The 72,089-nt window shown below is 37.7% G+C and overlaps 3 protein-coding genes across 4 annotated transcripts in view; 2 read left to right on the top strand and 1 right to left on the bottom strand.

The window, feature by feature from the left end:
- The first annotated feature begins 25,996 nt into the window (after window positions 1–25,996).
- LOC128470575 (uncharacterized) lies at window positions 25,997–37,017 on the top strand. The gene is made up of 8 exons (XM_053452460.1): window positions 25,997–26,047; window positions 29,198–29,248; window positions 29,445–29,633; window positions 31,458–31,656; window positions 34,295–34,431; window positions 35,088–35,225; window positions 36,359–36,585; window positions 36,817–37,017. The coding sequence occupies exons 1-7, from the start codon at window positions 25,997–25,999 to the stop codon at window positions 36,581–36,583; spliced, it is 990 nt and encodes a 329-aa protein (XP_053308435.1). The 3' UTR covers window positions 36,584–36,585; window positions 36,817–37,017.
- A 23,033-nt stretch (window positions 37,018–60,050) lies between these two features.
- On the top strand, window positions 60,051–67,921 carry LOC128470574 (uncharacterized). Its single transcript, XM_053452459.1, has 7 exons — window positions 60,051–60,147; window positions 62,390–62,541; window positions 64,046–64,132; window positions 64,750–64,896; window positions 65,467–65,637; window positions 66,146–66,261; window positions 67,678–67,921. Exons 1-7 carry the CDS (start codon window positions 60,051–60,053, stop codon window positions 67,919–67,921), a joined length of 1,014 nt encoding a protein of 337 aa, XP_053308434.1.
- Window positions 67,922–71,206: 3,285 nt separating this feature from the next.
- LOC128469590 (zona pellucida-like domain-containing protein 1) overlaps window positions 71,207–72,089 on the bottom strand; it is a 9,116-nt gene continuing 8,233 nt past the window's right edge. For both annotated transcript variants that reach the window (XM_053451403.1, XM_053451404.1), the window contains exon 11: window positions 71,207–71,599. In XM_053451403.1, coding sequence (XP_053307378.1) covers window positions 71,418–71,599 — 182 coding nt within the window. In that variant the 3' untranslated portion in view covers window positions 71,207–71,417. The remainder of the gene's footprint in view (window positions 71,600–72,089) is intronic.

Here is a 72,089-nt window from a genome sequence, read left to right as displayed (position 1 = left end):
CTTCTCCCTTAATTGTTATAGACCACCACATGGACTCAGTAGGATGACATTCCCAAACACCTGTCTGATTATTATGGGTATAATTCCCCTGTGACTGTGTGAATTTGGCTTTTGGTCCTACTTTCGCATGAACCGTGATTTCTGAGGTATGCTCAAAAAATATAGTCAAACAAGGTTGATCTCTGGAGCCATAACCGAATCTAATTTGTCCAACAATGTCTCTTGATGTATCAATGTCTGATGTCAGGAGTCGATCCACCTGAACTTCTCTTATTTTATGTGATAACAATGTCTTCTGTGGTAAATCCTTTGTTGGATCATCAATTCCAATTGGCTTCTGATATAGTTCAAACAACACAGCAACCAAAAAACTCAGCACCAACAACCATGGAAGTAATATGTAGCACGCTATCTTGATGTCATGCTTCTTATATTGCCGTTTCTTTGGAGGTTCTTTGTCCAATAGTAAACAGTTTTGTTCCTCCATTTTCTTGCAGAACTGTGTTCCTGCAAGAACAGAATTTAGTTAGAAACATACAATTTACACTGGTCAACATGTACCCACAGCTTCTGCTGCCTACGGGTATTTTTCACTGTTTTTTCTGTTCTTTGAACAAGGATCATAACTTGACCCATCGTGTCGATTATTTCAAACGGTCCTTCCCAATTACTTTCCCAAGGTCCCGCCTTCCTAAAAGTCTTAATCATTACTGATGCTCCTTTCACAAATTTAGAAGAGTGAGGCGGTACCATACGCTGCATTCTAGACGCTGCGTGAGGAAGAATTGTTTTTAAATTCTCCTGAAGTATCTGTAACCACTTAGTTCTTGCAATGGCATCTTTCTGTGGAGTAGACAAAAACGGTTCATGAGGAAAGATCAATGGCATTTTCCTTCCTGTCATTAATTCAAAAGGTGTATACTGGGTAGTTGAGGAGCTTGTTCCCCTAATACTCATCAATACCAGAGGTACTGCATCAACCCAAGTATTTCCTTTATCGAGTAACATTTTTGCAATTCTAGACTTAATCGTTCTGTTCATTCTTTCTACAATACCTGCGGACTGAGGATGGTATGGAACATGGAATTGTTGACGTACCCCCAGGATTGCGCAAACAGCCTGCATGACTTTGCCAGTAAAATGGCTCCCCCTGTCAGATGAAATCATCCTTGGGATTCCCCAAGTACAAAAAACATGATTCACTAATGCTTTTGCCGTAGACAAAGCATCATCTTTCCTGACAGGCAACAGTTCTACCCACTTAGAAAATACATCTACCACAACCAATGCGTACCTGAGACCTTGTTTACCTGAAGGTAGGGGACCTACGTAGTCAATCTGCAATGTAGACCACGGACCGTCTGCAGGTGCAATTCTTAGAAGTGGAGGCTTTTGTCCTTTAGGCCTGGGGTTTACTTGAGCACAAATGAGACATGACTGAACAACATTTTGTACAGAGTCCTCCATTTTGTCCCAATAAAACTTCTCTTTGAGAATTTCCAGCAACTTTTGCTGACCCACATGACCTAAACTTTCATGATTATAGCGGGTGAATTCCGTCTGCAAGTGTTTAGGCACAACTGGAAGTAAATTACCTTGCATTTCATAACAAATCACTCCATTTTCACAAACAAAAGGAGGTGTTATTTTATTCTTACATTCCACAATGAACGGATCTTTCATCTGTTCATCACTAAATGAAGGTAAATTTGCTTCCTTACTCTTTACTGGTAGTACTTCCAACGGTTCTAGTTCCATCACTATCTCTCCTATCAAAGCTGCTTCCTTGGCTAGAGAATCTGCTTTCTCATTTCCCAAAGCTAAATCACTAGTTCCTCTGCTATGGCCAGGTACTTTGACAATAGCATATCGGTTAGGATTTTTAGAAGCAAGCTCAAAGATAGTCTGCAATGTATCAACATGACTTAAGATTTTGTTAGATGAATCCACAAAACCTCGTTTTTTCCACACAGGTAAGTAGTCTGTTAGTGAACGTACGACATATGAACTATCGCTATAGATTACCAAAGGATCATTATTTTCTTTCTCATTAATTTCCAATACTGTTTTAACAGCTTCAATTTCTGCTCTCTGTGCAGAAAAATGTCCTGGTAGTCTATGCTGAATAGCTCGGCCTTTCTTTGGAAACCAAATGGCATATCCGGTATGATATTGTCCTTTCAAACAAAATCTAGAACCATCTACAAATACTGGTTCATCAGTTTCCTCTACTTCTTTTCTAAAAAGAGATGGAAAATCCCCCTGAAATGTCTCAACACACTCATGTGATTCACCCTCATATTGCATTAGTTGAGGGAGCACATATTTAGCTTTATGATCCACTTCAATCTGTTTTGGAGATAAAGACAACAACCAATGTGCAAATCTTTGATGTGACACTCCTGGGATACTTTTTTCAAAAAGCAATTTCAAGGTGGAATGAGGGGTCTGCAAAATTAGTTTGTTAAACCCAACAATATGTTCAGTCGCCTTGACTGCAAAGTGTACACCCACCAGATGTCTTGCACACGTTTCAAACCCTTTTTCCACAGGTGAAAGGAGTTTGGAAAAATAGCCAACTATTCTCCATTCCTTTCCCTGTAGCTGCAGTAAAACTGCCGAGACAGCCGTCTCCGAGGTATGAACTTGTAAAGCAAAAGGCTTAGATGGATACACAGTTGTCAAAGCTGGTGCTCTCTGTAAATCAAGTTTAAGTTGTTCAAACGCTTTCTGCTGCTCATCTCCCCATGGACCAAACAAATTGTCATCATCAGTACTTTTTAGTAAGTCATATAAGGGTTTAGCTTTTTCAGCAAAGCCCTCTATGAAGTCTCTAGAAAAATTTACAAGTCCCAGGAATTGTCTTAAAGCTTTGAAAGTTGTAGGTACAGGCAAAGCTGCTACTGTTGCTACTCTTTCCTGCAAAGGACGTCTCTGGCCTGGACTTATCAAAAATCCCAAGTACTGAACCTCTTGTTTCAGTAATTGGACCTTCCTTGGATTTAATTTCAATCCTGACTCGTACAACAGATTAAACAATTCTGCTAGCAAGGTGAGGTGTTCCTCTCTACTCTCTGTTGCCAACAAGATATCATCAACATACTGTAGAATACAATCTTGCCTTGAGAATTTTGATAACACTTTTGCCAATGCCTGATGAAACAGACTAGGTGACATGTGCGCCCCTTGTGGTAATCTGCAAAATACATATTGCTCATTCAGAAAAGTAAAAGCAAATTTGTATTGACAACTCCTCTCTATCTGAATACTGAAAAAACCATTACTGATATCCAGTACCGAGAAAAACTTTGCCTTAGCATTCAATCGAGACATGATGTCGGGGGTATCTGCTACAATTGGCGCCACATTTGGGGTACATTTATTAAACATACGCAGATCTAGAAGCATTCTATAAGAATTATCTGGTTTCTTAACTGCCCATAACGGATAGTTTGTCACCGAATTTGATTTGCGTATGACGCCTTGTTGAAGTAGTTCTTCAATAATTTTGGACAAAGGCTCAATTGAATCTGGAGGCAATCGGTACTGTTTCTGAGCTATGGGATCTGTTCCTTCCACTTTAACAACAACATCTTTCATTGTCCCTACCTCATTCTTAGATTGAGCCCATAACGAGGGATGTTTCTGCACAATTTCTACAAGAGTCAAGTCATTACAATCCATTTGTGGCCAAACATGATTTGGGGATACCTCCTCAATTAAATTGATGACGGCCACTACACTGTAGACACTTGGATCAATTACTACAGGCCCTTTAAGGTTATTACTTCTCCAAATCACTTGATTCCCTAAGTCAATGACCCAACCTCGTTCTCTCATTACATCAGCCCCTAAGATATTTTCTGAGCTAGGACAATGCCAGATATCAATTTCAGTACACAAATAGCCAGGAATCTCAAACAAAACACCAGTAACCAAAGTTGCTGAAGTATTACCTTTACCACTGAAACCTACAATCGTGCAAACAGGTGAGTTAGATGTTATAGGTAAAGCTTGATTAGTCACACTTAATTGAGCTCCTGTATCAATTAGGAATGTAATCTCTTTTCCCTGTAATTTTCCCTTGACATATGGTCTGCCGCAGTTGTCAGTTGACACTGGAGCTACATAAGTCAACTTACAGAGTGATTGATTCTTATCTAGTCACTGAGAGGGTGTCAGACCCCCCCTGACATTCTTTCCTGTTACATTAGTAGCAGTACTATTTGTTGTGAGCTCTTGCACCTGTCTAATTAGTGGAGTGTATGGGGACGTTGACTTAAATTGTTCACCAGTAGGTGGGGCTGTTGGCATCAGCCCATTTTCTTTCCCAAAATTTTGTGTTCTAGGGACAAATTTTCTATTTTGAAGAAATTGTTTACACTGCCACTTCAAATGTCCTCTTTGACCACAATGATAACAACTAACATTTGGTCTGAATATCTTTCGGTTAGTATTATCAAATCGTTCAAAATTAGTAGGATTAGTTTGTGGCTTGTGACAGTCATTCTGAGTTAATTCTCGCCGTTTGTCAATTAGTTCCTGTACTGTAGATACTTTTACCTTTACAGTTGACATTTTCATTGCTCTTCTAATACGATCAATGAATATGGCTGCTTCTTGCAAACTAGGTTTTTCAGAGGCAAGCTGAACTGATACAGGATCTAGATATTTAAATTTCCTTACAAATGCTATAATCATTGCCTGTGGTTCATCTCCATCATCAACTCCCATTACCATTCTATAGGCTTTCTCAAATTTCAACAAAAATGCAAAGGGATCATCTTGAAGATTTACTTTTAGAGATTCGATTAAGTCAAGAGATGGAGATGAGTCACCAGTTGTAAACAGAATTAATTGTTTCAATCTATCCATGTCATTTGCATGCACTAATTGACCTAATGCGTCCTCTGTAGGTGTGTCCTGTAACCTTTTGGACATATGTGAAGGTATCCATTGCTTAAAAATGGCGTTTCTTTGTTTATTACTTAATTGGAATTTGTCTGTATTTGTTTCAAAAACATCAATATTATGGAATGCATCCATCTTATCGTCATATTTAGGAATATCTTTGGCAATTTTCATTAATTGATCATTAATTTTTAAAGTCAATTTTGTTGCACTATCTCTGAGCTTTTGTCTCTCAACTCCTCCTACGTCAAGTTCCTCATCAGAATCTATTGTTGAGGTACCAGCTATTTCAGGGACAAAAGATACGCCCTTCTTACCTTCTTGTCTTGTGATGACTGACACCTTCTTATTTTCTAAACATAGTTTAGACAGTAACTGAGCTTGTCTGTCCCTAGCCCTCTCCAAGTTCTCTAATTGCTGAGCTAAAACAAAACAGTCGGGACAGCTGTTAAAGTCGTCAGTATTGTCATCAGGGTTAGATTCTGGTACAACTTTGTTAATCATGCAAATACTTTGTCTAGGTTGTAAATCCTCCACAATCAAGTCATTAAACGTTTTAAACATGCTTAGGACATTTTGCAGTTTCTTCTTAAGTTTATCAATACATAACAATTTCTTATCTATCTTCATATTCTCTAGCTCACATTGTTTGTACATACTAGCCCATAACTGTGCATTAGTAGGACAATTATCAAATTGAAAAGTTATTTTACTTTTGTTAGCATATGTTTTTATAAAATCCATGACTTACCCTGTTTAGTGAACTCTCCTTGAGTGGCTGTTGTATCACGCTGTATGGCTTTCTTGCGTCTGCCGTCAATAGCGTCTTTTAGCACTTTTGGTTCCAATAAAATCTGAAAGTCTGTATCCTTAAAGGTTCTTTTCTTAATCTCTCCCGACAGTTTGCAAAAAGTGTACAGATATATCTGCCCTTCCCCCTGAGCAAGCTGGAGGGCAAAGGTCAGGAAAAAATACGCAGGGCTGGCACGCCAGATATGTAAGAAAATATATAGGGCCAATACAAACTTCAAATAATTGGATCACATATAAATGTATGTGCGTCAAAAATAGGCAGAGTCACTTAGATGCAAACAAAGGTAAAACATTTAATACGAACAAAAATAAAAGAAGAATATAAAAAGAAGATAACAAAAATAATACGAAACAAGTCTTACAAAACCTTGGAAAGGAATTTAGTTCATGACATCTGTCCTATGCATTCCTGAGGATGGAGGGAGGGAGTGTTGGGACAAGAAGAGTCTGTGGATGGCAAGTACATCTCTCCTCTACCTCTCCTCCCATGCCTCTCGTACACCAAGCTTATATACCATTTGAAAATGATGTCAGTCTATTGGTCTTCACCTAATTAGGTGTTCAAACATGTTCACTTAGGTCTTACACGCCCAAACCCTATTTTAGGTGGTCGCTGTACGTATATTGTAATGCCCTTTTAGAGTTACAACTATACCATGCATTAACAAGCTACTATCCTATCTATAGACTGCCTGTTCAGCAAATCCTTCATTCCATAATTAAGGTCAAGGAAACCTTGAAACCTACCATTGAAACATATAAATATATCTTAATTATCATTTATTTATGCCCAATGATTACATATCTTTGACTATTGCCTATACTAATAATTATATATGGTCCATTTCTTAATTGAGGTTAGAAAATGTATTAGAATATTTTACATGTATGCTGCATGCAGCACAATCTGCCACAGCCCAGCCCATCAATCTGTGCTCGTGTTGTGGAGAGGAGCTGGGTCAAGTCTTTATGATGCTGTCTATGAGCATACCTGGGAACTCTCCGGGTTTGACCAGTTCTCCGGGTCAAGACCCGAATCCTCCGGGGAGTGGGAGCGGGGTCTTGACACGCCCCGCTCCCCGCCCATTTTCCCTTGAAATATGGGTGTTTCGAGCAGATGTCAACGGGAACACCCCTGATGTCAGGAGGACCTCCCTATGACATCAGGGGACCGCTAGCACAGACCTCTTTGTAAGGTGTTCCTCCCTCATAACAGTTTCATTGCAGAGCACTGGGATATGACATCATATCTCAATACCCAAAAGGAGACAACACCGAAACCTCAAACAGGGAAATATCAAGGGAAAGCTCAATGCTACCACTACCTCGCACTCAAGTATGGGAAGGAGGAAAGCATGCAGGGCCCCATTAGATGTAATAATTTTATTAAATAGATGAGCTGCTCAATTTTACCCGAGTTGGGTTAACTCAACTATTAACTCAATAAAACACTAACCTTTGTAAGTAAACTTCTGTGTTCACAGTGCGTTGGGTTAAAACATCACCAATGTACCTTTGTCTTGAACAGAACAGGTCAGATGGTCACGCTGTAAAGCAAACCTGCAGTGTAGATAGTATTCCCGAAAGGCTGAAATACAACCGGTTCCAATCACCTGAAGGTGCTTTGGCAGTATTTAACAGGAATTGCCATATTATCCCAAGTCTGCAACAACATATGCAGAATGAAGAACTGGTTTCTACCACTGAGGGGAATAGGCAACGGCTCAAAAAGACAAAGTGTCACCATGATAAAAATGTTAACCAATTCACACGCTCAATTGAAAGCCCTGATTCTTCGACTACACTTCAGTCAAACATTCGTGATTATTGTACCAACCTGAGAAGTATTTCTGAGAGCCTCAACATTTGGACAGCATCTACAATACCAACTCCCCAACTGCAGTCTATAGGAATTTGTGGAGTTCCACACGGGAGCCGGGGCAATTGTGGAAAGCCAACTGTAATGACTCAAGGTCAAGCAAACCAGACTGTTTTCTCATTCTTTCAATTCCAAATCATGTGTGAAGAAGATAACCTACAGAAATCTTTCTCAGACATTTCAGCTTTGGATGACAACGAAAATGGGTCAGTTATCAAAATGAAAGCGTACCCTATTTAAAGGAACATTAAACAAAAAACATGCCCTTTGCACTTGTGTACCCTGACAGATATGATTTTAATTATATTAATTATTTTACATTAATATAAATATTAAATATTTTATCATATTTACTAAAGCTGAGCTGCTTGACATGCTATTTTTTTTCTACATAAGGTGAAGACTAAATAAATTAATTTCCTTAAAAGACACTTCATCTGTAATTTGCACTTCAATGCCTAGGGAAGTTGGTCCTTTTATTCCAGCACTTAGTAGTAGGGAGGGGGCGATGATGGTGCTGCCCTGGGATAGTCCTAAGGCAGCATTAAAGATAATTTTGGCACAGCGTATGATTGCTGAATGCCCTCTTTATATTATTGTTTTTGTCCACTTAAAAATGCATGGAAAAATTTAGCAGAATGCTCCCTATGCATTTGCACTATTTTCTTCACCCTCCAGCTCCTTGGTTTGCAGGAAAGAGTACCGGGGGGGCAATCTAAAAAGAGTTCAATGGTAGCCATTTTGTGTCACTTATTGTCTTCTTCAAGCAGCTCTGGAGCTGCATCTTCTTCTTTGTTATCTCTGTATCTCTGCAGGTTGTTACACAAAGCCATTAATGAGGGCAAAAGAGCTCGGGCCTATGTTCTTGCTAAGAGACTAAAACTGCGCAATAAAATCAATACAAAAGATATCAAAAAGCGGGTAAGAATATAATCCCTTACTTCGAAATTATATTCTTGATTCTTCAGTACCTGAATTCTTGTTTTTTTTCTTTTAATTTCCCCACAGACTGCATTGCATTGGGCTGCTGAGAAGAACCAGCATCTTATTGTTAAAGATCTTTTAAGCTTTGGAGCTGATGTTAATGAAAGAGACAACATGGGCAAATCACCACTTCATCTTTGTGCTGCAAATGGGTATATCAAGGTTATGGAGGTACATTGTTGTGACTGATGATGTATTTTACATAATATGGAGGTTTCTGCCTCTAGCGCATATCTCATGATAGTATGTGTGGGCCAAGATAATGTGCTATTTCTCCCCGTGGTAGGTCTCAACACATTAGCCTTTGATATTCGTATTTCATGAAACTGTATGTAGCTCAAAAATTCACAAAGTACATCAGTTACTTTTGTGAGTAGTTGTGTTGGTCGTATAATGGTGTTATTTATACTTCCCGTTCTTCAAAAGTGCAACAAAATAGAATAAAACGTATGAAATAAAAATAATAATAAGAATAAATAAATAGAGAGGCTCATCATGTCACTATGACACCTGGATCTAAGAAAATCTCTCATCTCTTATGAGGGCAGTGCAAAAAAGTTGAGAAAAAAGAAAATGTTGCCACATTTTGGCTTTTGTTTAACATAATTAGCAGTGGCACCTATCCTGTGGGAGAACGCTAAGCAAAACTAAGTTTACTCTATTTCCATTTATTTTACAGATATTGTCTTATAGGTAAAATTGAAGCCTTAATTTCCCTGAAAAAAAAGCACTTTATAATGTAAGAGAGGGAAATCATTGTTGAACAAAGACAGCAAAAAGTGTTGAAAATGCTTTGTTCTGTAAATGTGGAAAAAACCTAACCCAATAATGAACAAACAGTTCATTATCAGGTTAGAAAAACAGCCGTTACCTGTTATCTTAAACCTGTTTTTCAGGTTTTGAAAAATGCTAAGGAGAATGGACAGAGTTTACAAGTAGAGGCATTCGACAAAAATGGTAAGAATGGTGAATTTTAGGGAAGCATTATGAGAACTTCAGCCAACAGTGTGGAGTATGAGTAGTGGTATTTCATCTGCAGAGGGCCAAATCTCTGCAGATGAAATACAAGATAGATTTGACAACAATGGAGACTTGGCCCATCTAGTCTGTCTATCTGTCCTGATCTATAGATTCAGCCATTGGTCATGTCTTAGATTCAGGATATCTTAATGCCTACCCCAATGCGTGTTTAAATTCCTTCATGTTTTAGCATTTACCGTTTCTACTGGGAAGCTGTACCACCCCTCACTAAAGCAAATTAAAGAGGTAGAAATGGTATGTGATTATCCTCCGGGTTGCAGGAGCAGGTTCTTGACACGCCCCGCTCCCCGCCCATTTCCCCTTTAAATGTGGGGTGTTTCCTGTGATGTCAGTGGGAACCAACATCAGTGGGAACATCGACCGACATCAGTGGGAGCGCCCGCCGACATCAGTGGGAAGTGGGAAGTCCTGGCTGCGTCCGGCAAGGGAAGGCTCCAGGTATACGAGGTATAGGCGAGGACAGGTTTTATGTACAAGGCAAACAATAAAAAATATTTTTAAAATATGAACAAATCAAGATGAAATCATGATGGGATTCAATTTGAATGTATCTGAAAAAATGAAAACAAATAGAAACATTTTATGGTTTTTTTTTCTATTTGGTGCTTTTTCTTTTGATTTTCAGGTTTGACTCCATTGCACTATGCTGTTTTAGCTCATAATGCTGTTATAAAGGAACTTGACGACAAACCCCTTAGTAGTTATGTAAAGAAATGCCTGAATCTCAGAAAGGAAATATTGTTACAAGGAGTTAAATGCTTGTTAAGAATGGGAGCAGATCCGTTAACTAGGGTATGAAATGTTTCATGTTTTTTTTTCTGAAAATATCAGTGTTTTATATTGTTGTTTGCACAAATATTTCATGACAAAATATCAAGCCTTAATTATGGGTTAATTTCTAAAACACAGCTGATTATGAAAAGTGTTTTAAAAATGGTGTATAGCAGCAGAATTCATTTTCAATTGATGACCTTTACAATTCTTCTGCACCAAAAATATAAATTGATGGTTATGTTGGCTGGAACTGGAAGACAAATGTCTCAAACACATGCTTTGTCTGCCTCATGGGTAGGCACTGGACAGTTTGTACGTATTTTGCACAATAATGTTTTCCAAAAGCTACCTAAAATACTTTATCTTTCTTTCATATTGATGCTGTCAGATCTGAGGTTCCTAGCAACCTTTAGCAAACGATTTGGGGAAAATACCACTTTCATAATGTTTAGCGTAAATATATTCATTTATGAAAACTACCATTAACTTGTACTTTGCCAATCAGCTTAATTACTTAGAATATATCTTCAAAATTTTAATTGAATTTTATTTTTCATTTGAAATTTTAAGTGAAATAAGTGCCAAAAGGTGTCAGAATCGGTCTGGTATAAGGATATCATATCCAATAAATCAACTTCAATCAGAAGGATCATAACTTAATACAAGTAAAAAATGACTTAATGGCACTCAAAGCTAGTACACAAGCATACACACCAGCCACACAAGCGTATCACTGTGTAAACATTGTTAAATACATGATATTAATATATACATCTAGATATAAATATATATATTCACTGGCCACTTTATTAGGTACATCTGTTCAATTAGGGGAAAGAGAAAATGTCGGTGCGCTAAGCTAGTCTCAGGCTCAAATAATACAAATGTGTAATACGAGGCCTACCAAAAAGGTGTAAGCATGCTGCAATTACAGTGTATTGGCTGTACGGTGTATACAAAAAACAAAAACTGTCTGCGCTTCTCACCCTAATAAAGGCAACCAGACTGATGAGGAGCCAATAACTTCAAATATGTGCAAACAGGGATAAGAAAAAATGTTGGTGCACTAGCTAGTTACAGGCTATATAACCAAAACCTCTCATTTATATTATGTTTATATATTTTTTGCCAATTTTATTAGGGTGAGAAGCTCAGACAGTTTTTGTTTTTTGTATACACTGTACAGCCAATACACTGTATTTGCAGCTTAGTGCACCAACATCTTTTCTTTTCCCTGTTTGCACATATTTGAGGTTGTTGGCTCCTCATGAGTTTGCTGTCCAGGGGTTAAATGGGAGGAGGTTTAATTGCACCTCCCCCAACACATTAATAAGGTTTAGGTAGCAGTATAAACTGCTTTGTGTGCCCACTATGTAGGAGGTGAGAGTAGGTTCTCACCTTATTGAGAGTGTGCCTTGACGTGGCGGGTGAGCTTAATTATGCTTTGGCCAATTCATATAACCAAAACCTCTCATTTACACCTGTTCAATTGCTTGGTAATACAAATAGCTAATCAGCCAATCACATGGCAGCAACTCAATGCATTTACGTACGGGAGGAGGTTTAATTGCACCTCCCCCAACACATTAATAAGGTTTTGGTAGCCTTATAAACTGCTTCCTCACTTAATTCCAATTGGCTGATGCCAGAGGAGACCCCTGCAGACGACCAATAGGCTCACTCGCACAGCCCTTTAACCAGTGATGATGCAACTTGGCCGGCAGAGACCACTGGGTTCCCTGCTCCAACATTTAAAAGTCCGTACGAACGACCAATAAAGTCGCTTGTACGGGCCTTTAACTGTTGGAGCAGTGAGACCAGTGGTCTCTGTCGGCCAGGTTGCTACTTTTTTCCCTTTTCTTCATGGAGCAAATTATTTCAAAAATTTCAGAATAGAGTTCAGCACTTCTTCTATTTTGTCTTTTTTTGCCATAGGAGCCAAAGTCTAACCAAACATCCCTCCAATTAGCCAGCTCAGAAGACAATACAGAAATGGTTTCATTCTTTGGCAGTCTCTATCCAGATATGCAAGATTTGCTAAATGAGGTATTGTTACTGCTGTTGTATTAAATAAGACAGTCATTGGTCTGAGAAGCACAAGTTTGTGAAGTAGACAAAGAAGGGGAAACATTCCACACGTGCTACTTAGTTATTAATATTTCCTTGTTAGCTTTCTTACACACAGACCCTAATTGGTGGACTTATTGAAAATTAAGTCTTAAGATAAAAACTGGAAAGTGATGCAATATGGGAGTAGTGTATTTCCCCATTTTGGGGAACAAGAGGTACACGTATAAGCATCTGATTTTTGTTTTTTTGTGTGTTTCTTACTTCAAAAGAACAACACTCTGCATTCAATGATTGAGATGATGGTGGAAGAATCTCTCCTGCATTAACCAAGTGTATGATTGCTTTGCGCATCTCAACATTTAAACCACAAACAGGTTAATATCACTGATGATGTGGTATCCATAAGTGACTTTTCTTTGAACTGACATGTCTATCAAATCAGTATCTCTTTCAACAAAGACTTTGACCAAGAAGTAGGGCTTGGTCTTCATCCTGAAATGTGAAGCAAACTCCCAGCAACTCACAATCTTAGGAGGTTAATGGTATCTTTATACTTATAGCTGCAAAGTGCCATCATATGTATTAGTGTTCCCATAGTCTTGACTTTTATACACACATTACATAACAAAAAGATGGTGAATTATATGTTATGTGATCAGACTGTTGTCATGTTCTGCTCATGTAACAACTTGTTCCATTCCTTTCGCACATGCAGGGCCGGAATGGCCTACCATGATGCCGGGAGATTTTGAGATTGGCCATTTAATTATACATTTACCGGTGGCTGCAGCCGCCAATGAAGCTGCAGGAGCAAAATATATTTTGTCCCTGAAGCTGCATTGTACGATGTCCAGATAGAAAGCTGCGTATGAGGTAAGATGGTGGAAAGGGGAGGGAATGAGCTAGCAAATGGGAAGGTTAGGAAGTGAATATGAGGATAAGGGAGTGAGTGGGAGGGTATGTGAGGGAGTATGTATGAATGTATGTTAGAATGAGAATGCATGTTTAAGTGTGTGTTAACATGAATGTGTATGTGAGAGTGTTTATGTGGCTGTTTGGGGCACTGACAAGCTGTTTGGGGGCAAAGATGGCACAAACATTTTTGGCAGCGATGATGGCACAGACAGGCTGTTTGCAAAGATAGCAGTGGCAAGTTGTTTGGGGGCACAGACAAGCTGTTTGAGAGCAAAGATGGTGCAGATAAGCTGTTTTGGGTAAAGATGGCAATGGCAAGCTGTTTGGGGACAAGGATGACACAGACAAGCTGTTTGGGGCAATGATGTCACAGACAAGCTATTTTGGTTGCAAATGTGCCACTCACAACTGTTTGGTGACAAAGATGGCCCTGTGGTTTCCAGTTACATCGCTCTGTTAAATGATATGAATTATTAAAAAGTATTGTTGAAAATTGTATGAATATGAAGGGGGCATGCTAAGGGAAGGGCAATTAGATGATAGGGAAATAAAGGATGGGTATAGAGATAATGAGAAGTTATGTTAGGGTGCATGAAGATTGAGGTGGATGGTTGTGGTGTAATATGGGGTAATAATGGCTGTGGGTAAAAATGATGGTGAGGAGGAATACAATAACGGGTTATAACGGTTATGAATAAGGTGGCTGGGGGATAATGATTGTGGTAGGGTATTGGAATGAAGTAGGATGTTGAGGGTATGATGATGGTACGGTGCAGTTCTACACTAACTGCATACATACACACATACACACACAGCCCCTCCAACATCATACACAAACCCGTTCTAACATCATGCATGTACACATATAAACATACATGCATGCAGGCACACTCACCATACACTTAATACATGCACACACAATCTAAAACCATACATTTACATATACACCGAGTATCTGTCTCTGATAATCCAGCTCACACACATCCCTCTCCCTCAAGCCTCCCGCTTACATTTTTTATAGGAGAGGTACAAGTTTATTTGCAAAGTTTATTACCTACTGTGAATGTAATCTCTCTGTTTCAAATAACTGTGCTTTCAGTAATTAATTAAAATAAACTTGAATTTCTCTCTCACATTATACGAACTATTCATTATTCTCTCACACATTATACGAACTATCCCACGTTTTCTCAGTTGGTCCCAGCAATATCAGGAACTATTTGCTTTCATATGTATCTTACTGTAGTTTGGGGTAGCCGTATTAGTCCAGTGTATACGAATGCAAAAAAACAGAATGTTGCAGAATCTTGTAATACCTTTTTTATTGGACTAACAGTATTTAAAATAATAGACGAGCTTTCGGGAGTCCTCCCTTTGTCAAGTCAAAAGCATTTGTCAAGTCAAATGCTTTTGACTTGACAAAGGGAGGACTCCCGAAAGCTCGTCTATTATTTTAAATACTGTTAGTCCAATAAAAAAGGTATTACAAGATTCTGCAACATTCTGTTTTTTTGCATTCATATGTATCTTAATAAGACTAAGGTGTTTTTAAAATATACTTTACAATGTAGGGTTTGTCCCTATTCTTAACAATTTACATTTTGGTATCTGTACGTGTTTAATGTCACTATAATATAAGCAGTTTAAATTATTCACACAATATTTTTATTTTAAGACACACAACAATTCTTACTGTATAATTTTGAAATTGTATACATAGCATATTTTAACATACAAAAGTGGCCCAGTTCACAAGATTTATAATAGTTTGCAGACATATATAAGATCAATTCTTTGGGTCCTGAAATTTGATTAAAAACATAAATCCATGATTCACAAAGTCAATCTTACATGTAAATTTATCTGTGGAATATCAAAACTGATTGTGGGAGACTTGGAACGCCAGGTCTAGTAAATTTTCTGTATTAAGTAACAAAAAAGTGCACCATAATTTCTTCTAGAAATTGAAAATAAAGTCCTGTAAGTTGCGAGTTGGGACCTCCATGGATCTGACTTGTTTGTCCAGCACACCACACAGATGCTTGATTGGAGTGAGGTCTGGGGAATTTGGAGGGCAGGTCAATGCCTTGAAGCATTCCTGAATCATTTTTGCTTTGTGGCAGGGCACATTATCCTGCTGAAAGAGGCCAATGCCATTAGAGAATACAGTGTCAATGAAAGGCTGTACATGGTCTGCAACAATGCCTAGGTAGGTGGTTTGTGTCAAGGTAGCATCCACGTGAATGGCAGGACCCAAGGTTTTCCAGCAAAACAAAGCATCACACTGCTTCCACTGGCTTGCCTTCTTCCCATAGTGTATTCTGGTGCCATGTGTTCTCCAGGTAAGTCATGCACCCGGCCACCCACATGATGTAAAAGAAAATGTGATTAATCAGACCAGGCCACCCTCTTCTATTGCTCCGTGGTCCAGTTCTTATGCTCAGGTGCCCATTGTGGGCACTTTCAGCAGTGGACAGGGGTCAGCCTGGGCACCCTGACTGCCCCATGTGCAATAAATGCACTGTGTGTTCTGACACCTTTCTATCAGAACCAGCATTAACTTTTCAGAAATATGGTATAACCCTCCAGTTGAAGAAATAATATTATATATATATATGATATAGCCCTCCAGTTGAAGAAATTAACCTCAGTTATTCCATCCTACCTTTGGTCAGGGCCATTGAATCTGTATAAAACTTACAAAGCTCATAATCACCATGGTAGTTAAAAGGTATGATAGGGATTCATGTTGGAACTGTCAGTAAGTTGATAGTAAAGTGCATTTATGGATAACATTGATTAAATAATAAAAAGACAAAGTAAACTATAGAATGGAAGTCCTATACGGAAAATATATTGTTTTGGAAAACCTTTGTGGAACATGTGAGGCAATTCTGAAGAATTTGCAAGACAGGTAAATAACTTAATGCTGGATATGGTTTCATATCAATCTTTAGAAGGTATGCTACAACTAGCTTGTTTTTTAAAACACTACATGAATGTACATGAATAAGGTGGTATGCCTAATCCATTATCATATAAATAAATTATTGAATCGACCAGAGAACCCAAAGTGCGAGGCTAACAGCCTGCCGCTTCTGCAATACAGGAGAGTAATGCCCAGTAACAGTGTAAAGGTCATCCTCAAGAGCGACCAAAAATAAAAAAGAAGGCTAGTTGTTTAATCCCCTTAAGGGGTATTTCAAACGCTGGAATTTTAACCCTTTCCATGCACAGGTTCTACTACCAGCCTTTGTCAAACTTTGTGGTAGTGAATTATAATTTTTTCCACACAAATTGTAATTCAGGTATAAATTTACAGCCCCTGGTGTATGTCACTTCAAAACAACACCACAATATGTGTTCAGCAACATCCTCTGAGTACAGTGATACCACCCATGAACTAGACACCCATGATCACGGAGTAGGCTGAAGTTGCGTTCTGTAGTAGCGGCGTCTATCCGCGATCATGATCAGTTTATTGTGGTAGGCCAAAACCATGGCCTAAAGTTTCAGCAAACCCCAGGTTTTGCCCGGACATCAGCATAATGTTACACACCTGTGGAGGGGTGGTAAAGCCTGCCTCCACCATCAACTATTCACCAATCATGTTCACAAACAGAAACAGTGAACCAGGTGCTGTGGAATCACTCCTTTCTGGCAACCAATCCAGCAAGGAGCTCGGTGTGGAGGAGTTGATATTTGCAGCACTATAAAAACCCCTCACACTGTGACCACTTTACTCCAGTGTTCCAGAACTTTGGTTCCTGTGTATCTTTGGACTCCAGATTCCTGTTCTTCTCTGCTCGCCTTGCTACAGACCCTCTATTGGATTCTCCGTTATTTGACTACCCCGCTTGTTGGACTACCGTTTTCTCTGATCGCCACCGGCCCCTGGCCTATTGGACTGTTCCTGACATTGTATTGGACTATCCTCTGCTCTTATGCCCAATCCTAACACAAAGCTTCACTACATACATTGAATAACTTAAGCATCCAACACGCAATATGTTGCAGGAGAGGTGCTTATGGTAGATATTGTTCTGTCTGCAGTTATGCGGTTGAGACATTTTACCCAATATATTAATATATTATTGTGTACATTTAGGTAAGGACTATTTAATCCTATGGACTGTGTGCACCAAGGTACAGTTTGCTAAGGAAAAACACAAAGTCCAGAATCACTGACTCTTTACAACACGTTCTTTGACAATTCTGAAAATTGCAGCGATAAATGTCGACATTTTATAGCTCTGCTAATGGGGTCTCTAAACCATTTAATAGCCAAAAAGTATATTAATTTGGAAGTGAACATTTCCTATAATTTCTGCATACCTTCAATATGAGTGAAATGCATGGTTTTCCATACTGCAGACCTGTCTGCTATCCGGTATATAAAAAATCCTGTTAATATGTTTGCCAAGAAGTTTATTGCCTTTGGCAAAGGAAAATATTGAAGGATGTGACACAGCCATAAAAGTTTGTACAGTATAATTGTATAGCTGGCTCTGAATCAACCCATCAGTATGTGATATAATATTGATTTCTCTACCCCACAAAGTTATCTCCTAAAAACACCCAGGTCCACTTAACAACCCAAACTGAAGTTATAAATAAAATAAACTTGGGTTTTTTTTTGCACTTTATTTTCAAAAATTGTAAATTATGCTGGATACAATCATGTTAAGTTAAACTTCAGCAATAGCCATGAATAAAATACAACACAAATACATGCACATCACTAGATGGGCTAAATTGTTCTTGTCAAATTCTATGTTTCTATCCTTCCATGTTTTAAGAAACTAAAGGGTCTCAATATACTTCAAAAGTTAAGTTTACTTGGTATGTATAATGTGTGCTGTGCATTATTTAATGTTCCAGTGATTAAACGTAGCATTTGAAAGTAGATAAGGACTGTTTGGTCCATCCAGTCTGCCCGTTTTCCTCTTGTAAAGACTCAGACCTTAACCAGTATAGCATAACTTGGGGCACAGCAAGTTCCCATCACTGTGCCCCTAGTCTGCTCATAAATAGTAGATTTAAAAATTATGTGTGAGGAACACATTTTCAAATTCACATAGAAAATGAATATGGTCAGAAGTAAATCTGGCAGATTTTAAAAGTGTGTATTTTATGGCTTCAATACAAGTCTTGTGTGGAATATTAGAATGTAAAGATACCAAATCCAAGCTTGCTAGTTTGACATGGCTCAAACCATGCATACCTTCTAGTTTTTGTATTGCATGTTTAGTGCATGTACAGTATCTCACAAAAGTGAGTACACCCCTCACGTAAATATTTTATTATATCTTTTCATGTGACAACACTAAAGAAATGTAAAGTAGTGAGTGTACAGCATGTATAACAGTGTAAATTTGCTGTCCACTCAAAATAACTCAACAGGCAACAAAAGTGAGTACACCTCTAAGTGGAACTGTCCAAATTGGGCCCAAAGTGTCAATATTTTGTGTGGCCACCATTATTTTCCAGCACTGCCTTAACCCTCTTGGGCATGGAGTTCACCAGAGCTTTACAGGTTGCCACTGGAGTCCTCTTCCACTCCTCCATGACCACATCACGGAGCTTGTGGCTCTTAGAGACCCTGCACACCCCTACCTTCCTTTGAGGATGCCCCACAGATGCTCAATAGGGTTTAGGTCTGGAGACACACTTGTCTTTGTACTCCTCCCCTGGTTGCAGCCACACATGCTTGACACCATCTGAACCAAGTAAGTTTATCTTGGTCTCATCGGCCCACAGGACATGGTTCCAGTAACCTATGTCCTTAGTCTGCTTGTCTCCAGCAAACTGTTTGAGGGCTTTCTTGTGCATCTTCTTTAGAAGAGGCTTCCTTCTGGGACGACAGCCATGCAGACCAATTTGATGCAGTGTGCGGCGTATTGTCTGAGCACTGACAGACTGACCCCCACCCCTTCAACCTCTGCAGCAATTCTGGCGCCACTCATACGTCTATTTCCCAAAGACAACCTCTGGATATAACGCTGAGCATGTGCACTCAACTTCTTTGGTTGACCATGGCGAGGCCTGTTCTGAGTGGAACCTGTCCTGTATGGTCTTGTCCACCGTGCTACAGCTCAGTGTCACAGTCTTGGCAATCTTCTTATAGCCTACGCCATCTTTATGTAGAGCAACAATTATTTTTTTCAGATACTCAGAGAGTTCTTTGCCGTGAGGTGCCATGTTGAACTTCCAGTGACCAGTATGAGAGTGTGTGAGAGCGATAACACCAAATTTAACACACCTGCTCCTTATTCACACCTGAGACCTTATAACACTAATGAGTCACATGATACCGGGGAGGGGAAATTGCTAATTGGGCCCAATTTGGACATTTCCACTTGTACTCACTTTTGTTACCAAGGTTTAGACATTAATGGCTGTGTCTTAAGTTATTTTGAGAGGACAGCAAATTTACACTGTTATACAGGCTGTACACTCACTACTTTACATTGTAGCAGAGTGTCATTTCTTCAGTGTTGTCACATGAAAAGATATAAAATGTTTACAAAAATGTGAGGGGTGTACTCATTTTTTTGAGATATATAATGTTTAGGTATGAGAATATATCTTCCACAAAATGATGAAGCATCATACGATAAGTTCTATCCTTATGAATCCACATTCACTATCACTAATGTTATTTTTTAATCAAAAAATGGCCGCCATTCTTAGAAGCTATTCACAATGCACCTATTTGCTTACTTGATTGTTCTAAAAATTTAGCGAAGACTGTGACTCCTTTAAATAAATAAAACAGCCCGGTGTACTTTCCAATTCATGCATATTTAAAGGTCCTTATTAGCTTTCACTCTTAATCAATTATTCAGTGGAGATCTCTGCAGAGAATATATTTTTTCTGCATTTGGTGCCAGTGTAAAATGGCTGCGTTACATCACTTAGTTTCCGTTTATTTAACAATAACTTGCTACTCTTGGAATACAAAAGCACTTCCTCAGAATTCAAGTTGTGAACACGGAGAAAATTGTGCCAGAAATACGGACGTCCCAGGAATTTGTCCACCCGGTAAGCTTTGAAAATAGTTAATGAATAACGTGAACGGAATTTAACACATATCTTAAAAATGGACATATTTGAATAGTAATTGTTTTAATGGGTATCTGGTTCTATGGAGGACCAACAAGTTTAGCAATAAATTAAACTTCTGGACATAAGAAAGAGGGAGTTGGTAAATACTGTCCCTATTTAGTGTGTTCTGGTATTGTTATTTTTATTATTTATTGATTTATATAGCACCATCATATTCTGAAGTGGCGTACAATGCTATTTTTTCTAGCTTCAGTAATCTCTAATTTTGGTAAAGAGTCAAAAACAAAAAAGTACTTAAATGTGCTTACATGGTTACTGTTGAAAAATAGTTTAGATTTAATGATCAAGCCACAATTAAATTCCTCATTTTGAGCATCCAAATGTATTATTCTTTTTTAAACGTTTTTCTTTTTTTGTTTATATAGGTAAAAGGGTAATTTCATAGTTTTGATTTACCACTAGTTTTTGCATGATGTGTCTCCTTTCATTGCTTTTTACACTTTCGTTTTCATCAAATTTGCTTTATTTGGTATCTTTACTACTTTTCATACATTCTTGCTTACTGTTACTACAACTCTACAGAGAAAATCAAGACTACCGTCATACGCAGAATCTACGGACACCGGTCAAGAGGTTCCACAAAAGATTCCTCCTTATCGCTAACAAATCTTTCATATTGCCTGAGTCTGCCATGTAAATATATAACTCATGTCATATTTCTGCGATAGGTTACTACTGCTCTGAGGATGGTGGAAAGATTCATCCGTGCCCAGCAGGTACTTTTAGCCCTGGGGGAGAATTAGGAGCATCCATCCATTGTATAGACTGTCCTGTGAACTTCTTTAACCACATTATTGGACAAAAGGCATGTTTTCCATGTGGATCTGAAGCAGTACAGCCAGAGGAAGGCCAAGTCACATGTGTCTGCAGAGGCCAAGGACAGGTGTTTCAGGTAGTATATACGGAGATTCTGGCCCAACATCACAAGACCAACGCAACTAATAAAATGTGCAATAATATATATATATTTAAACAAAAATTATGTTTTATTGTTAAAAAAGTGAAAAGTTTTTTCGCCCAAGAACCTAGGGTCTTAGTTGAACTCATGTGTTATATTTCAGCCGAGTGACAGCCGTTGTCCATGTGCTCCAGGGAATCAACTGATCGGTGACACAAACAATTGTGTACCTATTGTATATGACATATGTAGAGATGGAACTGTTCGCAACCAGGAAGGACAGTGCCTAAACAAAAAAGAATGGGAGGACTATTGCTCAAACCAGGTAAGCTGCTGTGATGTTATCTAAACCTACTTCTATTCAATGGTAGGCTACATCACATCACTGCATGTACTGTTTCCATAAAATGTGTTTTCATAAGGGCTGCCCCTTTTCCTTGGAGGAAACCTTAATTACAATCAACACTTTGGTGGAAACAAATGTAATTTCTGTTGCCCTAAGGTAAGGTACAGCTATCACAATTGTTGTTGATTGCACTATTTTTTCAGTTTGGAAGTGGATCATAGAGTTTTATATGGTTTGATATTCTTCAAGAATATCACAGTGTGGAGTGAAGACAATGAACCATAAGATGCATTTTAATATCCTTCTTGCTCACAGAAATGTTTAATAATCTAATCGCACCATTTGTTATGTGACCAAAGAAGGGACGTTTGGCATGTACCCCCAAAAAGCTTCATACAACAAATATCTATTTTGCTTTTCTGGGATCACTTCCAAAAGTCAAATTTCCGACCACCACATGTTATTCACTCTTTAGTGAATCATGCAAAATCAGCAATATGTGTTCCATATATTTGTTAGGAACCTTAGACCAGAGCCAATGTGAAATCACACTAGACGGTGTGATGCCTAGACCAAATGTTCATTATGTCACTGGCATTGCTATGCTGTCACACAAAATTTCTAAACATACGTGACATGTCCCAGTAGCATTACAGATATTTTTGCTGCCCACAACATTAAAGTCCATGAATATATTCACATATAGTTAAAATGTAACTATATGCACTTTTGTCTTTAAGGCGCATGGTTTACATTGTCTTTATAAATGAGCAAACTTGTTAAAATTCACCTCAAGAGACTATTCAGCTAACAATGTTATAATCAAAAGTGTTCTAACATGCTATAATATCACTCACAATGTCATAAAAGACATTTTAAGTAATATAATACACCCTTTTGTCAATATGGGTGTGCATACAAATAATTTGCTTTGTACAGCATTTTTATGACTTGAAACATTCAAATAATGACACAGAGTATGTCAAGCTTTGATTCCTGAATTACTTTAACGGTGGTTAGGTTGTTTGTTCATGTCTCCAACTTTATACATTGCTTTGAGTATAACACAAAAAAACAATAAAATAAGGACTGAATGTACCTGACAAATCACTCAACATAACCAACATGACTCAACATTAGTAACAATATATAATTGCTTGGTAATGTGTCAAATTCCATGGCATTCCATGAAAATAATATATTACACATTGTGTTCACATGTCAGGCCAGTAAGTATTTCAAGGCTTTCTTCTTAATTCTTTCAACACAGGTCTGCATTCTTCCAAAATATTATCAAGGCTACGATAGGGTTCTTGGACTGTGTATTTGCCAGACGGAGGACCTTGATGATATATGTAATGCCGCATGCAGAAGAAAGCGAAAGCAAAATCTTCAGATAACTTGTGTAGATGAAACGCTTAAGCTTCATGCCACCAACTCTACTGGGGAACAGGTATATCATCATAAAAAAACCATTAAATATGTATTATATATATGTATTAAATATGAGACTTTTAAGTGACACATTCTAGTAAAATCTACACTTCTATAAGCCTTTAAAGCCATAGCGGTAGTATGGTAGTTTATCCCTTAGTAATTAAACTACTAAGATACTATTGATCTATATTAATAGATATGGAATGTGAATAATGTACTTATACATGGGTCAATTCTTTAGTTTTGCTATGACACTCACAACTTGGTATTAGTAAAAATCCAAAGTCTTTATACTAGAAAATTGATATTAATTTAAGAGATCTCAAACCAGTTTTTAAAAAAAAACCTAATAGATTAAGATTGTGACTTACATTAAAGACGTGTTAATCTTGAAATCTTAATGCTGTAGGAACCATGTTTTTTCAATCATCTACAATACTGATTCAAAGAGAAAAGATAAGAACTATCACTAGAAGACAGTTGGGTCAGCCAGCCAGTCATAAAGACACAGCAATTGTTTAATAAATTCTTTGTTAAAACAGGAATGCCTTTTAGTTCTGGAATGCCAGCTCAGCCATATTGAGGTATCACTTCTTGACCTGGTGTTCTTGCAGGCACTCTTCTCAGCAGATGACATTTTTGGATCCGTAGCTATTGAACATTCTATGGCTAAATTAATATGTTCTTCTTCAACAAAAAATGGCATCACATCAGTATATGTAGTTATGTCCACTGGTAAGTTTCAACAACTCATTAATCCTCTAACCTTCTTATAACACACAAATTAATCATGTTTCTAATTTAGATTATTTTTTGTGATGTAATTTTTGTTGTTGACCTATTAAACCAGTCAGGTATATGGGAATGATGTATATTATTTATCTAAACAATTAAATGTATTTGCTTGTTGAAAACATCACAGATGGCTTCAATGGTTGCTGTAACAGATTAGTCCTCCTCAATTCCTGCAAAGATAGGAAAAGACTAGGCAAGTTCCTAGGGTGCCATGGCACCTTACATTTTTTATTTTTGCTCATACAGCATGTGCCTGGGAATATCCAGTTGGTGGACACACTCTAGGGAACCCATTCTTAAATAAAATGTCTTTGTCCTAAAATTAACCCCTTGATAACCCATCTCTAGTATAGTTGGTATGTATTTTTTTATTTGTAACTGAGGCAGAATTGGTTGGCTTTGGGTGGAATTGTGAATTCTGGTTTGGTGGGACAAGTAAGTGGACAAGTTAGTTGGTGGAATTTAGTGGAACAAAACAAAATCAAATAAAAAATGCAGAAAAGAATAGGTTTCATTTTATAATGGACAGAATCAGGTCAGTCAGGTTAGAATTGACCCAGCTGACCACTTCAATCCCATAGTGAATCGACTCATTTGTATTTATGCAAAAATAGCACAACATACCATCCTCCCCTGGCCAAGCACAACTCACTCTGACCATTTAAATACAGTTGACCAGATCTGCAACCATAATGTTTAACAATTCATCGTTTTTGATACTTTACAGGACAAGGATTTTGGGGCATTTATGATGCTAATTCACAATTTATCAAACATTTTTTCGAAGGCCAAGGCAGTCTGCCATTAGCTAATATGTCAGGTAAGATTTGTGACGAAACATATTATGTCTAATATGTATAAGGGCTGTGGTGTTCCATTGAAATTCAGAATTTTAGCACAATCTTTTTGGTTTTTTTTGTTTGTTTTTTCTTTTCATTAATTTAGGGTATATTGTATATAGCCTGGTTCTTAGCAATGTGAACTGGAGCTACCAACTTTGTATTTCAATGTAAACAGAACGTAAAGCTCTTATCTGATAATTTCCTGTTAGTAAATTATAGGGAACCTTTACATATTCTTAATGTTTGAAGAGTGTCCTAAGATGATGGTGCTTAGCCTGTCGTTACACATACATTACATTAGGATCCAGGCATGGCCACCATTAGAAATCTTAGGGCCCAGAACATGCTTAACACCTGGACCCCCATGTCCATTCCACTGTCCAACCCATTACTCCACCCATAACTCCGCCTTAAGATCCTCCCATCTTTATGAGAACAGGGGGAAGCCTAGGGTTAGAGGTGTCTGGGTACAGTATTTTTTTTTAGGCCTTGCAATAACTAACACATACATACTAATATGCAAACGCTCTTTAACACCCACTCACTCTACCACCATACACTACGCCCTCCCAGGCGTCACTAACCCTAGGCTCACCCCTGACTCTCCAACACCATATGCTCACAAACTCACGATAAGATCATACACTGAGGACCACACACATGCAAACACCATACACTTACACACTGTAACATCATATTGTAACAAACACACACATGCAAACGTCTTATGCTGATTTATGTATATATATATATATATACTGTATATATGTATATATATATACTGGCCTTAGCAACTGCTGACTGACATATATGGGCCAGAAACGATTAGAACACACTTTTTGTTCGTTTTTGGCCCATTTGTTTTTAAGCAACAAATTTGGTTCTCTGTCCATTCGAGGGCATTTTTGATTCCATAACAAAATTTGTTGCCCAGTGCCCAGATTCACTCTCACTCTCTCACACGGTCTCATTCTCCTTGACTCTCTCTCATGCTCTCTAAATGTGTCCCTACCTTCTCTGCCGACCACTTCCGCTTCTGCAGACCACTTCCGCATCTTCTTGAATAACACTGATACTCTTGTTTGAAGCTGTCAATGAGTGGGATATATTAGGCAGCAAGTAAACATTTCTTCCTCAAAGCTGATATGTTAAAAGAAGGAAAAATGGGCAAGCATAAGGATCTGAACGGCTTTGCCAAGGGCAAAATTATGATGGTTAGAAGACTGGGTCAGAGCATCTCCAAAACTGGAGCTTATGTGGGGTGTTCCCAATCTGCAGTGGTCAGTAACTCACAAAAGTGGTCCAAGGACGGAGAAGCAGTCAACCGGCAACAGGGTCAAGGGAGTAGCCACAGACCAGTCAGGGTGCCCATGGTGACCCCTGTCCACTGCCAAAAGAGCCTATAATGGGCACATAAATATAAAAACTGGACATGGAGCAAAGGAAGAAGGTGGCCTGGTCTGATGCATCGTGTGGATGGCTGGATGTGTACGTCCCTTACCTGGAGAACACATGGCACCAGGTTGCATCCACGGAGGCCTCACCTAGCAATTTACAGGCCCTAAAGGATCTGCTGCTAACGTCTTGTCAGATAGCATAGCACACCTTCAGAGGTCTAGTGGAGTCCATGCCTCGATGTGTCAGGGCTGTTTTGGTGACAAAAGGCAGGTGGTCATAATGTTATGGGTGATCGTATATATATATAGTGTGTGTGTACAGTATTTTTAGTGTTAGAGTCAGTGTGTGTATTATATATAAAATACACAAACTCACTCTTATAGTTTATATACATACTAACTCTGATACAACAGTACTACACATGCATATGCATATACACACACACCTCGCTGGAAGATGTACAGTCGGGATGCCAAGGTCCTCCTACGCACATGCGGTAACATACTTATTGGCACACTAAGATACTAACACACACAGTAACCTACTTACATAAACACTAACATGTTTACAAACGTTAACATACTTACACACACAGTAACATACATACATATACTAATCCACACTTGAACTCACATACTTACACACACATATAAACATACTTACACACACATGCAGTAACCTACATACACATCCAGTATTATACTTAAACACCCACAGTAACATACTTACACACATATACTAGCATACACACATACACAAACATCCTTACTTACACATACACACATTCTAATACATACACATATAGCAGTATATTTACACACACTAACATATTTATTTATACTTACACACACAACTTACCTTTGTTGGCTCAGGAGGGAGTAGACATGCGCCAGCTCTTCTGCTTCCTCAAGGTCCTACCAATTGAGGTGACACTTCAACCACTATCCTTTTTTTTTGGTGGTTAGCAATATGGGTACTAAGCCTCAATAAACATATTTATTAATCTTAGCAAAATATGCAAAACATAATTGTAAGTTGTGACAAAAGCATGCCCATTTGGAAATTGATTACTGACTTTGATAACTTAAGTATGTTGTTCTGTGTGTGCCATATGTACATTAGTGCTATATAACATTGCCGTGTATCTACCGGCATTTTGGTTGCCTTTTTTTATTCTCCAGGCGAGGAAAGAATGTCCCCATCTAATTTGATTCCTGGTATCCTGAACCCCACCACATGCATACACATGAATGATTTTATCATGTTTGTTGCTTCAAAACATAATTACCCAGTGTATGATGTGTAAGTATATTCTTCAAATGCAAACATAAAGTGCTTTCGATGTTGAAAACGCTGCTCTGTAACTCTATTAAAGGTGTTGTCCTACTTTTTAAAAACTATCTGTAGTACATCCTGACAAATGTAGAACTGCATTACATATGTGTGTAAAAGTCCTGTCTTTTAAGTCTAAAGCAAGACAAGGTAGAAGCATTTTAGAAACAAATTTGTGGATTCAAGATCTACAGGATGAACACTATTTCCGTTTCTAAAATTTGAAAAAAAAATATTACAAAATATGTAATTTTAATATTCAATATGGTACTTTTCCTTTGGAGAGTCTATCCTCCCAAGTTCAATAAAAAGTATGCTGGAAATCTGATATTAAGATAAATGTTTTGGGTGCTTGTATATATCAATTGTCCTCACGCATTCCCATTAGAGTAATAAAGGATCTACAACCTCAATGTTTTACATGCCTATACAATAACAGCTAAAAGTCCTAAAGTCTAAAGAAAATAAAACCATGTATAACATACGCTTACACTACAAACAAGAGCTTATATTGCAAAGTTATTGCTCCCCCTAGTGTTGTACTAATGTATTCCATGCTGTTGTAAATGTTTGCGTTACTTAAAAAGCTAAAGAACAGCAATAATCATCTGATTAAGATAATCATCACTGTTTAAAGATTATCTAGATTCATTCTGGTGAATGTCTTCACTAGAAATGGCGTGATTAAAGACCTAACTTCCATCCAAGGTAGTCTGTAGCTGATAGATGATACCTAGAGAAAGAATGCATCATCCCAATCTCTAAAGTACTGTGTAAAGGTGAAACCTCCCAACACCCCAATATGATAGATTCGTAGAACATAGATACAGGATAGCCATGCTAGTTGTGTATGGACATAGTCTTCAAGACAGACCAGAGGAGCCAGTCAGAGACATCTTTAATGAACTGAAAAGGAGGCTTTGGTCCCAAGCCAAGGCTTATCTTAGTGGCCCACAAAAATCCCCTCTTGTGCCCCTCATCAACAATAACAATAACATTTTTAAGTAATTGGTAGGTTAATAAATAACATTGTGAGTAACCAGAATACCTGGTTGCAGGTATATACCTTGTGTGGATACTAGGGAAGACTTATCCAAAGCCCCATTATTAATAAAGATGGCCTTGGGGCCAACTGGTTCTTTTCTGCCTTCACTGTCTACATATCTATTCCATATGGGTTCCAAGCCAACTCCTTTAATGTGCCAATAAAAAGAACTGCATTACCCCTAGAACACTGTAGAATACATCTTAAAAATTAAGATTCATTCAATATTTTGAGCAAATCTAGGACAAGAATGAAATAAAAAAGAATACTATAATGTTATCCAGAGCTAACTTTCTGAAACAAAAAATATACACTCAGCATTGTGTACACTGTGATTCCAAACATTGCCATAACAGACTATTTAATTGACTTTTTTATCTCAGTAGATCGAGGACTATAATATGTTGCTGTGTACTTGCAGTCTTAGCTTTATCTCATTTATCATCACTAAACAGAAGTCGTGCTTTGCAATTCCAGGAACAATTTGTACAACACTAATCCTGAATTTGACTGGGGCAAATTTAGAACATTAGAAGAAGAAATTTGGCTTTCGCAGAGGCCCTGGTTTTTTTTCTTATATCAATTCCAGGAGCCCGGAGTCTATGTCCTTAAGTTAAACAGTAACCACTATAAAAAGATGGTAAGTAAACCATATATGAAAGACATGCGAACGTCTACATTAAAAAGACATTAAAACCAGATAGGTCATCCCTTCAATTACCTACCAATATCTCTTCATCCAATATCATTATTTCCTTTTCCGGTCTAGGGCAGTGTAATAAATAAAATGCTACCATTTCGTAATACTTGTATTATGATTTATATATTTTTTCTAGTACGTTCGGGTCATGCTCACTGGGGGCCAGTGCTATGAAGAAGGAACGTTTTTCCCCACTGCTCCGAGGCATGTCATCCGAAATGGAATCGCAAAAATGCCGCGTCTTCTTTTAAAGCCAGACTGGCCGGCAATTACAGGAATTCTAACAGGCCTTTCGTTGATTCTAATTACTTGTATCTTCCTAATTGTGAGTAGATACTGCCTTCTCATGTTTAAACATTTTATTTAGTATAACACTAAATAACGTTGCCTTATAGATTGGTATACACATGCACTATTATATTATTATAATTATTATTATTATATTAATATATTATTGATTAATATATTAATGAATATTAATTATATTAATAATAATTAATATTAATAATTAATGAATATATTATATTATTATTATTATTATTATTATTACTATTATATATATTATTATTATATTATTGTTATACAAGTGCACTATATACATGCACTATAAATATAATACACTATTATATTTCTGTATTGCGCACTGATCTAATGCAATTGATGTTCTGGAACAGGGTATTTAACCATATTTAACTGAGCCTTAGATCCCACAAAATGAATGGAAGAAAAATAGCAAATTTGAGATACTGTTTGTATTGATAAATCAAAGAGATGAGATGATAGACTAATGATACACTTGTATCACCCAAAGCAAATCATCGTTACATAATTCACTGGATGACAACAAGCAAAGAAAATCCAACCATAAAATTATGGTTTCATTTTGTTCAACAAAGTCAGATGATGACTGCGATGGGATCGCGCGGCCGCTTCATGAATATTTATGAAGCTGACCGCCGGCTGGATTCCGCTGCGTCGCTATGGCGACGCAGGACGCGATCACGTCCTGGACGTCGGGGAACGCCCCCCCAGGCTATTTAAACCTCATTTACCGTTTCCTCAGTGCTCAGTTATACTGCTGCTTCCTGTATCTCGTGAGCTCCTCCAGTTCTTCTGTTATTTATTCTGTTTACCCGGTGTTTGACCCTGGTCTGCTTAACGGTTCCTGTGTACTTCTGGTATCCTGACCCCGGCTATCCTACTACTTCGTGTACCTCTGGCATCCTGACCCTGGCTATCCATACCGACTACGTGTACCTCTGGCATCCCGACCCTGGTCTCCTAAGCGGCTTCCCTCTGACCACCCGTGCTTACAGTTGGGTCCGGGCCGAACTGGTAATGAAATTTGTTGCCCAAAAACAAACACGACAAAAACAAAGTGAAAATTGCGTCCTAATAGACTTTGCTCACTGTGCACATGTCTAATAGGGAGTATATAAAATAGGAAACCTTATATATAAAGCAGTTACATATTATTGCTAGCCTTTTCTTGTTGTCATTATGCATATGCCCCTTCTTCTCAACTTTTCCTCTTTAAAAGTTTCACACGCAGTCTTGTTCGTGGGAAAGTTTTTGATGCTGTTTATTTGTGTCCATGAACTGTAAATATATTTTAATTAGTTTAAATAAATATTACCAGGGTGAAGTGCTATTTAACAATATAATGCTGTTTTGGAAGAGAACACGATCATCTGACACAAGAATTAATGATGTTTTGCCAAGTTATTGCGGTTATTACATTTTCAGAATTAGGAAAGTGTGTTTTGTAATATCTACTGTCCAAATATCTTCCTTGACCCTGTTAGTGAAATGTGCCTCCTGCTACCAGTGGCAGATTGTACATCTGGGTCTTATTTAATCTAGCCTACACTGGGTGTCTTTTGGCAATAGTTCTTCTGTTTTGGCAAACATGAGTTACATTTCTGTTCTTCCCATGCTATCCCAAAAGGGAAACAAATATTGAACCATTTTTCCAATCTAAAAGAGATGATCTGCATAACACAATGTTTTTGCTCTATGTGGAACATCACTCTCATCTTTTCTAGATTACGATAACTTGCAATAAGATATAAAACCATGTCCGGTTCGTGTTAGACTATGACCACTATGACCACTATGGAGTAACAGCTGCCTCATGTCTGTGTTTCAGGTTTGGTTTCAGGATTTGGGATGGAAGCAGAAAGTTGCCAGTATCCCAAAGTTCAGAAAGCAGCAGCTTAAATTCAATTTCGATAACTATTCATCCAAAGGCTCTGCTGTTTCCACAGTGAAGAAGCTCCATAGTAAAATGAGAATCAAAGGTCACATCGACAAAAAGTGGGATGAGGCTGACAAAAAGAAATGCTACAGTAAGTGTCTCCATAAATGTGCTCCAGTTCTGCACTATAGATGTTATTTTACCACGTATCTGCAAAGGTCATGTGATACAGAAACATAATAATGCAATTATATTTATGTTGGGTTTTTGCTTTTATTTTTTGTAATTTTTTTTAAATTTTATTTTAAATACATAAAGTACAAAAAAATAGGAAATTATGTCTTTACGTTCTAACAAATAATAACAGAATACATATAGACAAATAATTTTTTAAAAAAATAAAAAAATGACATTTACTAACACCTTTTTAGCATCGTACAGAGATGTTGTTGAACAATGAGCCAACTTGATTGAAGCTGAGCATTAGCAAAGTGTCGTTCCTAGTCAAGGATAAACTGTATCTGCAAGCTGCCAGCAATGAGTGTTTATTAGATATACTCAATGCCTGCAGAGAGTAGTAAATATATGTACTCAGTTTGTTAGTTTATTTATGGTAAATGTATAGCACACACATGTGATGAGTCTTTAAAGCTTGGTATGGCCCGAAGCCATATGAACCTTGCAAAGTGGTCCTTGGCATCCTGTATTGATTTGCTGCTTTTTGTGCAAAACCACCATTTTTTCTAACCATCTTATTCTGTATCTCTCAGGAGAAAACAGAAATTAGTTAAACTTAGTCATAGTATGTTTAAGCGATTACTAATAAAATTGTAAGGTGAAAAAGTAAAAAACATTCTTTTTGTATAGTTAGGTTATTTTTCTTTTCCATTATTAGCACTGCTTTTTCCTGTTGAGGTTTCTTGTTTGCCATCTCTGGTTAACTTATGCTTAAACAGTAATTGGCACCACTGGTTGAGAGGGTTATATGCAGTCACAGTATAAATTGTAAATTAACCCATTCATTAGCTGCTGGATTTCCTGTGTAATCTATTTGATGTATTTTATACCATAGGAATATGCATATGTAATTTAAAAAATATGGTAAAACGTATCACTATATACTGAGCCAGACATTAACAGTGGTACAGCTTAACTCTCATTACTATATACCGAGTCAGAGATTGAGGGTGGTACATCATAACTCTAATGTCCCATCATCATTTTAATTTGCATTTTGTTGTTTATTTTTTTTACTCTTGCTCGCTCTTACCCATACTGTCACACTCCCACTCTTTCATGCTCTCTCACAACCTTTCTCACACTCACTTACACATTCTCTCACACTCTTACCATTGCTTTCTCACAATCTTACTCACTTTGACTAGTTCTATGTCTCCCTACCTTCTCTGCCAAACACTTCTGCGTCTCATTCTCCTTTCTCCCTTGTCTCCTTTCTTCGTTATACTGATCCATACATTAATGATGGTACTGCCTAACTCCCAATTCCCATTATCATCACCTTCACGTGACCCCAGTACGTTCCGTGCCGGTTCAAAATAGTTTAGAAAGGGCCCTTCTGACCTGGATTGGTCCAGGCCAGATAGGCCCTTTCTAAACAATTTTGAACCAGTACGAGGAGACAGTGCTTACCCTCTCTCACACCCTTTCTCATGCTCTCTCACACTCTTGCTCACACTTTCTCATAGTCTTGGTTACACATTCTTACTCATGCTCTCTTATACTCTCACTCTCTCATGCTCCCTCACTCTCAAATTGTCTCTTATTTTTAAATCAATAAAAACTTAAAATTAATTAAGTCAAGCTAAAGGCTGTGATGACAACAGCCCCCTTTTTAATAATTTTATATGCACAGATCTCTGCAATAAAATAAGGAGCCTGTCATGGCTTATATATAAGTTTTAATATTTGGAGTAGAGTTTTATTTTTGAGAGAATGTTTTTTTTTAAAGTAAAAAAAAAATATTATAAAACCCAATGAAATAAACAAGATTACTTGCATCTTACTTGAGCTATTTTAGGGTTTGAATAATAAAAGTTCAGGCAGTTTCATATTAAAGCAAGCTCATAAAAAATGCCATGTCTCATAAGTACAGAATGATTTGCTATTATTGATTTATGGATATGATTCAATTATCTTTAGAAGATAAATATATCATCAATCTATCTTTAAAGTCTTACATGGGTTATAATAAAACTTTGATGGTCTGTACATTTTCTGGACTGCAGCCATGTAATCAATAAATCTATCTATGCATCTATCTACACACAAAAAGGCCCATTTTAATGATATTTAAATTTCAAAAACCAACATTTTGGTCCTTATAAACCAGATGTAATTATGTAGTGCTTCTAAGCACTATAAATAAACCATTTTGCTATTAAAAGACTAAAATAACATGACAAGTAAAGCCATCTAAGTGGAAATTTACTTGCTACCATTGTACAAAGTAAAAAGCAAAATACACAATTTGCTATTAACAAAATATAAATTAATATTAATGAAACATTACTTTAAACAATTCCACTGGTTGAGTTATTCTAATAAACAACTATTGACCTTCAGATACTAATTCTGATTTTGTGTCTGTATTATTTACTTTTTTCGAATGTCAATGACATTATTCAAAAACTCTTTGTTCATGTAATTCCTAAATATTTAACACATGATGCATACAGATGCACCAGTACGGTCAAATGAATACTCATATTTAAGGAGTATGTAGTACCCTGCCGTTATACTATACAGTACCATTATGTATTTCGTTTCAGGATATCTTGAAGATGATGAATTTTGGGACTATGAACAGCAGATTGACATGGAATGTTTCAACACACAAATATTTTATGATATTTTGTTAAAGCAATCTCTTATGGTCACTGCTAAACTTGGTCAGCTAAAAGAAGAGGTAGGTGACCATTTCAATATTTAACATGGTATCAGATCTTAGAATAGATCTACTATTCCTTCACAAATAAAGATGCTGAATTTTAACTTGATTTGTGTGATTATGAAACTTAACTCCTAAGAGTTAAGGATAATAGCTAGTAGGGAAGCACAGAAGGTGTCAGTGTAGAGGTGATGGTTATGGAGTCAAGGAGTTAAGCAAAAAATCACGACAGAAGGCACAAGTTTGACATTAAAAGTTTATTTGTTCATTTTCCATATTTTGCTACAGCTGGTATTAATTCAATTGTCCTGAATAACACATCAACAATGGTATATTCATTTAGAAGTACCAGTCAACAGTATACTATAATTAGTAATTTGGTATTGTTTGGATTCGAATAGACCTTTTTTTTAATTCTGCCTATCTGACTCTCCATCTATTTGTGACATAGACCATTTCATTACCCTTCCTCAAAACAGTTGGGAAATGCTGCATAGATGTAAAAGAAAAACACAGAAATAGAGATTATATATTTGTGATATACAGTCTCTACGTTACAAAACATCAAAAAACGTCCAAAAATAAGATTTAATTTACACTTGACATGTCATGCATTGAATTATGCATATATTGAATGATCAAATGCATGGTTAATATTAATTTTTTATTTTTAGGTAAAGACATACTATGAAAAACTTGCTTACGAAGTCAGCACTTTGAAAGACATATTTGTGAAATGTTTAAGTATTACTTGGAAACCAAAGCGCTACAACAGCTCTGTGATGGAGAGCTACACAAGAAAGAAGAAAGAGGTACTATTTAAAGGCTATATTATCCACCTATCTATTACTCTTCAGGTTTCATAGGTTCAGTTCTGTCCATTTACAAAAGTATCATCAGTGTAAATTATATAGGTTTCTTGGATATATAATTTGCAATGAGCCTGCCATAGATTTGCAAATATCAGAATTTTTACTGACAATAGATACAACACTCGAACGAGTTTAGGGGAATATCTGTTTGCCTGTAGCGGTAGACATTAGCATTGCTCATGATGGGGTCTGTGGAGGACAATTTAATGATGTTCTATGGACACTCGTGTCTTTGTACCGACACTTTGCCTATCCCTGGTTTTAGAAGGGATAACAGTGTCCTACAATAAATTTGCCAAAATGTGGGTTATATAGCATGTCCCGACTGTCAGTCTATCACCTACTAGATTGTAAGCTCACAAGAGTAGAGCTCACTTTTCCTGTTGTACCAGATTGTTATTGTGTGATTTTAAGTTATCTTTACTAATTTTGTTGTAACAGCATTACTGAATCCGCTGGTGCTATATAAATGAATGGAATGAGTCAAGCTTATGGGTCCAGCTTGACTTGAGACAGCACTGGCTTACCAAATAAATTAGAGGATGAGGCTGATCCCATATGCAATTGCTATGTAGATTTGAAAGAACTTTGTCTGAAATCAATAACAAAATTGACATTGAGTTTAAGCAAATACATTTAAAAGTTGTACCAATTACATCTCCTTAAAATAAATCACATTGACACATATTGTGTTCATTACTCCTCCCCATAATTGTTAATGGTCCCACAATGGAGCTCCTGAAGTATAGATAGGAATATATAAGTATAAATAATGCATATAGTATGGGTACATTAGGTAGTTAATGTTTAATGTTATGAAGCATCTTAAAAGCTGGCAAGTTATTAATAAATATATTAAAGTTGCAGATATATACACAATAAAACACAATGATCCTGTAGTTAAAATACTTCATCTATTATGTGTCATCAGACAAAAATATGCATTGCTAACAGCATGCATTATGATGAGCATAGACTACATTATTCAAAGGTTTGTTACGGACAGCAATTTAATATATTATTAATTAATGCTGCTGCTGTCCCTGCACTTATTTCTTGATTTTTTTTTTCAGGCAGAATTAGAAATAACAAAGAGAAAGAAACTGGCAGCAGAGTTCGAAGATATTCTGAATAGGCAACAGATAGCTTTGCAGCAAAACATTAAGTCCCTGGAAGACCATTGCGTGTTGTTTAATGGTGCGCTGAGAGAATGTCTAAGATTTCTCAAAGTACTGGAAACTAGAACTACCGGCCGAGAGTCCGGCGCCAAGCTATCCATAAATAACTTTCAAAAGTGAGTGTTTTATTATAAAACACTGATGGTAATGTATCGGTGGTCTCATTTGTGTAAACTGCAAATTCAACAGGCATCAAAAAGGTAGGGGCACGATCATCTTTCTCTTTCCGTCTGTCTGTTGTCAGCCTTTGTACTTGTCAATATGTCTGTCTCTTTACGTTTGTAACTTTCTTTCAATCCCACTGTCACTGTCTGCCTGTATATAACAATCTTTGTCTATCTTTCCTGAGCTAGCAGATGGCTAACAGGAGCAATACCAAAACTTTACAAAATATATCCCCCAATTCTCATTGTTCCTGTATGAGCAGCTGACTTACTGCGTCCTCTTCCAAGACCCAACTTTCCAAATGACCTACACCAGGAATGTTGAAAAAAGAGATTAATGAATTGTATAAATCCTTCATACAAACCACTAATAAATATTTTGTTTTCAAATGTCTGATTGTAGGTCTATTGTATTGAATGCCTTGTATTTAATGTCTTATAGAGTATAAACTCATAGGAGCCAGTATGTCCTAACCTGTGTTAATCTTATTGTCAGTTTTATATATTGTTAATGTTGTCATTCATTTTCAATGGCCCCTTTTCGTCACATGACATACATGTATTTCAGACTCATGTCACAGTTTGAAGAAGCATGTAACAGAATGTACACCGCAGTGATGAAGGAGAGCGACCGGCTAAAAGCATGGGGTGTTTTGGGGGAAGGCACTGGGGCAAACCTTGTTAACAAGGACAGGACAAGGGCACTCACAAAGCGGGATATTATAGGTAATATTTCATTTTCTTGTCTGATTTCACAGCCACTTACATAAAAATTTGTACTCACGGCACGGTCCCTCATACTAGTTTCACAGGTACTGGTTACATAGCTTCAGCATCACATTCACCTCCTCAAGGCAGATAGAAATTAATTCATGGCACCATTGTCTAAAGATTCCCTGACTACTGTGAGAATCCATAGAACCCGAGATGAGCGCATGCCTGCCTTTTATTCCACCTCAACACCATTACATTTCACCGGAGCTTCTTAATGAATGAAGAAACCTTACTTATGGACACATAAAGAATAATCCAAATAACTTGCATAACTTACTAGCTAAACACAATATATCATATAGCAGTCTTAATAATATATTTATTTTTAATATATAAAGTATATATGAATAGCTGTAGTCATCATCAATTTATCTCAACGCCTGTGGCCATGCTAACACATCTACTTCTGGAAGCGGAAAAGAACTTCAAACATGTCCCTCATTCCATGGCCCCTGGGAAAGCTGCCTCTCTTGTCCCATGGAAGTTAGAGCCCTGTAATCTATAGCTTTCATTATTTAACTTCATTATTATACAACTAGATACTCTATAAGACATGCAACTATGAGACATTATACTCCCTATTAAATGATATACACTGTCGGTGTATATCATTTAATAGGGAGTATAATGTCTCATAGTTGCATGTGCCGTTTTCATAGGCCAAGGCTTTCTATTTATAGTAGAACAGAGCAGGAGTTACAAACACACAATTTTCTGCCACAATAAGAACATGTTATATAATTATTTAGTAAGAAGAAAATTATGAATTTCATATAGAAGAGACACATATCCTAGGTATTACTTCCTTCCTGTTTCGCACATTGTCTAAAGTTTTGATGTCGTTCTTGTATATTTCAGCTCTAGATGGTTCGGTACGGGAATGTGACATTGTTCGGGTGAACAGCATACACGGACTTCTCACCCCAGATTCACATTCTGTTATGCTGCTGTCTACTCATTATTTGATGCCAGTTCCGAGTGATTATTTTGTACACAAGAAAACTGGGAAAGTCCTACCTATTGCTGGGAATGTTGTGTATGATCCAGTAACTTCTCAGCTTATAACTTCTGTGGATTCTGCTTTCAGTAAGTATTGAAGAGACAGGTGTGTCTTTGGCATCATTTTCATAAATAAGGTCAACTGTGCTTTTAATTTAAGGAGAAATGTAATAAAATGTTGGGTTTTTTTAATATACAATAACAATGGTAAAAAAACTGCACTTCACATATTGCCAAAACCAATATTTTCTCTTTGTACAATTACAGTATTTTATTCAGTAAATTAATGTGTTTGCTCTTAGAAGTGGCCTGAGTTGGGACCTATTTCAGGAAAAAAGGTATATGTAAGCAAATGGTTTCAGTTAAATGCTCTACTAATGTAATGAGGTCAATAGTAAGAAGAAATTAAAATTATAGGTAATAAATTCTTCTTTATTTGATACAATGACAAATTTAAGCTAATTTAGCATAAGCGATACCTTCAATATGATTTTCTTTTCATCCTAAACCGTAATACAAACATATCTGGGAACTTTCTGGGTTTGGCCTAGAGTTTCTGTAACTAAAAGTAGCATTGACTGACAGGATGAATAAGGGTGTGAGCGAGAGAATGAGGTCTGTTTATCCCTTTAAAAATATTAGATATTTGTGATTAACTGAAAATTTCTGTAGCAATATTCCATTTCCCTGTATAGGATATTAGAAAACAAACTATGTGAAATTCTGATAACAAATGTTTTGTTTTTTTATTAGTCATAATTATCGATCCAAAAACTAGATAAAGTATTAGGAAATTAAATATTTTTGTGATGAAAAAATAAAATTCTTAACCCCTTAATGACAAAGCCCGTACATGTACGGGCTCAAAATGCATTGTCTTCAATGGGTTTAGGGACCGCCCATTGTCCTTAAGGGGTTAAAAACAGCGAGGTTGGAGACAATGATGCAGTGGATAGGATGCCAGAAGTCAGGAAACAATAATAAATTAGCTGAGGTCAAGCTGGGGTCAGGAATCAGTGGTCAAAGTAAACAGGGTCATGCCAAGGTCAGCACTGAGGGTTTATAAAGGATGGGAAGAACTAGGCGCCAATTAGAGCTATTGGCGGCAAAATGTGAAAAGTCTGATGCCACTTCCCATTTGGTGGATTACGGCGGCCATCTATAAGTATAGGCGCCTGCTGTTTTTGGTCTTACCACCAGAGGGTGCACAGAGGTGGATGGAGATCTTCCTCTTCTCCTTAATGGCTGCGGCTGTTGGCTGATGGAGGGGGGTCTCCCTCTCCTCTGTGGCGGCAGCTGAGGCTGCTGTCTGACGGAAGGGGGTCTCCCTATCCTCTGTACCGACAGCTGGAAATTCAGATAGGTTACAATTAGTACATTTTAAATGAAATCATGAAGTAAAAAATATCATTTATAGCTGGGCTTGTGTTCTACTTTTAATTCTTTTACTTTTTCATGGCAAGGAAAGATTTGGAAGTCGGAAGCACCTGTATTCCCATATGTTCCATATCCTGTGTGTCCGAACACTGGCTTACCAGTACATTGTAATCTCCCAATTATTCATCATCATCACAGAAAACATGAAGGTCTTACAATAATGACTGATCTTGTATCTGGATTGGAGGTGCCAATTCTTGCAGTTACCAGACACCCACAAACACGTCAATGGATGGCTCTGGGAGGTACATATATTCACCCTCTAACTAACATGGTCTCACCAATTGAAATAGGAGGTCCAATGATTGACACTAAAACGGGAAAGGTTTGCCCTATTCTAGGAGTTGGACTAGACAATGACACAGGTTTGTAGCACACTATTTTATGCTATTATACTGATTTCTAAATTGTTGTGCATTTATGAGATGAAGGTTGATAGAGTGAATGTTTGCATTATTTTACTGAGAGGGTGGTAGATAAATGGAACAGCCTCCCATCAGAAGTTACTGAGGCTAATACAATGAAGGGATTTAAACATGTATGGGGTAGGCATAAAGCTATTCTGAATCTAAGAAAGGACTGATTAAGGTCTGAGTTCCTACGTCAGGAAAAATGGGCAGATTAGATGTGGCGTTCTATCAACTCTTCTTCAAACTTCCACCCATTAATCCATTACTAATTACAAGTGAGATATAGGTACAACTGCAGAATTTCTCATCATTTTTAATATCACTTGTTGATCAATATCTACTAGATATAATTATCTTTACATCCACAATGAATCATTCCTACAGCACATTTATACGTATATCAGATTTAGATACGTACATTGTGGTTCTTAAGGTTGATTATAATGTATACCAATAACAAGTGTGGGGCATTGCTATTGAGCAATCAAAACCACTGGGAAATCCTACATTAATGAATCCAAACTGGCATGCACTTAAAGCCATAATTTCAGTAATGGTGTTGTAAACAATGCTGATTTCATTAAAAAAATCTAACATCTAGAAGATCTGCTCTTGTTAATAGGTCAAGTCACTCCAATTGGAGGATTGGTGTCTGCATCTGGTGTGATTTCTGTACTAGGAGATCATTTCTGTGAACCACTGAGTGGGAAGAAAGTCCGAATTCATGGGGCTGTTCTCCATGAAGGCAAAGTGATGCCTCATGCTGGAGGTTATCAGGCACTACTGGAGTCAAATTTACTGATGGCTCAGATCAATGTAATGGATGCTCTGAAAGCACACAAAGACTTAATCCCTGATGATGAACCTCTGACCAAAGAGGATCTGGATCAAGCACATAGCATTTTAAGTGAGGCTGTGGAGAACATGAAGAAGTCCACTGCAATTAAACAGCAGTATCTAATCTACAGATTGTATAATGTGAGCTGCCAACAGAGAATGGCTGCAGACTTTAGATCTCATGGGGGAAATCTAGGTGAGTTATTTATGTGGTTTCTTGCTACATAGCTATTCAGCGGACCAGGGTACTTTATCTTAGATGGTCTTGTTTAGTAAACTCATTAAATAATCTGTTCTACTTAGGTGATGTAAGAAGTCTTTGAAACACTTAGAGAACTTGAGAGCAAAGCTTTGGGTTTTTTTGTTTAATGTTGACACATACTTACGCTACTTTTTACACTCTCACCCCTCTTTTTTTCCTTCATTTTTCCACTAATACCTTGCTATATCGAGAGATATACAGCAGCGGACTGTGTGGCTGATGTGGCTTTCACCTAATAATCCTTAGGCACCAATGACTTTCACAACCCTTTTTAAGGACATTCATATACCTATGCTTTGTTTTTTCTTGGCTATAGCCTTTTCTTCTCCTATTGGCTTTGAAATCCCTGGACAGTACCTTTTGTCTTATCTAATTGTGTTAGGTTATGTGAAATGTGCCAAGGTATGATATATTCTATATGAATAGACCCCAAATCATTGTGCATCATTTGTTCAGAACAAATCAAGTCAGTAATAAATATAATATTAAGTAATTTTTAATTTAATGCATCCAAACTTTCTGTGAACGGTGCTTCTTTTTAAACAAAATAATTAGGTATGATAATCTATCCCAAAACTGAACTGTGGATACCTGCAGTAGTGGGAATGGAGATCCCTGACCCTGGGCCTTCAGATCTTATGGTGCCAGTTCTTGGAGTAGAATATGATTTTATTAAAGGACATCTAATACCACTGGCAGGAACAATGGAAGATTCAGACGGCAAAGGTATAGTATAGCAATACCTGTCTAAACACTTATACCAACCCTAACGCATATTTGTTTTAGAATTATTCTTGTGGAGATGTTCAAAGGCACCAATTGGCCCTGAAGTCCACAGCATTTATGAGCACAAAATGATTAAGTTTTAGATAGGAAACTTTTATGACTTCCTGTTTTAACACAGCCTATTTTCTGGTAAATCAATATTTTTATTTTGAGTGGGAAAAAAGAAGGGGAGGACAGACCCAAAAAAGGACGTAGGGTTCTACAGAGAACAACAATATCATAAGCATTCATACAATACCATACTGACATTCTAATTCCAATAAAATGAAGCCGCATGATCTTATACCTGTTTGTTTGCAGTTGATATGAGTGTGGTATTGGTGGTCGAATAGGGTGGGAGGGATCGAAAGCAGAAACCAAAGAAAAAACAAAATAGAGAGGTGATGCAATACCCTTACACCCAGTCCCCCCCCCATGGGACTGCACGGGTGTGTCAGTGGCTATTGTGAATGGTGACCAAAATAATACAGTGACAGGAGGTCCAACAGCGGAAACAATAATAACCTTTTAGGGTCACTCACTTGGTTCAAGGTCAGTGATGGTACAGCATTGATGGGTGAATTGCTGGGATACGGAGTGAGACAACTGCCCAACTCAGGGAAGCTGTGGTGGAATCTATGACCTCCGATGTCTTTGGCATCAGGGGGAGGAAAGGGGGGGCAAGGCAGAAAGAAAGAGGAAAGAAGAGAAGAAAAAAAGGAAAAATAAAGGGAAAAGTCAGAGGCGATAAATGGAGAATAAGAAAGGTGGGAGTGGGAAGCCGCCTAAAATCTGTCAGTATAATGTCAATTTCAGTGTAAAATGCTATTTCGAGAATTGATTTGTAAATATAAATGACATGTAAAGGATATTACGGAAATGTCATTTTGTAGGTGAAAATAATGTCATAGCTCTCAAACGGTGGGGTAAATAGTTGTAATAAGACCTCACCAAGGAAATCCATAAAAAAGTGGTGAATAGTAATTTCAGTTGTTTTGTAATTCAGTGTCATAGACAAGTACAAGAAATTAAATCTGTCAACAGTATGTGTAATCTCCAAAAACAGATAACTAAATGCAATTATTAGAATCTAAAATACGTGTGCAATTCTGTAAGGTCTCATTCCAATTAAAATTGGAGGAAGAACAATTGATCCAATCACAGGGGACAGCGGACCAGTGGTAGGTGCTCGGACCTGTCCCCTTACAGGCGTCGTTATACCAGTCGTGCAGCCGTGGGGATTGCCAAAAGGAAACGATTACTATCTGGTAAGAGCTATCTGTATGACAAGTTGGTACAAACATTTGCCTTAAATTGATGGTCAGTTTGATTTATGAACAAAAAACTTTGCTATCTGATTTTCCAAATGTTTTTAGTTGGAAGGCCTTGAAAAAGAAATGAAGACAAGAGAGAGATTTTGGCAAAATCAAAAGATTAAAGAAGAACAACTTTTAAAAGAATTAAGTAATCTAATAACTTTCATCCTTGGTTTTACAGGAGAGGGACAGATTTCTAAGGTATTTTGACCCTTTTTATGTAATAAAATGTGGATGTTTATTTACAATTTATTATTACAACTTGAAGTGGTTAATATATGTAAAGGTTACCTTTTAGCGTTTATTGTACCAGCATCACAATGATCTTATATTTATCATTACATGTCTTTGTTTTAACTTTATATATTGTTTTTCTATTTTCTGATTGTGAAAATTATTGATAAACATTTACATTTATTATATGTTATATTATCTTCTACATTTATTTTTAGTTTAGACTCAAAGACAAAATTGAATCTCTGGAAGAAACCTGTCAATCAATTGAAGCATCCTCTTTGTGTGAGATTCAAAGACGGAACCACAAGAACTTACAAAGTCTTTCTATTAAGATCAATCAAGTGCCATTTATTAGTAAGAAAACGTTTTATTTTCAGTTAGACATTTGAGGTTGTTTATAAAGCTTATAAAGCACCCAATAGGAACAATTTCTAAAAGTGAACTTTATACATACTTCTGGTGTGTTACATTTATTATATTTTTTTTATGAAAAAACAGACAAATTAATTTGTTATTTAAAACCCAGAATTTTTATGGTGTGATTGTTACCTTTCACAGGACTATTTTTTTGGCATGCCAGTCAAATAATGTCTTATTAGGTTATGTTTGGTGAGAAGTTTTATTATTTTGTTTCTTCTTTTGTATCAATGGAAAGATTTAAATTGGATATTCAACATTTTTTGTTGTGCCCTGTCTAGTTTTGAACCCATCAATTATTTTGGAGGCCCACTTTAAATTTGCGTGTAAAATCACCTCTCACAACATTAGAGGCACCCCACAAAATTATATCAGATATTATTCCAGGCTACATGAAGACTAGAGTTAAGCCCTTCTATTGGGGAAAGAAATATAATTCCCACTTCCAAGCTCAGCATCCATCCCAAAAGAAGAACAGTGTCAGTTTGTTCATAAATTATTTCCTCAAGTTTTAACACCAATGTACTAAAACAAATAAACAGGGTAGATGCCTGCTGATCAAGGGACTACTGAAAAATATAAGGGTGGTCAATCTGAAAGTCCAGTGCTAACCACTTCTATTCCTAACTTACTGACCTACTCGTACCGCATAGGAGTAAGATGATTATAGTGTGGGGTGACTTCAACATAATTTGGGATAAGCACATGGATCGTAGAAGCAGAGGATCCCTTACCCACATGCCTGGAAACCACAACTGCAATTGCTGACATTTGGCCACAAAACCTAGTTTTCTCATTTTATTCCAACCCACAAAAGTCCTATATCAGGATTAATTACATCCTCGTCAGAGAATCTTTCGTGAGAAATGCCATGGAAGCGCATATTCATCCTATCACAGATTATGGGGCGGTTAAGTGCAGACTTCTCTGGTCCCATCATCAAACTTTCGATGAAGGCTAGATGAATTTCTTCCAGCATTACGATACACACCACATTGGTTAGCGCACAAAGCTTATTAACGAAGCTTCTTCCTGAGGATTGCAGCCCGACACAAGACACTGAGGAGGGAAGTCACTAAACAACTAACTGATCATCTCAAGCACTTGGAACAGCAACAAAAGAAAACCACTTTCTGTACCACATATTACACACCAGGGGTGAATTAAATGCCCTACTCAACACTGATGTCCTGCATGCCCTCATCATGACTAAACAAGTTTTTTTTGTCAGGACCAATAAGCCTGATACCTTCCTGGCAGGAAAACTGCATTCTCAAAGGTGGCAGAAAAATATAACTAAAATAATCGACCACCAGGGCTACAGATGGGTCACCCCACAGAAATCAATTCGCTAAATTCAATCAAGTTTTATATGATGGAAACAGAGCCCCAATAAATTTAGAAGATGAAAGCCTCCTAAAACTTTTCTAGATACCTTGCTAATACCGAAGTGAGTGGGCCTAGCTATTGTGGGCTCCCTACTTGTAAACGATGAACTCATATACCTCCAGAGTCTACGAGACCAATACCAAATGCCGATCACAGAGTTCTTCCGCCCTACAACTATGCCCCACAAATTTACTTCAAATGACGTAAACACATGATCACACACATATACTCACATATCATTGACTTGCAGTACCCTAATCTGCCCCCATTCAAAGCTAGTTGGGACGGATATCTTCATACTGAGTTCTTTGAAGAAGAATGGACTGCCGAGCTTCAAATTGTACGTAAGCTCACCATCTGTACAGTGGTTATGGAGCGGGTTCCTTACTCCAATCCTGATTAACACAAAGACTATGCAGAGCATGAGTGGCTGCATCCATGGCTATGGAGCACAAGGCACTTACCTGCATTCCTGGTGGGACTGCACAGCTATATCCCACACCTGCATTCTACCAGCTCACGTTCTGATTTTTAATTCCCCTGCCATTGCTAATATAATATCATTATGTTTTACTGAAAACGGTTTCACATTTTGTGGTGACATTTTTAATTTTCACATGGCAAACATTTGTTCATTCTACAAACTTCTATGCATTCTATTGTTTTTTAACAGGTGAAAATACCGAAGAGAAGGAACAACAGTTTTTATTTTCATTGGTTGTCAGGAAAACAATGGAAAAATTGTCCCAGTTTACTGACAAGGTAGAGCAGGAGTCGGAGAGGATGCAAACCCAGCTGAGAGAATGGGAGAAAAGCAGGGAGGGACCTTCTGAAAAAATTATTAAAGCAAAGCAAACAATGGTAAGAAATAGAAAAAGAAGTTATCAAAATCTCAAAAAAACAATAAAAGGCAGTCCACCGTGAGTGACACCAGGGAAGGTGGACCAAATAAAATTAAAGAAATCAATTAAGTTAATAATACAGTGCATCTCTTTTAGGTCATACAGAGCATAGTTGATGAGTTTGAAGAGCATATCACGAAAAGACTGTCAGGAGTTGAGTCTGCATATTCCAGACTAGAATATTTGAGAGAATACACTAAACTACAAGGACTTCAAGCTAAGGTAAATATAGTAAAATTTATGAGACAACTGAGAAGTAACAGTAACCCTATGAGAACTCAAAAACTAAAGTCTCAAAACCTCATATTTATAGGCAGTATTCATACATACATCACTGAGACTAAATGATTTATAGACACCAGTAACTTCGACAAGCCAAGCCATGGACACTAGTATGTACACTTTGCCTACCAAAATACAATAATATACTTAAAGGAGGATAGACAAAAATCCCAACTGGTGTCATTATTATAATTCAACAAAAAGGCCAAATGCTTATGTGGAAGGTGATGGTATTACTAGATCTGGACCAACTATAAGGCAAACTATGAAAAATACATTTACTGCTTTAGAAATATACATACAAATCCCTGTGTCTATACATCATGGTCATCGGAACGGGGTGATGAGCCCAGGGAGGCATGACTTTTGTGAACCCCCAGTGCACTGCTGCCTGTGTTCATCTACAGCCACCACAAGAAGAGGGCTTTTCAGTCTGTCGGTCACAAAATCTGCTGGGGTGCTTTGCTTCATAAACGGGCCAGAGATGCTTGATTAACAACCATAACATGCATACATCAGTTTTCTGAAACAAAACCAGCTTGGATTATTCTACATGTAGATTTGTGCTCACTGTGTCATTGAACACACTGCAATCTCCCAAATAATTATTGTATTTTAGTCTGTTTTATTAGTTACAACACCTCAGTATACCAACTCTCTTTTATCGCATTGGAATTCTGGCAAAGAAATTCGGGATCTTAGTCAAAGTCTTACTCCCATGTTGAAGTACCTGATTCAGCTCGTTGAGGAGAATAAAAACTTTGTCCTGCTGTCCCAAACTCAGATACCAACATCAGGTAATAATCCAGTGTAACATTTGCCTCTTTTCATAGCTGTATTATAGGTTATAATGTCAAAGTGGTCTAGAGGTAGACATAAATTAATTTAATTCTCATAATCTTCAATACGTATTTTCCTAGTTGTATAAAGCCACCATCAACATATTTTAGTGCTCTTGGTTTGAAAACATAACAAATAATTGTATACAAATATCAGCAATAATATATAAACCTCATAATGGTTTCATAAGCTTTCTATACTTCAAGCAGGTATCCACGAAGGTGGAGGATACTCACAACACTCATGCTCTCACAACTGTCAGCACTTCTACTCAGCTGTCATTAATGTTGATGTCTCTTGATGTTAACATGGCATGATCTTAACCATGGGTGCCCACAGAATTTTTTGCAGGGGGTCTGTCTGGGTCTGTCTGGGTATTTCTAGGGGGGTGGCAAGTAGATCACAAAGCTATGTGGCATAGGAGTCACTCATTACCCTCAACAGATGATAAAAGAAATATATATTACTCAAAAGCTAAAATAAGGAAATACCTGTTATTTTCTCGCCTGACTGATGGTCATCCATAGGAAAATCTACCAGAAAAAGTGCCTGCTTCCTTCAGCTTAAGTGGAAATTTTAGCACTACTGTGGATATTGCCCAAAGATGACAGTGTCTTAAGAAGTTTATGATACCTCTTAGTTGGTCGACATTTATTTAGTAAGATGTAGTCATAAAAGGTCTCAAAAACTCAGATCTCTCCTACAAATGTTGACATGACATGATCTGAAGACATGGGAAAACTTGAAAGTGTCTCTGCATCTTTCTCTATAAAAGCTAGCAAATATTAATGTACATGCATTACGTTCATATACATTCGTTAAGATGATAATTACTGGATGCAACACGTTGTAGCAACAAGCACCATAAAACAAAGTGAATTATGGCTTGTTTTCAAAATGTTGTTCAAAATTGTTAATCAGGAAATAAAAATCATTCTCGTTATTTTCTACATTGATTGAAGTATTTTTTTTTAGGTTATTCTTCACGGAGCACTCTAAAGGCATCAGCAGCTAACTCCGACACGTTTCAGGTGAAACCAAATACAGAAAAACTTCCATCACAGATTCCTTGGTTCAACAATGCAGAAATGATTTATGGACATCGGGGCTACCTTTTTAGGTGAATGCATTATGTCTTTGACTTGAAGGGTCATTTCCAAATTAAACTGACAAAATATTTTAAATTTATTTTCAACTGTTTTCATGATATAGTATAACCTGATTTACCTCATGAATAAATGAAAGACTGATGGCAACTTGTTCCTTCATAGCTATATCCCTTGAGCTAAAAGGAAGTTATTTTTTTCTCAATCTATGATAAGTGCCATTTTTTTAATTGACCCCAACACCTACTCATTATTGCTGGATTACGGTCACAAAGGGGTTACTAATTCTCTTACAGTATAGTGCCAAATAGCCTGTAGATCACCAGGGATTGAGGCCCTGGACAACCTACCATTACCCATATTGTACGAAGTAAAGGAAGACTCAAGAGTGGTCCACCACTGTCAAAAATTAAGCTAGGAAAATTTTATTGCGCCACTCAATGGAAAACAAAATTAAACAAAATCAGTGTTTGCTAGGGAATTGAGCCTACGCTGCATAAATAGCCCCTCTCAGGAATTTCAAGAAATTCAAAAGTAAATATATTAAAAGGTGAATGAGTAGGATGTGTTATAATGGCGGTTCCTCAATTGGTCTACTTGTATTAATAAGTGTTTGGTTTTAAAGGTTGAAATATCTAAATCAACCAACAAGTTTGATTTCAGGTTCCTTACTGAAAAGCAGGCAAGTGAGCTGGTCCATCTGGAAAGGTTGCTGGTGACTGAAGAAATTAACAAGATCTGGAACTTCTTTGAGACTTATAGACTCAGTGTCAATGGAAATGTAAGCGAAAACCTCTTGAAAGTTGTGTCCAGTTGCAAGAATAACGATAAGGTACCTGTCACACAGTGCAATGAAATAAAGGTGTCTTTTTTACATTTCCATTTAAAGGGCATCTGATGTAAAACTAAGGACCATTTAATATTCATGTTATTATATGTCATATTCATGACATAGCAAAGTCATATCCAGGGCACTTCATGCACTTTTTTCTCCATTTGTCCTTGGTCTACATTGTTTTAGTAAGCTGCTCATGATCCTCTAGCATTAGAAATTGTTTATAATGATGCAGTTTGTTGTTAAGCTATCATCTGGTATATATCAAGGTGAGGGAAGCAACTTAAAACAAGATAGCAGAGCTAACCTAAAGCACATCAGAAAATTCCAGACATACTGGAATATTCTGGAATATTATCAAATGGTTAACATTTCCATCCATCGCTGTGATATTACTGTTTTTTCTGAACAAAGCATACCCATCCCCTTGTGCTAAATCAACAGATCAAATAGAACGTCACTGTGGTTTTGCATTTTAATACTAAGCTATGTTCAAAGGTTTGTTGATATTTCTTTTCAGGGTCACTTACATACTACATGTTAATTATGGGTGGTATTATGTCCTTCTTGCAGGAGCTAGAAAGCGCTCAATGTGTAGATGTGTATTTTGAGTGGTACAGGCTACTAGATGACCTTACAGAAGTACATACAACTGCCCTCCAAGCATTACTTCAAAAACATGTAGACGAAGTCAAAAGTATGGCGCTCCACCCAGGCACAGTCATACCTGAACATTATTTTAACCGAGATGTTAGAGCTTCCATAGAGCAACTTGCTGCAGATATGCAAACCGTCTATGATCGTCATGGTGACACCACCCAAGATGCACAGGTATGTAAGAGACCTACTGGTGAGTTTTCTTTTATTGACCCCCTTTGACCACTTCTAGTCATTTAGAAGGTCAGTTCTTAGGGGACTGTGTCCCTGTTTATGCCGGTGAAGACCACTGTAGGACAGTTCACTGCAAAGAGAATTCAACTTGGTTACAAAGGTAGACAAGGTGACAGAGAATGCAATCAGGGCCCTGGGTTGTACAGCTAGATATATTAGGACCATAAAGAGGTAGGTGGTTGTGCCACACTTAGACATTGATAGTGAATGGTTTGCAGGAAAAAAAAAAAAAATATCTCAATAGAGTCTATTCACTAAACTGTGAGAGCACCCAAGCTTGGAGGAAGCAAGGGGAAGTGAAAGAAATACGTATATACATAAAGTAAACGAGGGATATACATTTCAAATGGGGAGAAAAAATACGACAAGAAGTCAGGATGTAAAAAGTAGAGTTAATGCGAGGAAGTTACTTCACTGAGAGTGTGAAACATAAGTGCAATGCCTTTCAGAAAAATAGTAGAGGTTAATACTGTAAGGAATTCAAACTAAGGAGAATTTGACAAGGCCAAGGACTGACAAAATAGACAACATGGACTAGTGGTTCTGTCATCAGATTCTATGTAGATTCCATCTATCTAGAGTAAACTGCTAATGTTTTTTGTTTGCAGGGGATGTCTTCATATGATGCTAAACTATGTACAGAGGATAAACATACTCAAACTCCACTTCTAAGACAAGTAGCTGCTAAGGTTGTGAAACAAGAACTATTAACACAGATTCATATGTACAATATCCTAGATGAATACAGCAAGCTTCAGGTAAATATATTCTGGCGAGATCTAGGATCTCGCAGTAGTGTAACACAAAATGTATGTTTGTGCTGTTTAGGATCATAATGCCCTTCAGCATGTGTGAAATCAGTACTCAAGTATGTGTAGATATATTACAATGTTTACGATAATATGCCAATAATTGGCATATCTGACATGGTGGCGTAAGCTATCACATTAAAGTACCCCGAAGGACTCACCTAGATTAGGGGACTTAGTGATGGGCCAAGCAATCCATGGTGCTATAATGTGCCGGAATCCCCAACATTTATGCTTAAGAATCTTCAAAGTTTCAAAGGCCTTCTACAGTTTGGTAGTGAGCCTCACGAGATGACCAGTGTTGTTATTCATCATCAACAGGGTCCTTTTTTAGTTTTCTGTGGACAGTTGATTTGCTAGTAGTTTCATCTCCATGTTTGTAGAAGAGGTCTTGATTTTGGCAGAAGAACAGGCAAATGTACACCTTTAGTACTGCTGGTGCAATAACACACTACATATCTATAGCTTTTATGCTAGAATTTATAGAGCATGCCTTCCTAGCTTCTGATGGTGACAGATTCTTCTCTGTGATCTTCTGATGGTCTTCACACCGATTAGCAGGACGTGGCATAGGACAGATCTAAGATATCAGTAGGAAGGAAAATAATCAGCTCCCTTTTTGCAATTAATCGAAAGCAAGTTTGAGTATGACCAAATACCCTACACACTCGCCCGTTAGATCTATCTCAATTACTGACAATGAAGAGAAAAACAACCTTTGGGATAACAGGCCAGATGCAAATAGAGATAAAGATCAATATAAAAGAAAAGAACAGAAACATCTGGAAGAAACCCCAATCCGACACCTCTTGAAAAGAGATCTAATATTGAAATTAAACAAATCATTGGATCAGAAGAAAATGCTAAACTTTATTACTGTATATAGCACTTAGCATAAGATACTTCAATGGGACTTTAGAACAAAGAAGAACAATTTTCAGTATATCATACCAAGCCTATAAACCAAGTGACAAAATATAGTATGGCTGAAGCACATAAGTTAACAGTTCTTTTATATATATAGATATATATATATATATATATATATATATGATACAACCATACATACAGTTATATATGTATTATATTATTTTATGTAACCTGTAATATCGAGAATTGCCAGCTTTCATTATATATAAAAGTGAGACTCATTGTTAAAGTAACAAGAAATGCCAATTTCATAAAATAAATCCAATGATAGTGTTGCTCAATGGATGCCAATAGATAAGGGAAGCCCCGTGTGTTTTCCATGCAAAATGTAAAGCAGAAATGGCATGAGTAAGTGCCGTTACTCATGATGCAGCCATGCACTGGCATAATAACCTTCTCATATAGAAAAAGAGCTGTACGTACATCTATAGTTCTGCATGTGAACAATAGAGTAAGTTCGGACCAACCCTTGGCTATACTACCTTTGTGGTTTAACACCAGCCGTTCTATGTCTAGACCTTGAAAAGAGATTACAGGAAATTGATCCAGATGCATTTTTCAAACAATTAGACAACCGTTTTCATACATCATAATATAATTCTCACTGTGATGATCTTCATTATTTGATGTGCAGGTTGAGAGCTGTGTTGGGGAAGTCAAGGAGATTTTGCACGCCTTACACTACGAGGCTTATTCAGGAAAAGAAGCTGCTAAAGAGGCAGCAAATAGCATGGAGGAGTCACAGGTGGAAAAACTCCTAGATTTCTTTAGGACATCCTACAAAAAAGAACAGCTTCAACACAGTCAGTGGTCATTGAGCGAGATGCAGTCACAACTGAACGAGGAACACCGTGCATTAACGGAGGGACTGGTAAGATTCCTGGCACAGTCGTAGGAAACTCAGTAACCCAGACAAGGATAATACCATAGTGCTACTAGTTGCAATGCAAATAAAGTAAATTAGAACATTCATGGATATGAGAATGAAAAGAATATATCAATCAATTTTATTTTACTGCGAGATCAAACCTGCAGTCCTTCAGAACAGGATTTATGTATAAATTACAATAAATGGTATCGTATTGTAACATTAAAATGAAAATGCATTCTTTGATATTTGAAAATCATACCAGACACCATCTGGCTATTACTCAGTCTCCTTAAAATGGCCCTCTACATATTTTAGCTCTACCTTGGATCATCGCAAAATGGATAAAACCATAGTAATCTCAATTTTTTTTAATGATAACGGTCTAACACACTGAACAATTAGGTGTGTATTCCAGGTGTAGCATACAAGTCATCAATTATATGCTTAATTTTCTATAAAGTGAAAATAATCAAACAATAAAAGCCTATCATTAAATGAAAACTGATGTCACCAATTATGTAAGGTAGCTTGCACCAAATCAGAGAGGGATTGGCATACTCTAGGCCAAAACAAAAGTAAGAATCCTTTAGTTTAATGGTATGAAAAGAGAATCTCTACTTGTATTTTTATATAGTTACAGGCCAAAGACACATTATTGTTTGAAGAATTGTCAAATTCAGAAAGCAGAAGTTATATGGAGCATGTTGTGTGTTGCGTGCTGTCTCGGAGACACTTACGTCAAACTATCATTTTCCTACAAGAGTCTTTCAAAACACCAAAACATGACCCACACAAGCTATCTGGAAGATTGACAGAATCTGGTGATGACATCATAACGGTAACAATTGTTTATCATTTTTGTTACAAATAACAAAATGGTAGATTTTTACATTGGAAAATCCCATCCTAATCAGAATTCAAGATGTTTAAACACTACAATATTATTTTTCATAAACAGGGCACAATTTAGAGGTGTAATTAATGAAAATTGATCATTATTGTTCACTGTCAACCACTGATATATATTCCTTAAGGGGCATTGTCAAGAAGATATTTTGAGTCTTCTCAACGATGAGACAGAAGCACGTTTGTTGCTTGTGGAACTTCAGTGTGTGATAAAGAGGATTCAAATGAGAGAGCTTTATCTAGAAGAACTAGCCACTTCACTGAAAGAATATTGCTCTGACAAGGTATCATTATGTTTTTTATGTTCATTATTAGCTTATTTTAAATACAAAATAATAAATACCTAAACAGGAACATTTATGTTCAGGCCTAGACCGACCATTGGGCAAATGAGGCACATGTATAGATCTCAATAATTAATCAATTATTAATTAATAATAATAATAATTAATTAATAAAATCATGGGAAATAACCGAGTCAAATAATAAAAAAATTCAAATATTTATTTTAATCCAATCAATTATATTTGGCCTTTGTACATGATTAGTTATAGTATGCTAATATCAGATGACACCTAACTATCCCTTATGTCTGCCAACCACAAAGAATACTCAAAGGGATCAAAGCAGCAGATGTGATTTTATAAGAGAACTAACCATGATTATGAAAAGCTTACTTTATTGATTTCATAACTAGAACCCTGACTCCCAGTCTTACTCCCAAGCCCCTACTCCTTACAAGCCCCTGTCACCTTACAATTCCCCTCTCACCTTTACCTGCTCTCCCCACCTGTCCTCCATCGCAGTAGGCCTCCCAAAAGTGGAGCAGGCCCGAAGCTGCGGACTCTAGTACCGGTGTCTACCCGTGATCGTGTTCTCCACCAATCATGTTCACACACAGAAACAGTGAACCAGGTGCTGTGGAATCACTCATCTCTGGTAACCAATCCAGTGAGGAGCTTGTTCAACACAGGGGAGGAGTAGATACCTGCAGCACTATAAAAACCCCTCAGACTGTGACCACTTTACTCCAGTGTTCCAGAACTTTGGTTCCTGTATGTCCTTGGACTCCAGATTCCTGTCCTCCTCTGCTGGCCTTGCTACGGACACTTTTTTGGATTCTCTGTTATTTGACCTTTGGCTTTCCTATTAGACGTTTGTCTGTTTCCTGACTCTAGCTTGGATTACAGTTTTCTCTGATCGCCGCCGGCCCCTGACCTATTGGACTGTTCCTGACATCGTTTTGGACAATCCTCTGTACTTATGCTCCAAACCCAATCCTGACACATACCATCAAAAACGCCTAGATCCACCTAAGTAACCCTGACTCCTTGAAGTCTAGCATCCACAAATCACAATATGGACATAAGCACAAAAACATTAGCGCTACTTCCTGCCTGTAAAGTCATATCTTGAGTTATGGTAACAGTTTCACAATATCTTGTTTTGTAGGTCCACATTCTTACATGTGTAGAAGAAGCTCATTACTTAGCGCAAGAACTTCATACATTTAAAGACCAGAAGTTGAAGAGGTTGAAAGAAGAACTCAAGGAGTTTTGTGTGTTTGCAAGAGTGGAAGAGAAGGTAGCATGCCCTGTAAAACTGGAACTTTAATTCTTTGCTTTTTTAAATATATTCATAAAGGAACATGCCGTCACATAAAAACTGGTACTTTACAATTTACACTCAAGAATATGGGAAAATACGAACCCTGTCTTAGATCAGCTTTTACTAAACTAATTGTATGCTAATATCTGTAGTGATGACCCCCTCTGTCACTATACTTTAAAAATAACTTGCTTCTTCTGAATAAGCCAAAGCTACTTCGCAAATACAACAGAACGTTTGCAATATCAGATTGCACCTGTACAAGTCCCTCATTTTCATAAAATGTGTGTAGCATATGAAAAAATAACTAATAATATTATTCATCCATTCATATACTATACAGTATATATATATATATATATATATATATATATCTATATATATATATATATATATATATATACCGTATTGGCTCGAATATAGGCCGCACTTTTTTCCCCCACTTTAAGTTTTTAAAGTGGGGGTGCGGCCTATATTCGGGGTCTAGCGCCCGACGCCCGGGACATGCAGTCCCGGGCGCCGGGCAGGCAGCGGGGTTAAGATACAGATCCCCCGCAGCGGTGCAGGGGACCTGCATCCTTCTCCCCGATACGCTCAGACAGCCTCCCCTGCCAGCACTTCCCACGGGGGGGGGGTGCCGGCACGGGAGGTTATCTAAGCGTTTTACCTCTGCCCACCCCCGACTTACCGGAGCAGACTCCCGGGTGTCTTGCGGGGCCGGCGGGAGACATTTACGCAATACGCAAATGCAACTTCCGGTAACGGTACCGGAAGTTGCATACGCGTATTGCGTAGATGTCCCTCGCCGGCCCTGAAGACACCCGGGAGTCTGCTCCGGTAAGTCGAGGAGGGGGGGCAGAGGAGGACAGCGGCAGCGTATCGCGGGGAGGGGCGGCAGCGTATCGCGGGGAGGGAGGGCAGCGGATCTCGGGGAGGGAGGGCAGCGGATCTCGGGGAGGGAGGGCAGCGGATCGCGGGGAGGGAGGACAGCGGCAGCGTATCGCGGGGAGGGAGGACAGCGGCAGCGTATCGCGGGGAGGGAGGACAGCGGCAGCGTATCGCGGGGAGGGAGGACAGTGGCAGCGTATCTCGGGGAGGGAGGACAGTGGCAGCATATCTCGGGGGGGAGGACAGTGGCAGCATGTTTTTTTTGGTGCTTTTTTAAAGAAAAAAAACTTTTTCTTTAAAAAAGCACCAAACTTTTAGGGTGCGGCCTATATACGGGGGCGGCCTATATCCGAGCCAATACGGTATATGTATATATATAATATACTATATGGACAAAAGCATTGGGACACCAGTACTGGAATAGAAAAGGCCTTCAAATATCCTTATAAAATCAAGCACCTAGCTATGCAGTCTATATTTACAAACATCTGGGACAAAACAAATGGGTAGTTCGTTTGGGGAAGGCCCTTTTCTATTCCAACATGTTCTCCGGTGGAGAAAGCAAGGTCCATAAAGACATGGTTGGATGAGTTTGGTGTGGAAGAACTTGACTGGCTGCACAGAGCCCTGACCTCAACCCCATCGAAATCCTTTGGAATGAACTGGAATGGAGATTGTGAGCCAGGCCTTCCCATCCAACATCGGTGCCTGACCTCACAAATGCTCTACTGGAAAACATTCCCACATAAACCCTCTGAAATCTTGTGGAAAGCCTTCCCAGAAGAGTGGAAGCTGTTATAGCTGTAAATGGGGACCAACTACTTAGTAATGTCAATGTAGTTAGAATGCAATCTCATAAAAGTCCCTGTTGGTGTAATGGTCAGATGTCCCAATACTTTTGGTCATAATGTGTGTGCACTATAATCTATTTTATGAAGTTGGTAATATTGGTTTTGAAAAAGTTGTTACAAAATATACTCATAACCAGGCATGTAACCTAGTTTGATGCTTGCATCGGGTTAACGTCCACCTAATAAAGTATAAATAATGCAATAAGAATGATTACTTGTTTTTCATATATATATATATATATATATATATATATATATCACTACTTGTTCTAATGCAGCTAATACAACATATGTTACGTAGGGTCCATCATTTCTATTTAATTACATATATGTATACTGCATAGAAACATAGAAGTAGCCATTTTTGTAGCCTTCTTCTCAACTATCTCCAGAATGTCTATATCCTTCTGGAGATGAGGTCTCAATCTTATTGTAGTCTTGCTGGTTATTGAGGGCGTATTTGTATTCAAAAGTATTTGTAACCAGCATTGCTTACATGGTTTATTATTTTAAATGCTGAAGGCTTCATCGTTAGGAAAAGTGGAAGAAAAGACTTTGTTAAAGAGTTTTCAAGAGAAACAATCAGAGCTGGAACAAATCCACAGGAAGCAAATTTCAGAAGAGCGACTGAAACTTCAGGATCAACTGGAACGTGGAGAACTTAATGGGTTTTTTAAGCAGGTAATTATGTGAATGATGGAACTAGACATTGTTTTTCATACATATCACACTGTCACTAGTTCATTTAGCCATTAGGGGATCTACCTTTGTAAAAATTCAGAAGTAGAGCAAACCACACATCCCAACTGGTGTCTTTCTCTTGATGCCAGACAATTATAGTTTTATAGGGTGAAGCAATTCATCCTTACCTCTTCGTTCTTTTGGTGAAATTTGGTGTAATGAAGACACTAATACATAACTCTCGATTGCAGTAACTTTAAATAAGCCATACACTGAAGTTGATGATATTAGGAAAAAAGGCTGAATTGCAATCATAATTAAATGGCTTTATTGTAAAATTATTTTCAAAAGAGTTATGTATGCTGGGATCTTTACATTAGATTGTGATCTAACATAGTTGCTCTTGTGTTATGATTAAGCAATATTGTTAAATTAATAAACCAGTATCAGTAATTAATGTATTCTGGTTGACAAGTGACTTGCGATTAACAAAATCTGAATTCATTTTTTTTCATTTTTATTTTCATTTTTCAACTGTAGAAACTCATCAGAGAACATGATGAAACTGTGGCATTCCTGGAGAAAACTCTTCAACTAAACCTTGAAAGCTTGACCACAAAACTAGAGGAAGAGATGAAGAACAAGCAGAATGAAGAAAGCCATACCCCACTGGAACATGCAGGTTTAAAAAACAATGACCAGAATATTCTAAGTCTGCTAGAAGAGAGTAAGTATTATGGCTACTAAAATACATTTCTGCATATTAAATTCAAGATACATAAAACATATATTTTTTAAGGTGTAGGGTTATTTCAGCTAGAAAATAAAACGTATATTTACAAACAATAAGCTGTGTTAATATGTAAATACATTTTACTCATACTATCATAGTTGTATCAAAATGTCCTTATTTATATACATCAAGATATACCATATTCAAGATAGTATTGAATATCACCTTCACTCTCCCACCTCATGCTGTATTAGGTGTCAGCATATTTCAACAAGCAGAACAAATTGTGGCTTCAAGAATAACTCTTCTGGGTCCTCAAGTTTTCTCCTTCATCTTCTCTCCAGGTATGGTAAGATACACATGTTTCCCTAATTCACATGTTTTAAGGTATATGAAAATATGTATTTCTTTTCTCTTTGTCTCTTTGTGCTTAAATGTGTTGTTGCAATACTGAATATCTTGTGTTCAATGGTCTAATAACAGATGTCAGCGAACCTTTAACTTCCATGAATCACAAAGGACAATTTTCCCAATGTATAACCCCTCTCCCAGCATGCAGGTCATCCCGTGTTCCAAGATCCCATACCAAGACTACCCTGATTTATACCCAGAGCGGGTTCTATGATATCATATTTTTAATCCCGGCCTTCAATTACTACCATGCGGAATGACCCTCACTGTGGACACCAGGGAGTTTAGCCTTTTCTCCCTTAATGCATTATAAGGAGGCTATGATTAACATGATCATAGAGTGAATTTTTTCATAGTTCGAATTGCTTGTTATAGATGCCTGCAGCCTCATTGGCCTGAATCTACTTACAATAATCTTCAGTATTGCTCACACAGATGGGGATGCAGCAAAAACAATAGAATCCTCTCCTGTCCTCACATTACTCAAGGAAGTGGACGGTCAGATGAGAGCCATTGCGCAGAATGCTGGAATCATTCATGGCAATAACGAGTCAGCTAAAGGTTTTGTATTAATCTATTTATTTTTGTATGTAATAGTTATGTATGTGCTTAATTAGTATTTTCTGACCTCATCAAAAATTAGGGTTATGTAGAAGTAATGACTGGTACAAATGTTGGAAAGTATTCTGATCATAGATAGATTGGTCTTAGTGTTGTAATGACTATTCTCACTTATACATAAATACTTACGCTAACACTCACACATTCATGCTAACACACATACACATTCATACTCCACACACTTACACATACTCATTTGCGCTAACAAACATCCTTATACATATACTCTGAGGTACATACACACTCCCTCCCTTAACCTGTCACCCAGTCCTTCCTTCAGCTTCTTTCACTTCCTTACCTCACCCGCAGACTAAATTTTAAAAAAGCACACACCTTTGTTATGCTAATATATATATATCTGTTAGGATAGTTACTGGTGAAGAGTCCGGGATGTAGGATAGAGAGAGTGGTCAGAATGGAGGCCGAGGTCAGGGTTACGGAAGACGGGTCAGCGAGTAGAGGAGCCAAAACCAGGATAGATGCAAACAGTAAAGTTGAGGTCCAAAGCCAGGGTCAGGATACCAGAGAAGCAGCAGGAAGGTCAGACAACCTGGGGTCAGCAACAGAAAGGACAACAGCAAGGAACACTAGTTAGCACAGCGCAGCAGCTCAAAAAGAATCAAAACAACTCAGCAATGAGCAAAGTCTCAATGATGGCTTTTAAATCCGCCGCCGTTAAACCACGCCCCTTTCAGCCACGCCCCCTTTTGTGGCACCATACTGAGGCGCACGCTGTTGCATCCACTGGAGATGCAATAAAGGTGACTGGGATAATATTATTTCACGTTGTACATCTTGTGGTGAAAACATGGTGTACAGGATCATTAGACATACTTTGCAAAAGAGCAACGTAGAAATTATTGAAACTTAACTGAAAATTTCTTGACACAAAAGCGGATTAAGTGGCAAAATGAAACCTTGTTATTGATAATTTATGATCTATATTGACTTTCCCTGATTCTAATTCTGCATTTTAATGAAAAGGCCCTGCTCTAGCTCTATTTCAAAATGTATTTTATATGCTTAATTTTTATTACTAACTTGTTATCATGAGGTATTCACATCTTACGTTTGTTTCATTTTCTGTAAATTCATTGCTTATATTTAAGGACTGCTCACCGCAAATCATCTCTACATAAACCCAGTACCAAGCAAGTCTACATTCATTTTCCCAATATGTTTTATAGTGAATGAACTATTTTGCTAATGGAAATTTCTGCAAATTCACACAGATTTATGATTAGATGATCTATGTGTAATTTAGGGTCATCTGAGTCCTACTCTCAACACTCAACATTCCCATTGGCCAAAGAGCTTTGGGGATGTGGTTGAGGTATGAATTGGGGAGAGGGCTTTACTAACCATTTATTTAAACCATTTAATTTTTAAATAGGTTTTTTTTTAATATTCACATTTTTGAGACTGTAGAGTAATGTTACGTTTATACCCACCAAACATTCTGAGCTCCAAGAGAAGCGGGACAAAAGGAAAGAATAGAGGCACAGGGGTTAGGGTCCTAAGGAGAAACAGTTGATTGGTAGGGATTGGCTATTCATTATATATCATTACCATAGTGAGATTAAATTGTGCTCAATTATTTGATCGATTGTTAAGTGGGCAATGAGAAACTTTATTGACGCTCAGTAAATAGATTTTAGGCATACAATGCTACTCGGACGTATGAAGATTGAGAACAAGTAAACGCATTGCATTCTTCCCTCACCGTTCAGGGTTTAACCATGCCATCTATGTCTGTGTAAGGCTATAGTACCTATAGTATATAGTATATATCGCATTTGCTTGATTATAAGATGACCCTGATAATAAGATGACCCCCCAAAATTTGAATATTAATTTAGGAAAAACAGAAGAAGCCTGAATATGAGACAACCCTATAGGAAAAAGGTTTTACTAGTAAATCTTAATTAACATGTAAACTATTTTTTCATATTTAATAAAAAGTATGATTATGAGAGAAATGCATTTTTGTTTTTATTTCCATTTATTTGCCAACCTGCCCCCAGTTATGCACATCTGCCCCACGGCTTGCTACTCTGCCCCCCAGATATATCTTATACCCCTATTTGCAACTCTGCCCCCTGATATACATTATATCCCCTATATGCTACTCTGCCTCTCTGATATGCCACTCTGCCCCCAGATATGCCTTATACCCCCATATATGCCACTCTGCCCCCCCGACTTACCAATGCATCCTTAGACTTGCCCCGTGCTCCAGCCTCCCTGGTGATGCTTGCAGACAACCTCATCGCAGACGTTCACCGGCTGCCAGAGAGGGGGATCCAGGTCCCCTGCAGCGCTGCAGGGGATTCTCCTATCTGGCAGCCAGTGAACGTCTACACTATGCACGCAGGCAACCTCTGCTTCTGCCCGGCACTTCCGCTGGGGCTTCTATGATGGAGCACCGGAAGGTCATGTCATGCCGGTGCTCTTTCATAGAAGTCCCAGCGAAAGTGCCTGCAGCAGTGGAGGTTGCCAGAGGGAAAGATCCAGGTCCCCTGCAGCACTGTCTTACAGTCAGACCGTTATTTGAGGTCCGATTATAAGACGACCTTGAATATAAGACAAAGTGTATTTTTCAGAATATTTTCCCTGAAAAAACTTGTCTTATATTCGAGGAAATACGGTACACGAGCTGTGCTTTGCTATAGATATACTACATAGGCCTAATCTATTCTGTGTTCTAAAATACATGGACATGTTTTTTATTTTTTTTGTATTTTTTTAATTCAGATAAAACACACATATTTAGAGATACACTGGATTTACAATTAATATGCAAAAGTGATCTAGCCAAAGTGAACGAAGAAGAACTCACTGCCATAGAGATTGTGGTCTACCAATATGGAATTTATGTGCTGGACCTCCTAAAGACCCATTTTAGTGTAAGTATTAGACTTCTGCAACTTCAAAGAAAAGGAGGGGGATCTCCGATGGCATTTGGTGCCATTACAAGCCGTTTTGGTGCTCCTTGATGAGGTATAGTGGGAGGCACTGTGTGTAGGAGGGTACATATCAATAACTGATAGTAGCCAAGAAAATGGAAGATGGTCTCATTAATTGTTATGGCTGTGACTGATGGGTTGAACTAATATATATATATATATATATATATATATATATATATATATATATATATATATATAACTTAACATTTAATCAGTTAAAACTCTAGAAAATACCAAGGTACATTCCTACTATTACCTTCCACAAAATAAAGACTTCGTTGGTGGAAGGTGATAATAGGAATCTCCTTTGGTATTTTCTTTCCCTTTTCTGAGCTGACTGTTTCCAAATTTAGAGTTTTAACTAAATAATTCAATGTTAAGCTTCATATATCTTTTTGTTCAATTTGTCCTGGATTTAGTTCCATCCCCTGATTCCTGGGGGCAAGGCTAACAGCTCTTTAGAAGTCGTGTGATTGATGGGTCCAACAACCTGTGGGAGTTTTCCTTACTTTCTTTTCCCTCTGGCCAATCAGCATTTAGAAGGGGAGGGGCAAGCATTATATATATAAGTGTACTGACTCCATTTTAACTTGTCAGTAGCAGCAGTTACAGACTTTTGGGCATATTTGGGAACATCTGAGCTCCGGCTACCCGGAGCCTTTACGCAGCCAGGACTTCCCACTCGCATCAGTAGCAGAGGCTGAGATTAATGCTCATTACTCACCTACCATACTGCAAGTTAATTTTACTGCAGAAAATGTCCTGTTGTGGGGTGGATTGCAGACATTTTCCCCTGGAGTTTAGTTGATTAAGACAGCTGCCTGTTTATGCTACTAGCCAAACCCGTAATTTGTGGGCAAGTTTTTTATTATCTTTTTTCATATCATTAATTAATAAATAAATATTGGTGACAAAACCAGGCATTATAATATATAGCATTGGGGAAATTCAGTCCTGCTCCATGGGGCTGCATGTGCCTGTGATGTGCCAGTGTCTGCCTGCCCAGGCCCAGTGCCGTACTACTACTGCTGCTCCTGTACCTTTTTTAATTTATAGAATAAAAGAGGGAGAAAGATCAGAGTGATCTGCTCCTCACTGCATTACAGCAGGAATAACAAATCCAAAGATGTTTACAAACATAGCATCCTCAGAATTATTTAACTGTCCTTCATATGGTCTATGATGAGCAAATAATAACACTAAAACCAGGACAAACGTGTGGCATTGTAGCCATTAGGATGAGGTTACAGTGCAATGAGACGCAAACAAACAGACTGGTGGCCAGAAGAGGCCATGACAAAAGTCCCAGGACACAAGTCAAGATGCCCCTAATAGTGCTTTTGTAACAGCCATTTAAAAATATCACCAAAGACTATTGTAGCCAAAATAACTACACTCGTATTACTTTTCTCTCTACACATTGTGCCATGTTCATCAACAGGTTGGAGAACTTCAGTTGCACATTGCTTCCAGTCTACCAGAAAATAACCACAGAGGGAATGCTTTTTCACAGTCATTTTTTTATCAGGTGAGTCAAATAAACTCAGCGGAGCCATAATCCCCCCTAGTTTTTACATAACTCACCAAAAAATCAACCTAAAATAAATCTAATAATATTTTGTGAATAACTATGAACTGTAGTTACCTATATCACTACCCATTCCTATTAAATACGTATGAGTATCTCATTTCTAATAGAAATGCAGGGAATGCCCTCTATCTCAATGGTAATAATCGTAATAATAACATTTTACCCAGTACTATGAAACGCTGATATTTCTATTAGAAGATTATCGGATCATAAAGGGTATTCTATTATTGTAAGTGAAACAGCTGCATTACTACCCAGCAGCCACCAATCTAGCTGCCCCGCTGGGGCATAACCATTGCATTTCACATTGACATAAAATAAATTGAAGAAGACTAGCAATCTACATAATGTTATCGTGAAGAAAAATAAGTCAACTAAGTATGAAGTATCAAAAAACGGATGCCATCTAGGGCCATGACATTCTAAGTGTTATCTACAGCTTTGACTCCAAGCAACATGTGATGGCTGGTGTGAAATTCTAGATTTATATAATTAAGCATAAGAACCAGCTAAACCATGTTACATCACTTTTAGAAATACTTTTTTTTCTGCAGAAATCGGAGGACAAGCTCTATATATCTCGTGAATATCTCAAGTCTGTTGGTAGCCTCATTTTACTGATTGTTCACTGCATATCCCACATTGCTTGTGGAGACGTGAGTGATGACACAAGCGCCTCCTTCCTTAGAATATTTTATGAGGTATGTATGACACATTGACTTCAGTACCTGACCTACAAATAAATAGCACTAAAAGAGAATGACCATGATGGGTGAGAAATGTTCTTCAAAGAAATGTGCCGAATGTTCCTCTTTACCTTCTCCCAAGCAGGGCTTGTCTGTCCATCTGTAACACCGAGGAAATGCCCAGTGGGCTGGTGTCTGATAGGGCCGCATACTTACCCATACTGCTCTTATAGTGGCAGATGGGGTCTTGCAGCGTGTAGTCCGGCCAGGTATAAAAATATATTATGGTCTTAAAGTGCCATAGCTACTCAGACATCCATAGTCCAGCCCTGGCCAAGAACATGCTACTTTATTAGCACAATTAATACATTTGCTGCCGACTCCAGGTCACAATTCTTGTAACATTGGCTCTGCATGTAAAATTTATAAATCACGCTGCTGACCTCATGTTTTATTATTTAGAACATCCCAACATAAATAATGTCCAACAAATATGAGATTTCTGGTCTTTACCCCTAGAGGTTCTTCCAGATGTAGTTCAGTTCACATGATCAAACTTTAGTTTAATCTCCATCCTTTCTGCAGGGACTAAAGATCTGCTTTAGTGATGGCTTTTTAAGCAGACTTCAGATGTTACCTTCTAGCCAAGACACAAAATCTAATTCAAAGACTGAAGGAAAGACAGAGAAAAGAACACATTTCATTGGTAATGATTCTAAACTAAAGCCACACAGGGGGGTGTCTGTCTTCAAAGAGGTAAATTAAATTGTGATAATATTCTCTTAATTGTATTCAATTCTTTCTCTCGCCCTCCCTCTCTTCTGTTTGTGAAGCACACTTTCTGTATACCTAGCAGAACAATTAAATGGAATTATCACTGAGTCAGTTTGTGATAGGTACAATGCATGATTTAATAAATGCCCTCTTTAATAGCAAACTGATATTGCCATATAGGTCCCAGAGAAGACAGATGTTTATAATACCTTTTAGCGTAGCAATATATATACAAGCTGTAGAGTCACATAATCTTTTCAAACCTCGGAGGTCCCATCTTCGTGACATCCGAAAAAAGACCTCTGAAGTTTTTGTAACTCCGCATCTTACTCTATGAGTGTTGGATCAACTTTAAGGTTAGTTAGTAATGCCAACAATATTTTTTTAATGACATTTTTTTAAAGTGTGCTTCCATTAAACATATTTGCTTCATAAAACATAAGCATTTATAAAAGGTTATTAATTTATACTTTTTGTTTTATGTACACAGCCTTTAAATAAAACTGGAGAAATGCTTTGTCAACATAAAACTGAAATGTTACTTAAAAATAAGCTCAGTGCAAGAAAAAGGGAATTTTTTAACCAATCCTTAAAAGAAGGCACCAGGTAAGTGCATTTTACAAATGTTTAGCTGCAAACATATATTATTATTATTATAATTTTTATTATTTGATACAGCAGAATGTTTAAAAAAAACGGTACATTTTAAAAACCCAGAGACATATTATTTAAGGGGGTTTTGTCTTCATGAAGATTTCTCCATGCAGGAAAATTTGCATATTTTTCCCTGGGGAGGTAGAAGAACACGCTACACCACTGCGTGCCCCACACACACACACACACACATCACACAGCCATACACTAAACCCCTTTCTGCCACACACACACACACCAAACTTAGCTGCACACAAATTACACGACTCTCTGCCATACAAACCACACTCACACTGGATGCTCCCATCAATGTGACTATTTAGGAAGATAAAAACAAGGAAATACTGCATACTGAGAGTAGTTTAAAGAAATGAATCAGGTCAATCAAACAAAGCCCATTATAGGAAAATAATTATTTTCATTTGCTGCCAGTTTGTGTCTTGAGGAAGATGCAAGGCTACGTAAGCTTTCAGCACCTCGGCAGCAAAGCAATATTTTGGCTGGACACTTTTCTAGGCCTGATTAAGGACACCACCCCAGTTGTGCTCCATCATGTACCACCACAGCCCTGAACACTGAACTGGGGGCAGACATCAAACTGCACTTTAGTCATGCACAGCACTGATTTCTTTTGCCGTGAAAGCTATGGCAATAGGCACAGTCCTCCATATTATAAGCGTGCCAGTTACAAGGAAGACTCAACCAGCCAGTGAAGTTGTGGTGCACCAGCACAGCGGATCTCCTAGTATAGTGACCTGCTTTAAATTATGCAGCGAAGGGTCTGCCACCAGCCTGGAACTACCCAGCTTATGATTCTACATTATTTATGAGATTGGCCTAATATAAGATGTCAACTTTGACTAAAGACTCCATCTTGCTTTTGAATACAAATATGTGGGTATCAGCAGGTTTATCCGTATACTCTTGCACCTCATCAAACCTTTTACTTTTCCCTGTTATGTCACGCAGAAAATTTCTCTACTGTTAAAGACAGTGTAAGTTCCTCTTCAAGAACTGTAATGATCTATACAAGGTCCATTTGCAATCTCTGAAACTGGGCACATTGGCATAACACGCATCCTCTTATTTTATACAATGATGACAGTAACCTCCTTAAACGTGTGAACTGCACTACACTTAACACTTAACATGTGGAGAAATATGATGAAGCCCATATGCACAAAGTGTCTTGTTGATGCTGTTATGGAAATATTAACTCTAGATGTACTGGCTGTCAGCTTATGAGTGCATTACAGCAGGGAATGCCCTCCTTGGATGTGCTGCATTAGACCTAGTAGGACTAGAGTAGAATACACCACTGTTACTTGGATATTGCTTGTTGCATATTGTTCTTTTTTCTCTCTTTAGTAACCCTGGGAACGGACCAAGCTTTGATGAAGGTATTAGCCCTGCACATCTTGAGGAAATAGAAGATGACTTAAATTTTCAACTAATTAAAATTTTGGAGAAAGAAATTGAACATGGCAGTAGTCTAAATAATGAAGATGAAATGTGTTGTTATTCTCATATGATTTCCCTGGAAAAAGAATGTTTGCGGAAAAAAATCAAGAGTTTCGAAAAGATGACTGACAAACAGAACAGACCAGTATAATAAATCCTTTACACTGGTTTGTGGTATCTGGGAAACACGCACAGTGATTAAATGTTTAAACTGAATGAGTTCTATCATAGTTTTTCATGAATTTCAAGTTATGTCTGTTAAAAAAATGTATAGGCCACAATAATATTAAAATTCTTATAGATGGCAGGGCCTAATTAAAGAGAAATTGTCACATGTGCTGGAATCATTAGGTTCTCAAAATTTCACATTTCAAGACATTGCTACCCTTTCTGGATAACGTTCAGAACAAAACGTTTTCCCTTGCTCATGCTTCTTATTGTTGTACTTTGTAGTTCTGCCACTTAATAGTGAGAGTAGGCAGCATGCTCACATATTATATTTCAGGTATTGAAACCTCTTGAGCATACAAACTTTTGTTCCATACAACCTGAAGAACAATATACTAAGATTCCCATCTCATTTTACTGTATTGAATAATCAGACAGCTCTCCATGGCTGGTTACCTTACGCTTGTATCAGATATTCAGTTACCTAATGGCCTAGGGTCTGCATTGGTAGCACACAGAAGACTTGGCATGAAACCAGATGTCCTTATTGCATTAAAGTCTTCCTTTACAATGAAGGTGTCACACTCCAGGCCTTTAGAGCTGCAAGGGACATCCCATTGGTTGAACAAAGGTGATTTAATACGTTTTAAACATTTGATGTGGCCTATGCATTAGCTGGCATATAAAAAGTCAAGTGCTGTTTTAATCTCTCGAAGCCTAGAGTTTCGAATATGGTGTTATATAATTGCACGATGTAACTGCTGTTTGCCGAAAAAGAATAGTAAATGTCCTTTATCAGTTGTGCACCTGCTTGTAACCTGGTGAGTGTTAAACTATTTATTTAGCAAGCCTGATCTTATGAATAAATCTACTAGTTTGCATTTTTTTCATCAAACCTATTGTGTGTGATCTGGGTATATTATTTGAAATGCGCACTGTGGATTTAACAAATTAAATAAAACAGGTTCTGTTTTTCCTGTAACCTAAAGTCAAGTGCTGTAGTTAAGGGTTAGCTCAACTGGCCAAACTCGACTGCGGTCGCATGTCCTTTCATGCTAATCTGCAAGATTTTTGAGAGGTGATGCCACTATCAAGCAAAGGTTTACAAATGCATGCAAGTATCGGTATATATATCTTAAAGACATAACCATATCAGAGATTAAATGAAGAGTTACACAATTCAACAGTATATACTGAATAATCTAATCCTACCAAGCTAAATCCCTCTATTGAATAACAGGTACAGGAACCTGTAATATGCTAATGTTTTTGTTTTGATGGTGGCACAACAGTTGGGTACAAGACAGGAGAAGCCCTTTTTGTTTATCTACTCCAAGGACCCTGTGGTTGTCAAGAATTGTCCACACCAGTATGACTTGCCCAGGTGGTTAATAGAAGCCTGGAAAAGCAGATTTATAAATGCGGAGGAGCTGACATGGCCATTTTTGGTAGACCACAAAGATGATGGCAGTCCCACTGACATCGGGGGGAGTTCCCGCTGACATCGGCGGCGGGAAACACCCCCATTCCAAGGAAAAAATGGGAGGGGAGCGGAGCGTGTCAAGACCCCGCTCCCGCGACCAGGAGGATTCGGGTCTTGATCCAGAGAACCGGAGGAGCAGCGCTCACCCGGCAATCTCCGGGTCAAACCCGGAGAATTCTCAGGTATGTTAATATGATTCCAAGAAAGCTCTAGACCAGGCATGTCCAAAGTCCGGCCCGAGGGCCAATTGCGGCCCGCGTTCCGGACTGATAAGGCCCCACGGATAAGTTGCCCGAATATAGATCAGTTTTTTTTATATTAAAGGCAGAGTGATTTAACACCTGTTTAGATTTGTCATCCAAGTCACAAAATGAAAAGTATTCCGTTTTCAATAAACTTTGCATAAAATAGTTAATTTGCATTTAATTTTAATGGTTCAAAGAATGTCAGGCGAAATGGTCGGCCCTCGCACATGTTCACTTCATCAAATCTGGCACTCTTCGAAAAAAGTTCGGACATGCCTGCTCTAGACTGAAGACTTTCTACTAAAACTGGACTTCAGATCACTATTTTCTGGTCATGGGAAGTTGGACTTTCGAGTTTTGATCCACAGAAGACTGTCTGTCCTTAGGAATGATAAACTTTCTCCAACGACAGCAGCTGTATATTGACACGCCTGTGTCATGTAATGTAATGTTATGTGACCGTCTGTAGAACGTACACAAGCAGGTACTCAATTCTGCTTGCCACTTGTCAGGCCATGCTGCCATTCCATATTATTGCAGCTACCTGCCTTTATGTGCTGACCACACTCAGGGTATTCGCACCTGCAATCAGCCTGGTTACCTGCATCTGTCACCTGTTAAGGAGGCTATTTACACCTGTAAGTGTCCTGTTTTCCTTGCCCAGTGTTGTTGTGCACTGTGGTATTAATAATGGAACTTTTTTTAAATCAGAGTTCTGATTCCCTGTGCTAAAGCATTTGCCATTGACTCCTTATGCCCAAGTGTTTGCCACTGATAACTGTTCAGCTTTTATCAGTATCTGGCTATTAAGAAGATTTTCAGGGCATCTTCATGTGGCATGTAATCTAAATCTATGCAGAATAACACTTTATTTTAGATCTATCTAAATTAACAGAAATCAAACATTTCACTGCACATCTCTATTTAAGAGAGAAATTGTAGGAAGTTTGTCGAGATATTGACTCCCTGATGTCATTATGTAATTTAATCCCCAGTGAGTTTCTCACTTCTATACAGTGCCCCTTGACTTGTGTCTGCTTAAACTACTTCTGTAACTTGTGGGTTTTCACAAGGAGGTGCAATCCCTGCAACTGGACTAGACTGTGAGAATTAGGTGCTTCAGTCTACTCAACTTAGATCTCCAGCCATAGTTTATAACTTGGGAAGTAAAAGAACAAAGCTTGGAATGTGGCTGGTAGTGTTTAAAACAGGCAGAATAACCCAGGTAGGATATTTATCATAAAACATGGCCCATTTGCCCAAGTGTCGGAAATCCCAATACACTGGAACCTGTGGAAAGTTAATGGAATAGAGGTATCCTTGATCTGGAGTGAGGACCATGTCTAGGTATTGTAACCTTTGTGAGGCGCACCTATAAAGGGAAATTGAGGAAGATAACCTGGACTCTTTTAGTTCTTGCAATAACATTTTGACATTTTATATTTGCACTAATAAAAACACCCTGTTTTTCTTCTAACGACAATAATGATGACAACTTTTACATGGTCTTGAAAATCACTAAAATAATATTGACTTTATGCAACAATTTCACAGAACACACTCAATGCAGTTGAACTTTATTAGGGGATCAAAACGAAAAATAATCCTGAGTGATTTTTTTTTAAAATACAAAACAATCATATTTTTACAACTTAACAAATGTTTAAATTAGCACTTATAGCATTATAGCTTGACAGATTTAATTAGAATTATTACTGATCATATATATTACTAAATTTGCACTGAAAAAATTATTTTCCACTAAATGCGAAGTTATCAACACCATTTTTCTCATTCTGAGATGCCTTAAGACGATACATTTTGAACAGGAGCACGCTGCCAAACACCAGAGCAGCACCCAGCATGGCAGCAATAATTAGTCCAACAATAAGTCCTGTCAAGGTCCCTTCAAGCTGTTTTGCTTCTTCCACATCTGGAATTAAAAGAGTCAAAGGTTAGATTCTGTAAGACTCTATAAAGCAAATATGTCAGCTGTTTTAATCTTATTTAGACAGTCCTGAAAGTGGAACTCGTGTCCTGGACAATGTTCCAACCAACATTCTGACAGTCTTCTGGATTAGTGGATACTCATGTGAAGGACATTCTTATGGTCCATATTACCTCCCATGGCATAATTTGATTAAACTAAATAGTCCATGTAATAGACTATGGTATCTTGTGTTGCCATTCCTCTGTCAACTGTTGATATAACTGATATAATCATACTGTTGTCTGGAATTTTGGCAGCCAAGTAGATATCAGATGAAGCAACTACTACCCGTGTGCACACCTTCATTTGACAGAACAGACAAAGCTACACTGAATAGTGAATACCAATATTGTTTGTTTTTGCTAACCATAGGACTACTTTCTATTCCAGTGTGCCATCAGTATGGGCATTTATTAACCTCATTGGTGATTAT

This window comes from Spea bombifrons, chromosome 12 (assembly GCF_027358695.1).
Source record: "Spea bombifrons isolate aSpeBom1 chromosome 12, aSpeBom1.2.pri, whole genome shotgun sequence".
In the NCBI taxonomy this organism is placed as follows: Eukaryota; Metazoa; Chordata; class Amphibia; order Anura; family Pelobatidae; genus Spea; species Spea bombifrons.
The sequence above is the reverse complement of the archived record's forward strand: the minus strand, read 5'-3'. Positions and strand labels throughout refer to the sequence as shown.

Bases quoted from the DNA above. Each gene is read 5' to 3' on its own strand.
- LOC128470575 (XM_053452460.1), top strand. From the start codon at position 25,997: ATGGGCAAGCATAAGGATCTGAACGGCTTTGCCAAGGGCAAAATTATG. The intron at 29,249-29,444 runs GTAAGTAAACCA...TATTTTTTCTAG, and splicing joins GTAACCACTATAAAAAGATG to TACGTTCGGGTCATGCTCAC. The intron at 34,432-35,087 runs GTAGGTGACCAT...TTTTATTTTTAG, and splicing joins TTGGTCAGCTAAAAGAAGAG to GTAAAGACATACTATGAAAA.
- LOC128470574 (XM_053452459.1), top strand. From the start codon at position 60,051: ATGGAGGCCGAGGTCAGGGTTACGGAAGACGGGTCAGCGAGTAGAGGA. The intron at 64,133-64,749 runs GTGAGTCAAATA...TTTTTTCTGCAG, and splicing joins CACAGTCATTTTTTTATCAG to AAATCGGAGGACAAGCTCTA. The intron at 66,262-67,677 runs GTAAGTGCATTT...TTCTCTCTTTAG, and splicing joins TCCTTAAAAGAAGGCACCAG to TAACCCTGGGAACGGACCAA.